Source organism: Schistocerca gregaria, chromosome 8, assembly GCF_023897955.1.
Source record: "Schistocerca gregaria isolate iqSchGreg1 chromosome 8, iqSchGreg1.2, whole genome shotgun sequence".
NCBI lineage: Eukaryota > Metazoa > Arthropoda > Insecta > Orthoptera > Acrididae > Schistocerca > Schistocerca gregaria.
This window is the reverse complement of record NC_064927.1, coordinates 122706157-122778245: the sequence shown is the minus strand read 5'-3', so window position 1 is coordinate 122778245 and position 72089 is coordinate 122706157. Positions and strand designations below refer to the sequence as shown.

Below are 72089 nucleotides of genomic sequence, written 5' to 3'. Positions count from 1 at the left end.
TGAATGTTTTGGCTGGACAACTTTTTTCGCATTGTGATAGTTGGCGCTGTAATAGTCACAGACTTATAAGTACGTGATATCACGTAACATTCCGCCAGTGCGGACGGTATTTGCTTCCTGATACATTACACGTGTTAAAAGGGACCGTTTACCAATTGCGGTAGAGGTCGATATCGTTTTGATGTATGGCTATTGTGATCAAAATGCCCAACGGGCGTGTGATATGCATGTTGTTCGGTATCCTGGACGACATCATCCAAGTGTCCGGACCGTTTGCCGGATAGTTACGTTATTTAAGGAAACAGGAACTGTACAGCCACATGTGAAACGTCAGCCACGACGTGCAACAAATGATGATGCCCAGTTAGGTGTTTTATCTGCTGTGGCGGCTAATCTGCACATTAGTAGCAGACAAATTGCGCGAGAATCAGGAAGCTCAAAAACGTTGGTGTTGAGAGGAATGTCGTTACACGTATTGTCAAATGCATTGAGGTTGACGGACATAATTTTGAGCATTTATTGCATTAATGTGGTTGTTGTTGTTGTTGTGGTCTTCAGTCCTGAGACTGGTTTGATGCAGCTCTCCATGCTACTCTATCCTGTGCAAGCTGCTTCATCTCCCAGTACCTACTGCAACCTACATCCTTCTGAATCTGCTTAGTGTACTCATCTCTCGGTCTCCCTCTACGATTTTTACCCTCCACGCTGCCCTCCAATGCTAAATTTGTGATCCCTTGATGCCTCAAAACATGTCCTACCAACCGATCCCTTCTTCTAGTCAAGTTGTGCCACAAACTTCTCTTCTCCCCAATCCTATTCAATACCTCCTCATTAGTTACGTGATCTATCCATCTTATCTTCAGTATTCTTCTGTAGCACCACATTTCGAAAGCTTCTATTCTCTTCTTGTCCAAACTAGTAATCGTCCATGTTTCACTTCCATACATGGCTACACTCCAAACAAATACTTTCAGAAACGACTTCCTGATACATAAGTCCATATTCGATGTTAACAAATTTCTCTTCTTCAGAAACGCTTTCCTTGCCATTGCCAGTCTACATTTTATATCCTCTCTACTTCGACCATCATCAGTTATTTTACTTCCTAAATAGCAAAACTCCTTTACTACTTTAAGTGTCTCATTTCCTAATCTAATTCCCTCAGCATCACCCGATTTAATTTGACTACATTCCATTATCCTCGTTTTGCTTTTGTTAATGATCATCTTATATCCTCCTTTCAAGACACTGTCCATTCCGTTCAACTGCTCTTCCAAGTCCTTTGCCGTCTCTGATAGAATTACAATGTCATCGGCGAACCTCAAAGTTTTTACTTCGTCTCCATGAATTTTAATACCTACTCCAAATTTTTCTTTTGTTTCCTTTACTGCTTGCTCAATATACAGATTGAATAACATCGGGGAGAGGCTACAACCCTGTCTCACTCCTTTCCCAACCACTGCTTCCCTTTCATGCCCCTCGACTCTTATGACTGCCATCTGGTTTCTGTACAAATTATAAATAGCCTTTCGCTCCCTGTATTTTACCCCTGCCACCTTTAGAATTTGAAAAAGAGTATTCCAGTCAACATTGTCAAAAGCTTTCTCTAAGTCTACAAATGCTAGAAACGTAGGTTTGCCTTTTCTTAATCTTTCTTCTAAGATAAGTCGTAAGGTCAGTATTGCCTCACGTGTTCCAACATTTCGACGGAATCCAAACTGATCCTCCCCGAGGTCTGCATCTACCAGTTTTTCCATTCGTCTGTAAAGAATTCGCGTTAGTATTTTGCAGCCGTGGCTTATTAAACTAATAGTTCGGTAATTTTCACATCTGTCAGCACCTGCTTTCTTTGGGATTGGAATTATTATATTCTTCTTGAAGTCTGAGGGTATTTCGCCTGTCTCATACATCTTGCTCACCAGCTGGTAGAGTTTTGTCATGACTGGCTCTCCCAAGGCCGTCAGTAGTTCTAATGGAATGTTGTCTACTCCGGGGGCCTTGTTTCGACTCAGGTCTTTCAGTGCTCTGTCAAACTCTTCACGCAGTATCGTATCTCCCATTTCGTCTTCATCTACATCCTCTTCTATTTCCATAATATTGTCCTCAAGTACATCGCCCTTGTATAAACCTTCTATATACTCCTTCCACCTTCCTGCCTTCCCTTCTTTGCTTAGAACTGGGCTGCCATCTGAGCTCTTGATATTCATACACGTGGTTCTCTTCTCTCCAAAGGTCTCTTTAATTTTCCTGTAGGCAGTATCTATCTTACCCCTAGTGAGATAAGCTTCTACATCCTTACATTTGTCCTCTAGCCATCCCTGTTTAGCCATTTTGCACTTCCTGTCAATCTCATTTTTGAGATGTTTGTATTCCTTTTTGCCTGCTTCATTTACTGCATTTTTATATTTTCTCCTTTCATCAATTAAATTCAATATTTCTTCTGTTACCCAAGGATTTCTAGCAGCCCTCGTCTTTGTACCTACTTTATCCTCTGCTGCCTTCACTACTACATCCCTCAGAGCTACCCATTCTTCTTCTACTGTATTTCTTTCCCCTATTCCTGTCAATTGTTCCCTTATGCTCTCTCTGAAACTCTGTACAACCTCTGGTTCTTTCAGTTTATCCAGGTCCCATCTCCTTAATTTCTCACATTTTTGCAGTTTCTTCAGTTTTAATCTACAGGTCATAACCAATAGATTGTGGTCAGAGTCCACATCTGCCCCTGGAAATGTCTTACAACTTAAAACCTGGTTCCTAAATCTCTGTCTTACCATTATATAATCTATCTGATACCTTTTAGTATCTCCAGGGTTCTTCCACGTATACAACCTTCTTTCATGATTCTTAAACCAAGTGTTAGCTATGATTAAGTTGTGCTCTGTGCAAAATTCTACTAGGCGGCTTCCTCTTTCATTTCTTAGCCCCAATCCATATTCACCTACTATGTTTCCTTCTCTCCCTTTTCCTACACTCGAATTCCAGTCACCCATTACTATTAAATTTTCGTCTCCCTTCACTATCTGAATAATTTCTTTTATTTCATCGTACATTTCTTCAATTTCTTCATCATCTGCAGAGCTAGTTGGCATATAAACTTGTACTACTGTAGTAGGTGTGGGCTTCGTATCTATCTTGGCCACAATAATGCGTTCACTATGCTGTTTGTAGTAGCTTACCCGCATTCCTATTTTCCTATTCATTATTAAACCTACTCCTGCATTACCCCTATTTGATTTTGTGTTTATAACCCTGTAGTCACCTGACCAGAAGTCTTGTTCCTCCTGCCACCGAACTTCACTAATTCCCACTATATCTAACTTTAACCTATCCATTTCCCTTTTTAAATTTTCTAACCTACCTGCCCGATTAAGGGATCTGACATTCCACGCTCCGATCCGTAGAACGCCAGTTTTCTTTCTCCTGATAGCGACATCCTCCTGAGTAGTCCCCGCCCGGAGATCCGAATGGGGGACTATTTTACCTCCGGAATATTTTACCCAAGAGGATGCCATCATCATTTAATCATACAGTAAAGCTGCATGTCCTCGGGAAAAATTACGGCTGTAGTTTCCCGTTGCTTTCAGCCGTTCGCAGTACCAGCACAGCAAGGCCGTTTTGGTTAATGTTGCAAGGCCAGATCAGTCAATCATCCAGACTGTTGCCCCTGCAACTACTGAAAAGGCTGCTGCCCCTCTTCAGGAACCACATGTTTGTCTGGCCTCTCAACAGATACCCCTCCGTTGTGGTTGCACCTACGGTACGGCCATCTGTATCGCTGAGGCACGCAAGCCTCCCCACCAACGGCAAGGTCCATGGTTCATGGGGGGTGGTATTTACAGGTAATCGCGCTGTAACAGCATGCGTTCTCCGAAATTATAAGTTCACAAAGGTACATGTATCACATTGGAACAACCGAAAGAAAATGTTCACAGGTACCTACGTTCTGTATTTTAATTTAAAAAGCCTACCTATTACCAACTGTTAGTCTAAAATTGTGAGCCATATGTTTGTGACTATTACAGCGCCATCTATCACAAAGCGAAAAAAGTCGTCCAGCTAGAACATTGGTATTTCTTTACGTACTACACGAATATGTAATAAAAATGGGGGTTCCTATTTTTAAAAAAGCGCAGTTGATATCCGTTTGACCTACGGCAGCGCCATCTAGCGGGCCAACCATAGCTCCATCTGGTCCCCCCGCCCCCCCCCCCCCCCCCCCCCGTTCAAGCTAGACAAGTTTTCTTCTATGTAGTTTTTTCGTTTGACGCTTATTTCGTGAGATATTTGGCCCGGTCACGATCAGTGGACCACCCTGTATGCACTCGCTCAGTTGTGATCCCGACAGCCTCAGAAATCACACAAATTTTTATTTGGCGTTCTTGCATTACCATGTCATGGATTTTGTCGGTGGTTTCCTTTATGGTAAGTGTGGTTGGACGGCCGGAGCGTGCTTCGTCTTCAGTGCTTCAATAATCCAAAATTAAATGTCTTCAACGATGATGATGAGTCCGTGTGAACTTCATTCAGTTCTTTTTTGATTTGTGTGGCAGTGCAGCCCTGCAAACGAAAATGTTTAATAACACCACGAAACTCGGTTTTCTCATTTTCAGTTGCAGTCGACACTGACCAATTCAGAGACTTGTCGACAATGGAGTGTACACTGTACATTGTTGAAATTTTTTATACGATACTTAGAATAATCAAGCTTACAGACCATGAAGGTACAACAGATACGTTCCATTCTTTGATAGAAATTTACCAGATTTATGAAACCACCTATGAACAAAGGTGTTGATTGTCACAGCTGTCGACAATAAACTGTACACTGTACATTGCTGAAATTCTTTATACGCTACTTAGAATAATCAAACTTACAGGCCACGAAGGCACAACAAATATGTTCCATTCCTTGATGGAAATTTACCAGACTTATGAAACCACCTTTGAACAAAGGTGTTGATTGTCACAGCTGTGTCCTCCAAAATACGGCACGCAGACTTCTTAGAAGAGAGCCCAGCTACCTCTCAGGCGTAAGGTAATTAGAATAATCTCCAGAATGAGCTGACACGACGAGGACCGTGAGACACTTCCACCTTAGGGATGGTTCTCAGTGAGGCGATACTATATGAGATACAAATCGCATCACAATGCAGAAGCAGTTGCTTTAGTGGAGCACAAAGAAACTTAGTGGAGGCGAATTAACTGGTGTACGCTGGATCACCAGCAACACAACACTGACACGTTTCTCTGCCGTGTAGCCCGCTGCAACACGGAGGGCTGGTTGGCCCACGGAGCTGTATCATATGAAGCACGGGGAGGGAAAGTCATCTGATGTGGCTCGTAAAAAAACGATTTATGTAGGTCAAGCGATGCTACATCCGTCTCCTCCGCAACTCGTGGTCTGGTGCAAGGTAGAGCATTGGATCATTGGTTCAAAAAAACAAAAAAGAAACAAAAAACCGAAGTGGCTTGTGTTGCTACCTCTGGATCATGGAGTCCCAGGTTCGAATCATGGTTTGGTTGGGGATTTTCTCCACCTGGGGACTGGATGGTTGTGTTGTTCTTATCATTTCAGCATCATTCGGGGACAATGGCGACACTCGACAGTAAAAAGATTGGGAATTTGTACAGGCACTGACAACTGTTTCGTTGAGCACCCCACAAACCAAAATCATCATCTACATCCCTCCCTATAGCTGATTTCTCGCAATCAGTAAAACTTTTACTTTTTTCACAAAACCTTCTACATTATGCAATCTCTCTCATTCAATTCTGAGGAAACTATTTAGTAAAAAAATTGATTTTTTTTACATCTTGTAGTCTGTATGAGAGCTTGATAATTAACAGGTTTCCTTTTCGGTGTTGGACACAGTTATTGTAATACTTCGAAAGTAAGTGAAACGACGCGCATATATTAAAAGTTTGCAGGAAAAATGTAGCAGCCAGTCAGTTTGTGTTTGCAGCATTTTAGGTCATGCAGTGCTGTATAGCATATGTAGCTAACACATAGCAATTACTTTTAACTCGGAAGGAGAGCCATTCCTAGTTCTAGTCTCGAGGAAACATAAGACACATTTGGAAGTCATCGGTGACGTGCCACTTTCGAAGCTTTGGCTACCTGGTGTGTGCCGGCCGCGGTGGCCGTGCGGTTCTGGCGCTGCAGTCCGGAACCGCGGGACTACTACAGTCGGAGGTTCGAATCCTGCCTCGGGCATGGGTGTGTGTGATGTCCTTAGGTTAGTTAGGTTTAAGTAGTTCTAAGTTCTAGGGTATTTATGACCTAAGATGTTGAGTCCCATAGTGCTCAGAGCCATTTGAACCATTTGAACCTGGTGTGTGTAGCGGCTTGTCCCGTAACGCCTGTGGGAACACGAATGGCGCACGGATAACCAAGTGTCACGTGACCTTTATCCAACGTGTCGTATGGCATGTCATATAACCTCAGTGAGAACCACCCCTTAAGTCACACAAATAGTTCCCAAGTGGATATCCAACGCCAAACGAGAATATAAGCATGCACAATGCTTCACTCAGCAGTTAGCGCTGAGATACAGCTCACAGAAGTTCACATAGAGAACATCTCACGCCAGGCCTATATCCAGCTGTAAGGTTCTTATATGTTTTTGCTACCGTAAAAAATTCACCTTTACTGCAGTGGGACAACTGCATGAGTAGTGAATAAGATCTTTGTGTTTAGTTTTGTCTGTGGTTGACTTGCCCGACAGTCAGTTGTGTAGTGCTCGGGCATTCTTACTTTAGGCATAGTAACCAGCAGTTCAGTTTTTCAGAGAATGAGGTCTGTTTCCTGTGAATCTAGTAGAAGCTATCTGAAATTCTTTACTATGGAGACGATAACGCATTTATAATAATTTCTCGTTCTTTACACTGATAGAGAAGATTTTGGAGGAATTTTAAAAGTAAAGAATGGACGTGTAAAATTGAAATGTTTGTCGAAAATACTAATTGTAGGCAGTGTTTGTCCCTGAAAAAAAAAAAGATTCAAATGGCTCTGACCACTATGGGACAACTTCTGAGGTCATCAGTCCCCTAGAACTTAGAACTACTTAAACCTAACTAACCTAAGGACATCACACACATCCAGGCCCGAGGCAGGATTCGAACCTGCGACCGTAGCGGTCGCGCGATTCCACACTGTAGTGCCTGGAACCGCTCGGCCACCCTGCTCGGCCGTTTGCCCCTGAGATAACCAATAACTTTCACGTTTAGTATTAATTCGATCTCTTTGGTTTTCATTATATCAAAAATAACTCAATTCGTTGAAATTTTTGTAGTTGCTTTGTAATGAGAGAATTATGTAATTGTTAGAGTATTCTTATGTTTCGCAACCTTTTTGTTTACGATCAGACTTTGAGTTCTCAAGAACGATTTTCTTTAGTGTAAAACCCACCTCCATGATTCATAGCAAAGTTGTGAAGATTTTGTCGTGTGTGCACTGCACCCGATGACACACGTGGTAACAGATTGTTTCTGACAATCAAATTTAGAGTAGTTTATTTATCTTTAGATGCTGCATCTGCTGATTTGCATTTACTTTCGAGAGCGTCAGTACTCCAGACACAAAAACAGCATGCTGAGCAAGAGGTAACTCACATTTATTTCAGGGCAGATTTTACTTTTCTTTCCTGAGTAATTTGTAGTCAGGAGCGTCAGGTGTTGTACTAGCAAGCAAAATAATTTTCAGAGAACAGTGTTGGTAATTTCAAACAGTTATTTTATTCTGAATAGAACAATAATTTATTTATGTTGATATTCTAAGTGAACATTGCACGTCATACTGCCCAGAGTTGGTAAGGTATTTTGGTACTGAGTTTTAGATATACAGTTTTCTTTCAGTATGCAGTTAGTTTACTTTGCCATTTAAATAAATTCACTGTCTTTATTTCAAATCTTGCATTTCATGAAGTTTAAACGTTTATTTCATGACACGTGGCATACCCAACACAGGGCCAACTAACAGTCAGTCCTGCTCAGCAATTGAATACGATATCTAAAGCACAACTCACATGAGAAGAAAATTTTTGAAATCAATGTACTCAGTTTTCTCACATATAGAGATATTTTTACAGAAAGCTTACACAACGTAGCCTCACATAATTATAGATAGTCACAATGTAGAGGACTAACATAACAGGAACCATATAAAGCTTCCACCAGCAAAAGTCTGATCCATCTGCCAATATTCATGACCATAGAGGGTGCGACAGTAGAAAATAAGTCCTATTTCACGTCAGACAAATAGTTTGCAGACGAAAATTCTTCCGTTAACGTCAGATTTAAGAGTATGCACAGCTTCACTCAATCAGTTGTGGCAGTTTCATCAACTGCCATCACTCCAGCGTTCATTACACAGTCATTGCAGCGTGTTGAAGTATACGCTGAGTGCCTCAGGATGCGTTATTAGCAACCACGGCTGAGGTACTGTCACCGACAGCTGAGACACACTGCAATTGCTATTCAGTTAGGTGATCCTCGTTCATCGAGTTAGGTTTAGACAGTGTTCAGAACTTTCGCATCAGTTCAACACCTTCCCGGCAAACTAAAGTACATACAGGGTCCCAGAATAAGATTTTCACTCTGCAGCAGAGTGTACGCTGATATGAAACCTCCTGGCAGATTAAAACTGTGTGCCCGACCGAGACTCGAACTCGGGACCTTTACCTTTCGCGGGCAAGTACTCTACCAACTGAGCTACCGAAGCACGACTCATGCCCGGTACTCACAGCTTTACTTCTGCCAGTATCCGTCTCCTACCTTCCAAAATTTACAGAAGCTCTTCTGCGAACCATGCAGTTACATTTTTACATACAGGGTGTTTCAAAAATGACCGGTATATTTGAAACGCCAATAAAAACTAAACGAGCAGCGATAGAAATACACCGTTTGTTGCAATATGCTTGGGACAACAGTACATTTTCAGGCGGACAAACTTTCGAAATTACAGTAGTTACATTTTTCAACAACAGATGTACGCTGCAAGTGATGGGAAAGATATAGAAGACAACGCAGTCTGTGGGTGCACCATTCTGTACGTCGTCTTTCTGCTGTAAGCGTGTGCTGTTCACAACGTGCAAGTGTGCTGTGGACAACATGGTTTATTCCTTAGAACAGAGGATTTTTCTGGAGTTGGAATTCCACCGCCTAGAACACAGTGTTGTTGCAATAAGACGAAGTTTTCAACGGAGGTTTAATGTAACCAAAGGACCGAAAAGCGATACAATAAAGGATCTGTTTGAAAAATTTCAACGGACTGGGAACGTGACGGATGAACGTGCTGGAAAGGTAGGGCGACCGCGTACAGCAACCACAGAGGGCAACGCGGAGCTAGTGCAGCAGGTCATCCAACAGCGGCCTCGGGTTTCCGTTCACCGTGTTGCAGCTGCGGTCCAAATGACGCCAACGTCCACGTATCGTCTCATGCGCCAGAGTTTACACCTCTATCCATACAAAATTCAAACGCGGCAAGCCCTCAGCGCCGCTACCATTGCTGCACGAGACACATTCGCTAACGATATAGTGCACAGGATTGATGACGGCGATATGCATGTGGGTAGCATTTGGTTTACTGACGAAGCTTATTTTTACCCGGACGGTTTCGTCAATAAACAGAACTTGCGCATACGGGGAACCGAAAAGCCCCATGTTGCAGTCCCATCGTCCCTGCATCCTCAAAAAGTACTGGTCTGGGCCGCCATTTCTTCCAAAGGAATCATTGGCCCATTTTTCAGATCCGAAACGATTACTGCATCACGCTATCTGGCCATTCTTGGTGAATTTGTGGCGGTACAAACTGCCTTAGACGACACTGCGAACACCTCGTGGTTTATGCAAGATGGTGCCCGGCCACATCGCACGGCCGACGTCTTTAATTTCCTGAATGAATATTTCGATGATCGTTTGATTGCTTTGGGCTATCCGAAACATACAGGAGGCGGCGTGGATTGGCCTCTCTATTCGCCAGACATGAACCCCTGTGACACCCATATCCGACGGAGGACTCTAATACACTCCTGGGTATTGGAATAAGAACACCGTGAATTCATTGTCCCAGGAACGGGTAACTTTATTGAAACATTCCTGGGGTCAGATACATCACATGATCACTCTGACAGAACCACAGGCACATAGACACAGGCAACAGAGCATGCACAATGTCGGCACTAGTACAGTGTATATCCACCTTTCGCAGCAATGCAGGCTGCTATTCTCCCATGGAGACGATCGTAGAGATGCTGGATGTAGTCCTGTGGAACGGCTTGCCATGCCATTTCCACCTGGCGCCTCAGTTGGACCAGCGTTCGTGCTGGACGTGCAGACCGCGTGAGACGACGCTTCATCCAGTCCCAAACATGCTCAATGGGGGACAGATCCGGAGATCTTGCTGGCCAGGGTAGTTGACTTACACCTTCTATAGCACGTTGCGTGGCACGGGATACATGCGGACGTGCATTGTCCTGTTGGAACAGCAAGTTCCCTTGCCGGTCTAGGAATGGTAGAACGATGGGTTCGATGACGGTTTGGATGTACCGTGCACTATTCAGTGTCCCCTCGACGATCACCAGAGGTGTACGGCCAGTGTAGGAGATCGCTCCCCACACCATGATGCCGGGTGTTGGCCCTGTGTGCCTCGGTCGTATGCAGTCCTGATTGTGGCGCTCACCTGCACAGCGCCAAACACGCATACGACCATCATTGGCACCAAGGCAGAAGCGACTCTCATCGCTGAAGACGACACGTCTCCATTCGTCCCTCCATTCATTGTCATTGCTTGTACAGCCCTCTCGCAGTGTCCGGAGCAAGTATGGTGGGTCTGGCACACCGGTGTCAATGTGTTCTTTTTTCCATTTCCAGGAGTGTATGAACGACAGGAGGGGGGGGGGGGGGGGGGGGTCCGCGAGGACCGTAACTAGACGCCTGAGACCACTTGGCTATCCCGCTCGACCAGTTATTTGTAAAGCCACATTATTTCACGTCATTCTCCGTGATGATAAACCTGCGATTTATTTGAATTGCAGGAGTTATTTCCCGAAGTGCTCAAATAAAAATGTTTACTGCAGTCCCCCACTGTGGTCGCCGATGGCACTGTGAGATCGCTAGTGCAGGATGTCATTACTGAGGAGATCGCAGGACACCGTGATTGGTCTTCCGAACAGCGAGCGGGTTGGGTCGTAAGTGTGACGTAAAAGAGACGCGTAGGTAGAGACCGAGCGGAGTAAGAAGTGGTAACTGAGGAATAACTGCTGAGTACGAGCGCTAACGAACACCATTAGCAGCATTATACGTTGAGAGTGAAGCATCGCTGCGAATTAATTGCTGATTTCATCCTTGGGTATTCGCAAGGAAGGGTGGAGGGGGCAACGAGGGCACTTGCAGACTTCCCCGGCCACAATTCCCCTCCTCCCCCCCCCCCCCCCCAACACCACCACAACAGCCACTCACACAAATACCTTGAACCTGAAGGCATTACAGGATTCTTATCACTGTTAGAAAAGACTGCCTGTGTTTCCTCTCCGCGGCTCGTGGTATTGCGGTAGCGTTCTCGTTTTCTGCGCACGGGGTCCCGGGATCGATTCCCGGCGGGGTCGGGGAATGTTTCTGCCTCGACTGGGTGTTGTGTGTCTTTCATCATCATTTCACCCTCATTCATTCGCAAGTCACCGTAGTGGCGTTAAAGAACTTGTGGAGCAGCGGCCGAACCACCTCGCGAGGGGTCTCCCGGCCACCAATGCCATACGCTCATTATTATTACCACAGATTTAGGTAATACTATCATAATGTGTATAGCGATTAAATCCCTTCGTATAGTTGTTAAAGAAGTCAGAAACTTGGTTCCTGAGCGTTACGCTTACTGTGCAGGATAGGGCGGGAGCAGCGAGAAGCTTTCGGTGCCACTTGCACGTAGCAGATACAGCGGTTTCTCGTAAGTGCCCACATTGGTGTAGTTGTGTTTCCGCGATCAGCAACGACACCTAACGGTCCTCCCAGGGTGACTAACAAAGAGTGTGTGTCAAGTACTGCCTAAAGTAATCAAAATCAGAGACAGATAGAGTGATAAGTCAGTAATTAAAACTAACGTCTAGGAGTGAAAAATTATAGCTGTGACTGAACGAGACACGGAAACTAGAATTCAAAAAAATGCAACACCGTCAAGGAGAAGGCCGTTCTATTGTCAAGTGATGTGACACGTTGTGTATCTTTGTAAGAGTAAATTCAGACCAAATTAAACACACACGTCATAGAAAATCGTGCCAAACAGTCGCATCAATACACAGCGTACGTCTCCCTCTGGCGGCAACGCAGCCGTGTTTTCTCTGATGAAAACGATCGAAAAAGTGCAGAATCCATGGTGAGATAGATTTCCTCGGTCAGTTTGTTCCTTTTGATGCGATTCGTCAGTGGTTCTCGCCGTCTCTGCAGAACGAGTAAGTTCAAAAATGCTTCAAATGGCTCTGAGCACTATGGGACTTAACATCTGAGGTCATCAGTACCCTAGAACTTAGAACTACTTAAACCTAACTAAGGACATCACACACATCCATACCCGAGGCAGGATTCGAACCTGCGACCGTAGCGGTCGCGCGGTTCCAGACTGAAGCGTCTAGAACCGATCGGCCACCCCGGCTGGCCAAGTAAGTTCTCGTTTCATCATGCGTGTTCAGTTGGTGAGAGATCTGGTAATACTGTCGGCTAGTGCGAAGGAAATCGAAGAAAGTAATGAGAAGTAGTAGAAACGAGAACAGCGACAAACTTGACATCAGAACTGATGGTCATAAAGTAGATGATGGTAAGGAATTCTGCTACCTACACTATGTGATCAAATATATCCGGACATCTCGCTAAAAACGACTTACAAGTTCGTGGGGCCCTCCATCGGTAATGCTGGAATTCAATATGCTGTTGGCCCACCCTTAGCCTTGATGACAGATTCCATTCTCGGAGGCATACGTTCAATCAGGTGCAGGAACGTTTCTTGCGGAATGGCAGCCCATTCTTCACGGAATGCTGCCCTGAGGTATAGGTATCGATGTCGGCCGGTAAGGCCTGTCACGGCGTTCCCAAACCTTCCAAACTTGTTCTGTAGGATTCACGTCACGACTCTGTGCATGCCTGTCCATTACAAGGATGTTATTGTCGTGCAACCACTCCGTCACAGGTCGTGCTTTATGAAAAGGTGCTCGATCGTGTTGAAAGATGCAATCGCAATCCCCGAATTGCTCTTCAACAGTGGGAAGCAAGAAGGTGCTTAAAACATCAATGTATGTCGGTGCTGTGATAGTGCCACGCAAAAGAGTGAGGGTTGCAAGCCCACTCCATGACAAAACACGAACACACCATAACACCACCACCTCCGAATTTTACTGTTGCCACTACACAAGCTGGCTGACGACGTTCACCGGCCATTCGCCATACCCACACCCTCCCATCGGATCGTCACATTGTGTTCCGTGATTCGTCACTCCACACAACGTTTTTCCACTGTTCAGTGGTCCAATGTTTACGCTCCTTACACCAAGCGAGGCGTCGTTTGGCATTTGCCGGCGTGATGAATGGCTTATGGACAGCCGCTCGACCATGAAATCCAAGGTTTCTCATCTCCCGCCTAACTGTCATAGTACTTGCAGTGGCTCCTGGTGCACTTTTCAATTCCTATGTGATGGTCTGGATAGATGTCTGACCATTACACATTACGACCCTCTTCAACTGTCGGCGGTCTCTGACAGTCAACAGACGAGGTCGGCCTGTACACTTTTGTGCTGTACGTGTCGTCCCTTCACGTTTCCACTTCACTATCACATCCGAAACAGTGGACCTAGGCATGTATAGGAGTGTGGAAACCTTGCGTACAGACACAAGTGACATCCCATCACCTGACCACGTTCGAGGCCCGTGAGTTCCCCAGAGCGCCCCATCCTGCTGTCTCACGATGTATAATGGCTACTGAGGTCGCTGATATGGAGTACCTGGCTGTAGGTAGCACCACAATGCACGTAATATGAAAAAGGTGTTTTGGGGGATGTCCGAATACTTTTGATCACATAGTGTAGGCAGAAAAGTAATCAATGACGGTTGGAGCAAGGACATCAAAACCACTGGCAAAAAAGGCATTCCTGGTCAAGAGAAAGGTACTAGTTCAAACATAGGCCTTAATTTGAGGAAAAAATCCTGAGAATGTGTGTTTGGAGCACAATATTGTACGTTTGTGAAACATGGACTGTAGGGAAAACGAAACAGGAAAGAATCGAAGCATCTGAGACGTAGTGCTACAGATAAATGTTGAAAATTTGGTGGACATAAGGTAAGGAATGAGGAGGTTCTGCCCAGAATCGGAGAGGAAAGAAATATGTTGAAAACATTGACAAGGAGAAAGGACGATATGACATCTGTTACATCAGGGAATGACTTCCATCGTACTAGAGGGAACTGTAGGGAGAAAAACCGGTAGAGGACAACAGAGACTGGAATACATCTAGCAAATAACTGAGGACGGTGATTGGAGGTGCTACTCTGAGAATGAGAGGTTGTCACAGGAGAGGAATCCGTAGCGGGCCGTATCAAACCAGTCAAACTGATGGCTCAAAAAAATAGGGGGGAGGGGGAAGGGCAGTTGTTTTACAGCACGAAGAGAACACTGCGTCGTAGCAGTTGTATGTGGCCGTTTAATGTCCTGCCGAAAATGCTCATCAGTTTCCTGTTGAAGTAACGGTAGTAACTCGGGAATGCCAGCCTGTGCAATGTAGTGGGCATTTGCACTGCGCCTTAGCAGCTAAGATTTTGACAGAGCTTTTCTCTCGGTGGATTCTTCCATTGTGCAAAATTTCGGGGTATATTTCGACATCTCTTACTAAACCATTCCGTTGTTAGGTGTTTGGTCTCCTTAAACCCATAATTAGCTGCAGAAATTTTAGCACAGCTGTGGTTCTGCGCTGACCTAATGTCAAGGCGCCTGCGAGCCTTTGCAGAACAGAGCTGAAACAGAGCTCCCGATGTTTTTTCCCGTCTATTCTCCGTGTTGTCGCGTACCGATACGGTGAATGGAGCTGTGGCGCCGCTGTGGTCGGGCCGCTGAAAGAACGTCCGTGACAACCGCCGGCTACGATACTATGCAGCTGTTTGTTGTTAAGCCATGTCTGTCACTCGGCTACGAGTATCACCCCAGAAAATTGCAGAGCAGTTGCAGCGCCGTTCTATTGAAGCACGAAAAACCACTAACAACCTTGGGGATCGAAAAATAATCTCTTCGTAATTAAAAATAAAAGGTTTGGAAATATATGTCGTGATAAATTAATGAAGACTAAAATTTTTCAATATTTTAATACATATTTTAATGCATAGATGTATCTCTTATCTGCAAGTTATGGAAGAGGATAGACTCCATAGACATCAAAGAGAGTCTTCATTATGCACTTCTATGTCAGTGCCACTATCTTCACCACTGCTGCTGTCTATTCCCAATCTTATTATTAATACTTCCACTCTTTGTTCCAGGGCAGCATCTCCTTGCCTTCCCTCTTCCCAGATGAATCACTTATTTTTGTCAAGATTGCTCCATTTTGTCTGAATAGTCCAGCCCAGTGCTTCACCCACTAAAAATTCGACATCTTCAAATTTAAAACATTTATTTCTGCTTGCGAAGCATGATTTCACCTGAATATGCAAGTATTCCATAGCACCGAAATGCCAATTATATGGTGAAAGCCACAACACGCTGAATATAGGTTTGGAAGCGAAATGACCATCCTAAAGTGCTTCCTACATTGTGCTGCAATTGAAGGCGTCGGCCATAATCTTCCAGTTTTAATTGATGCACTGCTGCAGGTGGGACGGTCTGAAGTGTATATGCCGTCGTATAACCTTCCACACAGTTTGCTGCGGTATTCAATGTACGTGGCTTGCGCTCACCGTTAATATTTTTAGACTGTGAACAGAACTTTCTCTCATCCTCTCTAGGGTTGCGGCTAGTACAGCTTCGCAAGCGGTACTTACGTGTTTACAGATACAACCAGTCTTCCCAGATTGTCGATATTAACGTACAATGTTCAGTTCACAAGACGGTTCTTTTCCATAACTCCTCCTGTATGCAGGCCACGCTATTGTAAAAGATAAACGTCTCGCATGTTCCTACGAAGAAAAGTTCTTTTCTTGCTTTGTCACCATTTTTCCAAGGCACGAATCTCAAAACGCCAACTAGTAGACACAATGCAAACTCGGTAATTATATTCAGGCGTCAATCATATTTGTACATACAAAACTTTGGAAGGTATACCATGCCTAATAACTTCTAACTGACAGAGACATTATTGGACAGCAGTAATCAAAGGCAACATACGTAATAGACATGGAGTGATATATTTATGAAGAAAAATGGTACAGATTTCACCACGTAGGAGAGCAGGATAACAAACATTAATAATCTTCATACTTGACACAGGCCAGACTCCCATCATAATGATAGTTTTCGGACTCTCCACAAAGAATGTGTCCTCCTCGGGCAGTAGCGCACATTTTGTACCTGTTATTCATGCTGCCTAACAAACTGCTTAGGAGTCTACAAGGAATACCGTCCCATTGCTCTCTGAAGGCGGTTTTCAGTTCAGGCATGTTTGAGGAAGGGGTGTTCGTTGAGAAACAAGTGCGCCAAGAGTATCCCAGGCATACTACATAGGGTTTAGGCCCGGGGAGTAAGCAGGTGATCCCATACGTTCGCCATCTTCACTTTTCAGTGTATCCGGCGCCTCAGCGGTTCTGTGAGGATGGGCCTTGTTGTTCAGAACAGAGAGTCGGGACCTAACGCACCTCTAAACAGGCGGACATGATCCAGAATAATCCCGTACCTCCTGCAAAGATATTGTAAGTAGGCTGTTTAGATTTTTATTTTTATTTTGAGGTGAGCCGCCAGCAGTGGTGTATGTGGAGAGAGAGACACCAGAGTTTTGAGAGGTTACTATGAGCGGACGGTCTGGATGTGTGTCCGTCAGAAAAAGGAAATTTGTAAGACTGGATGTCATGAACTTTGAACACTACTAAGGTAAATACATTGTTTGTTCTGTATCAAAATAATCATTTGCTAACTATGACTATCAGTAGTTAGTGCCTTCAGTAGTTTGAATCTTTTATTTAGCTGGCAGTACTGGCGCTAGTTGTATTGCATTAGTTCGAGTAACGAAGATTTTTGTGAGATAAGTGATTCATGAAAGGTATAGGTTATTGTTAGTCAGTGCCATTCTTTTGTAGGGATTATTGAAAGTGAGATTGCGTTGTGCTAGAAATATTGTGTGTCAGTTTAGTGATGATCAGAATAAGTAAAGAGAGAACTGTCTGAGTACGTTCAGTTTTCCTCAGCTGTTCAAAATGAAATAACGTAAGAGTTTTCCAGCACTATCATTCTTTACATACAAAGAGGAGGTTTCAATATGCTGCCAGTTCGGCCATTGTGAATAATGCTTGTCCACACCACAATTCCTAGGCCTTATAGATGACGTTCATGGACATTGTGTTGTGTATAGAGTGTTCCCCTGTCTCTCCACATTAACTGGTGGTAAGAATCACTTGCCGTAGTGAAGCGGGATTAGTCGGAGAATCTCACTCTGGACCACTGTTGTAGGCCTCAATCAACATCTTACCTTACACCAACGAAGTCTTTCTCGACGATGGCGTGTTTAAAGTGGGCTGCATTTAAAAGGCTTCCTATCATATAAATCAGGCTGATGTAATTGCCGCGAATTGGTGCTGACAGAGACACGTCTACCGGTCTAAGATCCGCAGCGATTTGCGTAGGACAAAAATGGCTGTTCCATTTTTGCCATTAGCGATACGTATCGACCCTTTGCGGTGTGGTGGTGGTGGTCCGTCTACGAGCACCTTGCATGATTTCTCACAGTATGTCCACAGTATGCCTTCTTTAATCGTGATATGGCGTTTTTGGACACATCCTTTCCTGTGGACATGAGCCTTTCTAAAGTAATCTTTAACAAATCGCCCCACCCCCCGCCCCCCGCGCCCTTGACGAAATCCTGGCTACGTACGAAACAGTATCGTCTGCTAGTTCGCGTTAGCAACGACCACAAATCAGTTAACACACGTCGATGTCACTTTATTTCAATCGAGTCAAGTGGTAGCATCAGAGACCTCGTCGAAAATCGCCTAAGAGTGTAGATGTAGTACGTCTACAGTAAACAACTCACAATCTTAAAAATCATGTGCCACGTAGAGCCTACATCAAAAATCAATTAATGTAGAAATACATTTGCCCAGGTAACACATTTAAGTGATTAACGATGCGAGATCATAGATTAATGTAAGCGCGAGGTAATCCACTGCAAATGTGAAATGTTAGTATGTTAATTCATTATTATTCAATCTATATATTAAGCAAGCAGTAAATGAAACAAAAGAAAAGTCCGGAGTCGGAATTAAAATCCACGGAGAAGAAATAGAAACTATGAGGTTCGAAGATGATATTACAATTCTGTCAGACAGAAAAAGTCCTGGAAGAGCAGCTGAACGGAATGGACAGTGTCTTGAAAGGAGGATATAAGATGAACATCAACAAAATGAAAACGAGGATAATGGAATGTAGTCGAATTAAATCGGGTGATGCTGAGAGAATTAGATAAGGAGCAACTTAAAGTAGTAAATGAGTTTTGCTACTTGGGGAGCAAAATATCTGATCATGGTCGAAGTAGAGAGGATATAAAATGTAGACTGGCAATGGCAAGAAAAGCGTTTCTGAAGAGTAGAAATTTGTTATCATCCAGTATAGATTTAAGTGTCTGGAAGTCGTTTCTGAAAGTAGTTGTGTGGAGTTTAGCCATGTATGGAAATGAAACATGGACGATATATGGTTTAGACAAGAAGAGAATAGAAGTTTTCAAAATGTGGTGCTACAGAAGAATACTGTAGATGGGTAGATCACATAACTAATGAGGAAGTACTGAATAGGATTGGGGAGAAGAGAAGTTTGTGGCACAACTTGACCAGAAGAAGGAATCGGTTGGTAGGACATGTTCTGAGGCATTAAGGGATCACCAATTTAGTATTGGAGGGCAGTGTGGAGGATAACAATTCTAGAGGCTTCAATATTTCTGTAAGAGAATGGCCTCTCTCGAATTGTCCTGCTCTTATCAGTTGTAATTTCTTTCAAATCGCCTCATATGTCTCATACCTTTTGACATTGTTGACATGTTGTGACACACTAACCAGATTTTGAAAATGTATATAACTTACATTCTCTCAAACCAGTTGCAAAGGTTTTTTCACATCTTCCAGCGTGAGATCAAGTACTGCAGCCTTTGGAGTTAACATATCGATTGACTTCCAGAATTTCTATTATTATGCATTAATCTGTTGATCGTTGTATCTAATCTTGTATTAATAATTGTAATATAGTTTTCTGCTAGAGAATATATATCCTTGACCATTTCAATTTTGGTAATACGGTTTTTTGAGATTTTCGTTGATCATTTTGTTTTTGTGTCAACACACGGATATACATTCTGTTTGTTTACCCTCTAGACTGCATGTGTAATATTTGTGAATTCGTAAATAGTATAATGTTTAATGATGTAATTATCTCTATTTTCATCGTATATATTCCATTCCCAGCCTGTATGTTAGTTAATTTTTAAGGTCCATCAGCCAGCCTGTTAATATATTAAATTCTTCCAAGGTGTTCCATAGTTATCTGATGTTGGTTTTGTTTTTTGTATCAACATCTTTAATACTTTCATATACATTTATAAGATGACTTGTTAATTCATCTCTGAAGTTCTGTACATTTCCTTGTGATAATCTGTGGTTTGACTATTTGTGAATGGTGTGCTGTGTATTTGGCTCTCATGTTCTATCAGTAAGCGAACACTGATACTGAGTGTGATTCCAGCAGGCTACACATATGGCTATAAATTCATTGAACATCGTTTCAGTTCATATATCTGCTTAATAAATATGTCTTACAATCTTATTGTCTTGTTTGAAAGTGATAATAAGATTAGCTGTATTCCTTGCCAGCTATTTTGAAATTTAAAAAAAATGGCTATGAGTACTATGGGACTTAACTCCTGAGGTCATCAGTCCTCTAGAACTCAGAACTACTTAAACCTAAGGACATCACACACACCCATGCCCGAGGCAGGATTTGAACCTGCAACCGTAGCGGTCATGCGGTTCCAGACTGTAGCGCCTACAACCGCTCGGCCACCTCGGCCGGCATTTTGGAATCCTTGTGTAAATCGTCCTCATATGTAGAACATCTACTCCAAAGTAATATCGGAAACGGAAATATTTTCGTATTTTTTGCTGGTTTTATACAGTAACATCATCAAATATAAACACAATATTTGGCTTCACAATTTCTGGTGATGGAAAACCGTAACTCTCACAGAATATTGTGTATGTTACACCACCTACACCTGACATAATTCTTGGCCTGAAATAAGGCTTTTGAAAAATATATGTATATGTTCAAAATGAACTCCATCTTGACCATTAAGTAATGACATAACATTCATCTTGTCTCAAGCTGACTGGTCCGCAATTATTGACTGTATATTGTTGGGCAGAATTGGAGTATTATTATTTTTTCCACATTGTTTTCAGGCCATCCAGTTACAATAAAGTCTTTGTGAAGAGGGAGTATCTTTCATCTAGTTAAGATATCAACTATATGATTGTGTTAGTATGCACAGATTTTTGTAAGGAGAGGAAAAAAATCATGACAATTTTTTTATTTTGATGCACTATACACTTATATGTATAACTGTATATATAAACATCTTTCAGTGGTATCACAGTACTTTGCCCACATCCAGTTTGTTGAATTCATGTATATAATTATGTACTTATTCACATGTATATGAAACTGCTGGAAGATAGCTCCTTCCACAATGTATACTTTGATGTGCAAGGTCCATCAAATTCTTCCACAATTTCTCGCAGAAGCTATTTTCATATGTCTACCAGATGATACATTCATCAACAGCATGCTGGACTGCATATCTCACATACATTAAATATGTTCTTGTAAACACTTGCATTGTTTGTCATTATATTTCCTTATTGTTCATGGGAAGACACCACTGAATACAGCATAGTCATATGATGCCAGTGAGGGTGTTTGAGTATTTCTGCTGCATATGGCTCCAGTTATCATCTAATTACTGGGTAGATAAAATCACTCATTGCTGAATATTGTCATTTACTATCTCGATACTGAGGATTTTCCAAAACACCCTTGCACTGAACAGGCATTGGGATGACATCCCTACAAGAACCCGTTTGCTGTCACTGACATTGAAACAGTACACTGCATTGAAGAGCAATACTTATGGTACTCGAAGTTCAGCCTGTTATTTCATCAGAGGATGCTTTATGACATCACTTTCAACAACAACACCTAGTTAAATATGCATTCATGCCGGCAGCGGTGATCTCGCGGTTCTAGGCGCTCAGTCCGGAACCGCGCGACTGCTATGGTCGAAGGTTCGAATCCTGCCTCGGGCATGAATGTGTGTGATGTCCTTAGGTAGTTAGGTTCTAGGGTACTGATGACCAAAGTTTTTAAGAACCATAGTGCTCAGAGCCATTTGAACCATGCATACATAATAATGGAAGCTCAGCCTCAAGACAAGTGTATGAGACACCTATGTATCATCTTCCACACTCTGTTGCCTGTGCCAGAAATGACATTAGGCCAGGTGTGTGATACAGGTTTATACCATACCCATGGGCACGGGAGATGGGTGGAAGCAGGCTGGGTGAAGTCACGGTGCTCTCGGACAATGCAACTATGAGCAGGCACAGCAGCATTCAAGAGTAATAAACCAGTTCAAGTGGATGCTGCCTGCTCAATCATGTCACCAACCCACAGATGCTCTCAGCTACACTGTAATTGTGTATAATAAAATGCCGCCATAGCATAATTGTTTCAATAAATAATAAAACAACACAACAGAATATTTGTTTAAATAAATAAAAGAGGCCACTAAAAGATAATAAAATGCCTCCATCTGTGCTACAGCATAGTTGTCCAAGTAAACAACACAATTGCAAGACAAGTGGACTATTACAATATTTTAATTTAGTATAAATGGGCTATATCTGCAGTTATAATTTACCATAGATTTATATTTTAAATTAATATGAACTACCTAGATCCACCATCTTGAATTGTGGTTATGAAAAGCAGAAAATAAGGTAAGATATGGTGGGAATGTGGAGGAGGAAGTGGCGGGGTGATGGTAAACTCTAAGAGGAAGATGTAGGTGGAGGAGGAGATTGATCTCGATCGAGTAGGTGATGGGTGGTGGAGGGGGGAGGGGAGGAGGTTAATGGGGACGGACAGGTGCGTGGGGGACAGATAGGAGTGCCCTGACCTTATGACACTGATGCAGACAGAACCCTGTTGTCTGTGCTTGTTACTCCCTCCATCCCTCGCTATCCCTATCATCACTAAATCTAATAGACTGGAATACATTGCAAATAAAAATTGAGCCATAACTTAATCTTTGATTTGATGTTAATCTCCCAGGGAGAGAAAGATTAAGTAATCGACTCCTAAGACATAGTTCAAGCACTCATAAGCCACTGCTGTCTTATCACATAAACACATGAGCTGCATGACAGCTATATATTTGCACCTCATTTTGGAGTGTATTAGCAATAACACTAAGTCAGTTAGTTGTAAGTCTGGTCAAGGAAGGTATAAGCTGTAATTTGACATTGTAATATTCTGTCAAATCTATGTTGTTTAACAAAAAATTCTAGGAGTAGCGTATTTTCAATGGAAGATTCACATAGCAGATAACCAGACATGATATGTCGAGAAGATTTTAATGCTTTACCTTTTCTCATATCCTTTTTAACTTAAGAAAATGTCAGTAATTCCTCATAGAACAAAGTATATTCTTGACAGCAAATTGTAATAGTTACTTCTTTCTGCAGCTATTAGTCGTATCAAGGAAACCAGCTGAAGTTTTAAATGTTTCTTAAAATTATGTGAATCATCAGATCAAACGTTTAATGTGAAATAATTTTATTAATACACATTAAATTCAGCATTATGTTCGAATTTTAAGAAAACATTGACTTAAATACATGTAACAATTATACCAAATGCAAAATATAAAACACTTTAGGAATATCAAGATCTGTTCAGAATGAAACCTGCACTTGCAATATAAAAATATAAAAAATTGGAATACATGTACATGCTAATATGGGCTGACAAGTTCATTCTAAACAGCATTTTTCAAATAAGCCGTTATGAAACTGTATCACAGGGTACAGAATTTAAATTCTTACAATTTCTTCACAGTTCGTTTTAAAAAATGAAATAATTGTCTTCAGTGATGATAGCTGCAGTCTTATATTGCTTTGTAAATCCTCGTACACACAATGTCGTCCACTGTCATGGTCTGAAAAATACAACTGAAATTAATCGACTTTCTGGCACAGTTTCGAAGAATCAAATTAAACGTACTGTTTGGGAACGCAGTTACAGGCTATGATGATTTTTCTTTGCAACTACTTATAACTATCAGACTGACAACTGAAAATTTAGCCTCAAAGTTAACATTAAGTGCTTTGGAGTCTGTTTCACTGCCAAGCTAGAGATCAATTTACAACGTAGCATTTGATTTCTTGTTTTTGCCAAAATGTTACCATGCAGCTCTTAGCGAAGCTGTAATTTGATATCTGACTTCTGAAGATGTGTTCTAAATACTCCATATCTTGCCACATATTTTACAAGACGCCACAATTGAGTCTTACACTGGTTTAATGGGCTTGTAATCTTCTAACAATCCACAAAGATAACGCATGGCTACCTTCACTGTTGACTTAATACAGAAGCAGAGAGTTTTACCATAGATACACAAAGTGATTACCGCCCCAGGTGGTAACCTCTTAATGAATGTGGTGTCCGTTTCGTGGCTATGGTCGTACATGTATACCCGACAAGTAGAGCGGCCAGGCGGCTCTGGACAAAAATATAAGCGGCAAGGGGCATTTACTTATGCCCGGCAAGCAGGAAGTCATGACGGGTGGACGCGGGAACAGGTAAACGTGCACCCTAAAATTAGCGACTGGCTATCGTCAGAATTTCAACACACCTGCCAGCATCTTCGTTAGCTACTCTTCTTCGTAATGTCGGAAAGCGCTACAGCTTTGACCTGCTCCTTTCTGCTTACGAGTCGACTGAATACTAATAATTTTATTTCCTGACGTACAAAGGACAGATGACACAAATTTTTATAATCTGAAGAGCATGAACTATCCCAATTAACTGATGTGCCAGATGTTACAAAAGGCCAACAGTGCACCAAAATACTAGTAGTATCTCACCAACATTCTCAGCAGCGAAGAATAGAAATTGGCACGCACAGTCCAGTAACTATAATTTGACTTCCTAATCTACGAAGTACATATGATACAAATACATGTGATTTGAAAGGCATGAATTGTCCTCACGTGTCAGATGTTTCAAAAGTCGAACGGTATGGCAAAATACTGAGTTTCTCGGTGACTCTCTGCCGCACGGAACAGAAGACCGTCCGAGTACTGGGTGTCCTCGCTGGAAACTTTTCCCTTTAAAACTATGTATAGAAATATATTGATCCGATGTTAATGAGGTTTTAAGTATTGCAGGCACTTATGTTGGTAGCGTAAATCTTAAGCTAAAAATTCTCAAAAACAAAAATTCTTATCATTTTTCTGAGCTCACTTTTCTTCACCTCAAGAAAAACTAATAACAGAAAGCAGGGATTAGCTTTGACATTCTCTTTCACTGAAGCCACTGTGACTGTACATTGTGATACTGGTTCTATAATGAGTATTACTGAAGAGTAGTTTTATGTGCTGTGGAACGTGCGGTTAGCCGACAGTGGACACAGCCTGCAGCAGTCTTAGGGTTGTTTGTGGCTCTCCAGCGAGGAGCACAGTATCTCCACAACCTTTAGCTGCTCAGTTGGACTGGACGCTCGGTTCTAGCCGCCACGCAGGGGGTTGAAATATCAACGTGAAAATGTGATCAAAATGCTCCATAGCTTGCCATAGATTTAACTAGTTGCTGCAGTTGGTGTTAACACTGGTACAATGCCCTTCCAAGTATCTCAAAACTCGCAAAGATAGCGTATGCCTACCTTCACTTGGGACATAATAACGAAGTAGAAAATTTTGATAAACGTCGGAGAGCAGCCTATCGCGATTGCGGTTTATCGTATCGCGACATTTGTACTGGAGTTGGTACAGATCCAACGACTGTTAGCAGAATATGGAACCGGTGGATTCAGAAGAGTGCTACGGAACGCCGTGGTGGATCCCAACGGCCTCGTATCAATACCAGTCAAGATGACAGGCATATTATCCGCATGGCTGTAACGGATCGTGCAGTCACGTCTCGATCCCTGCGTCAGCAGATGGGGACGTTTGCAATACAACAACCATCTGCACGAACAGTTCGACGACGTGTGCAGCAGCGCGGACTTCCAGCTCGAAGACCGTGGCTGCGGTTACCCTTGACGCTACATCACAGACAGGAGCGCCTGTGATGGTGTACTCAACGACGAACCTGGGTGCACAAATGGCAAAACGTCATTTTTTCGGATTAATCCAGGTTCTGTTTACAGCATCATGATGGTCGCATCCGTGTTTGGCGACATCGCGTTGAACGCACATTGGAAGCATGTATTCGTCATCGCCATACTGGCGTATCACCCGGCGTGATGGTATGGGGTGCCATTGGTTACACGTTTCGGTCACCTCTTGTTCGCATTGACGGCACTTTGGAACAGTGCACGTTACATTTAAGATGTGCTACGACCCGTGGCTCTACCCTTCATTCGATCCCTGCGAAACCCTACATCTCAGCAGGATAATGCACGACCGCATGTTGCCTTTTTAAGTTGTAGAATTTGACTGCTGTTAAAGAAACATTCCAGACTGATTAACGCTATCGCCAGTAAATAAATTCATAATGTCTAAACTGTAGTAATTATGTAGTCTTCCGTTGTTACCTAGGTGGCAACATTATTTTACTTTTATTTACAGTCTATACAAAGAACTGAAATGTTTACTGATAAGTGCTGAATTTTAATACTTTAGGAAAAATATCTTTCTATTTTTAATTATGTCACACGAAAACAAAATGTTATACATATGCGAAGTGCCTTGCTTCAACATGATAAAGTTACATCCAACAATAACACTACTTAGCCTCTAGAAATAAAGCATATTTTTTCAGTTTGATGTTTAACATTTTTGAACCAAATTTTAAATTACTGAGAATACTCGCATTTTCATATGAGTAATAATAAAAAATAAGACACTCATTTATTAAAAAGCTATGATTCAATATTTGGTAATAAACAAAGCCATTTATTAATAAATATGAAATTTAAGTAAGCATAAAAGTTTATACCAAGGGGATTAAAAATTTTTAAAGGTACTTTCATTGTTATCTTTTGAACTTTATGTAGTTAATTCAAGATTTAAAACTGATACAACGGAAATGTTTTGATTGTTGATGCAGCAATGGTGCAAAAAGAATAATATAATAAAAATAAAAGTGCGAATTATTGATTAACAAAAAAGGTATTATAATTTGACTCCCTACAATTCTTTCAATTACCTTGTTCAAGATTGTTATCCTAGGAGATTAGGAGGAGGAGGAGATTAGTGTAACGTCCCGTCGACAACGAGGTCATTAGAGACGGAGCGCAAGCTCGGGTGAGGGAAGGATGGGGAAGGAAATCGGCCGTGCCCTTTCAAAGGAACCATCCCGGCATTTGCCTGAAGCGATTTAGGGAAATCACGGAAAACCTAAATCAGGATGGCCGGAGACGGGATTGAACCGTCGTCCTACCGAATGCGAGTCCAGTGTGCTAACCACTGCGCCACCTCACTCGGTCTAGGAGATTAGGATTACCACACTTCCGCTCCACGAACTCAGCTGCTGGCGAAAATGTTAATACACTAAATTTTTTGTGGTAAATAGTGGACGGAAAATTAATTCTTAAAGTACTTTTGAATACATTATGGGAGTGGCAGTGATCAATGTCTTACAAATATTTGCTATTAAAAACAGTCTATTTCCAACAGAAAGAGGTTCCTACTCAGTGGTCTGAAGATGGTCACAGTAGTGGTCGAAACCGGTCACCTTGATAAATAAATCGTGATCAAGACTGAGAAGTAATTTTTTTACTATTGAAAATAAAGTTGACTTCTTAGAAATTTTTTATTTCATTTTTAATTGCTTCGCACTGATTTAGAAAATTCATGTTTAGGCACTGTAAGTAAGAAACTACAAACAAAGAAGAGGAGGGTCAGTCTCTACTAAATTTCTGTTCCTTTGTTAGTAAACTACACTGTATAAAACAATTAAGGGGTTACATTTCAAATTCCCGTAATTGTCTCCCATTAAGACCAGAGGTTGGAAATTTGGCTCAAAGGTACCTACAATCTCTCTCAGTAAAGGTGCAAAATCGAGGCATCCAGTGCCTTCACACTTGGGCTCGGCAATGCTTCCAAATGTAAGGTGTCTACACATTCGGAAAAAAGACCAAAGCTCGGAACTTCGCGTGAAGTGGATTAATGAAGTTTCATTGACACCAACCTACAGCACAATTCTGCCCGACGTATCCGACGAGTGGACAGTCCTCACAGCCCTTCTTACCTGCATTTCACCCCGTCTCTTGGTGCACCTACCATGGAGGTCAGAACCGCGACGCTCAGCTGTTTCCTTATGGCTGACCGAGGGAAAGGTTTCCAATACGCTACCGCTCAGAATCGACACGAGAAGGCCTCAATGTGTTGCATAGAGGGCGTCAATGAAACCACCCCTTTACTTGAGGCGTTGATTCCCAGACATCTCGCTATAGGAAGCAACAGTTCGAAGTGCGATGAGTAACAGGGCGACATTCTTGACAAACTTCTACGCTGTTGACGTCCCCCAAACGAATTAGCCCATCTCTAAGGGCATCGTGTGTCTGCAACCAAATTGAGAGCGTTCTCACCTCTGTGAAGTGCAGCACGACCGCAATTTTTGTCCTGGTGTACAGGGTGGAACCACAAGGGACCGTTCAAACTCACTCTACGAAATTTTTGACGTCATCCGAAGCAGCAAAAGGTGTTTATGCTTCTTCAGCACTCCTGTTTCGTGCCCTCCTATGGCGTGATCACAGCTAAGCACTGCGTCAGTGAACTAGCGCCTGCTGGTAGTGTGACAAATCTAATGGTTATTGAAAGGGGTACTTGTCATACTAGCGCCAAGGAATCAGTAAATGGCTGTCTGTACAGCGCCATTTTTTAAACTTTTTTGTAAAGTTTTGAAGGTAGGAGACGAGGTACTGGCAGAAGTACAGCTGTGAGGACGGGGCGTGAGTCGTGCTTGGGTAGCTCAGTTGGTAGAGCACTTGCCCGCGAAAGGCAAAGGTCGCGATTTAGAGTGTCGGTCCGGCACACAGTTTTAATCTCCCAGGAAGTTTCATATCAGCGCACACTCCGCTGCAGAGTGAAAATCTCATTCTGGTAGCGGCATTTTTGTTGAAGTGGCCAGCGAACACCCGTGGGTGGCTCTCAGGTATCTTAGCGGGATCCTTTGACGTTTTATTCACGCATGCGTCAATTTCGCGACCTCCTTAGATCACGCCAGAGAAGTGCGCGAAACATCAGGGCTGAAAAATCATAAGCAACCATTTCTGCCTCGGATCTCTCTTGATTTTCATCAAATGGTTTTGAACGATCACTAGCATACCGGAGCGAACACTGCGCTTGTGATACATTCCAAAGTCGAGCGATAACGTTAATTGGGGTTATAGGCCCATGAGGTCTCTTTCCTGTAGGTCATCTCACTGAATTGTTCACGAAACGTGTAGATATCAACGCCGCAAGTAAAGGGGTAGTTCATTGACACCATTTATGCCATCCCCTGTGACCTTTTGTCGATTCTGATAGGCGGTGTGTCGAAATCTGTTCAGCAACCCATTAGAAAGCAGAATAATTTAAATGCTGGGCGTCGCGTTTCTGATCTCCATCGCAGAGACGTTAAAAGGAGGAGTTAAATATGGGTAGCAAGGGCTGTGACGACCTTCTCATTGTGTCACACGTCCACGGCGGCATTGAGCGGAATAGTGGAATAGTGGAATGTAACATCATTAACCAGCTCTACACCTCACATGAACTTCTGAGGACTGGTCTTTTTTCCGCAAGTGTCCACAACTTGCCGTCTGAAGCGGCGTCGTGACATATCAAGGCGCCAGGATTTTGCACCATTACAGACGAAGGTTGTAGGAATCTTTGAGACTGCTGAGAACTTACACCACACCTAAAGACTGGTCAAAAGAGTTGAGGCTTTGGACCCAGACTGGAAGCAGTGCTACTCGATGACTGCTTTCGCGCTGACCCTACTCACCATCTTCAGCTCTTCGTCTGAGAACTCCCGCACAGTGGTGGTGGTCTTCTCGCCCTTCTGGATGTGGTGCAGCTTGTTGCCTTCCTGGGTGATGGTAGAATTCACTTTGCGGCCGTCAGGAGTCTCCTCTACGAACTCCTCATCGAGTTTGAAGGCTATGAGCATGGTCCTGAACGCCGACGCAGACTTGAACGTGTAGGTGTCACCGTCCTTTGTCAGCTCCACGACGGGGCTAACTGCGCCGGCCATCTTGCGAGCCAACATGCCCGCCCCTGTAACAGATATGCGATGCTTTACTATTAAGCGGTTCACTGCTGCAGCGCCAGATTACAGCGAAAGTTACAAGTACCCTCCTAACTATGGCAGTCACGGTCGGTATTCACGTCACTGATTTTAGCTACATGGGCTTCTCTGTCACACATAATACAAAATCCCTCAAGTAAACAGAGGAACTACTAAAAGACGTATCAACATTCGCCTTAAAGAATCCAATGGCAGTTGGCTGGGCAGCACGGATAATCGTCAGTAGCAGATCGTGTATTGGGTCCAGGAAACCACCAAATTCGCTTCTCTGATCCTCTAGTTTTATAAAAGTCTCATCATTACTATGTCAGCACGTACAGGAAGCTACTGAAATTAAAAACAAAAACTTTAACGAAAGGAGGACTAAAATTAAGAACCTTGCGGGCTGCAGTGCTCAAAAAGCAGAAACAACATGTGCAGTAGAAGCTGTGTAACGTCTTCTATGTGCTGTCTAAATTTAATCGAGCTTTGTTACTTGGCAGTGACACACAGCGTGAAAGTTTCGTAATTACGTTCTGCACACCATTGTACATAAAATTATTTGTGGTTTAAAGTACAGCATCCTTGCTTTTCTCACATTAGTGTATACGCTAAAGCTTTCAGTACAAGTATCAAGAGCTTGAATCAATAGTAAATTGTTCTTTTTCTAGCGCATATCCTTTCTGGATGTTGTTGAAAATCATAGCTACATCGGTTATACTTGTTCGAAAAAACTGTTCGTTCGTATGTGAAGTCCATGTCTGTAAGTTTCCGCTACAAGATGTTCCTCCTCTAGCTAGCCCTCTTTTATCAAGCAGATACTCAGGAGAATGTCGTTATCAGGATAAAGAAAACTGGCTTCCTACGGATTGGAGTGTGGAATGTCAGATCCCTTAATAGGACAGGTAGGTTAGAAAATTTAAAAAGGGAAATGGATAGGTTAAAGTTAGATATAGTGGGAATTAGTGAAGTTACGTGGCAGAAGGAACAAGACCTCTGGTCAGGTGACTACAGGGTTATAAACACAAAATCAAATAGGGGTAATGCAGGAGTAGGTTTAATAATGAATAGGAAAATAGGAATGCGGGTAAGCTACTACAAACAGCATAGTGAACGCATTACTGTGGCCAAGATAGATACGAAGCCCACACATACTACAGTAGGACAAGTTTATATGCCAACTAGCTCTGCAGATGATGAAGAAATTGAAGAAAAGTACGATGAAATAAAAGAAATTGTTCAGATAGTGAAGGGAGACGAAAATTTAATAGTAATGGGTGACTGGAATTCGAGTGTAGGAAAAGGGAGAGAAGGAAACATAGTAGGTGAATATGGATTGGGGCTAAGAAATGAATAAGGAAGCCGCCTAGTAGAATTTTGCACGGAGCACAACTTAATCATAGCTAACACTTGGTTTAAGAATCATGAAGGAAGGTTGTATACGTGGAAGAACCCTGGAGATACTAAAAGGTATCAGATAGATTATATAATGGTAAGACAGAGATTTAGGAACCAGGTTTTAAGTTGTAAGACATTTCCAGGGGCAGATGTGGACTCTGACCACAATCTATTGGTTATGAACTGTAGATTAAAACTGAAGAAACTGTGGGAATTTAAGGAGATGGAACATGGATAAACTAAAAGAACCAGAGGTTGTACAGAGTTTCAGGGAGAGCATAAGGGAGCAATTGACAGGAATGAGGGAAAGAAATACAGTAGAAGAAGAATGGGTAGCTTTGAGGGATGAAGTAGTGAAGGCAGCAGAGGATCAAGTAGGTAAAAAGACGAGGGCTAATAGAAATCCTTGGGTAACAGAAGAAATATTGAATTTAATGGATGAAAGGAGAAAATATAAGAATGCAGTAAATGAAGCAGCAAAAAGGAATACAAATGTCTCAAAAATGAGATCGACAGGAAGTGCAAAATGGCTAAGCAGGGATGGCTAGAGGACAAATTTAAGGATGTAGAGGCTTATCTCACTAGGGGTAAGACAGATACTGCCTACAGGAAAATTAAAGAGACCTTTGGAGAAAAGAGCCACTTGTATGAACATCAAGAGCTCAGATGGAAACCCAGTTCTAAGCAAAGAAGGGAAAGCAGAAAGGTGGAAGGAGTATATAGAGGGCCTATATTATGGAAATGGAAGAGGATGAAGATGAAATGGGAGATACGATACTGCGTGTAGAGTTTGACAGAGCACTGAAAGACCTGAGTCGAAACAAGGCCCCTGGAGTAGACAACATTCCATTGGAACTACTGACGACCTTGGCAGAGTCAGTCCTGACAAAGCTCTACTATCTGGTGAGCAAGATGTATGAGACAGGAGAAATACCCTCAGACTTCAAGAAGAATATGATAATTCCAATCCCAAAGAAAGCAGGTGTTGACAGATGTGAAAATTACCGAACTATCAGTTTAATAAGTCACAGCTGCAAAATACTAACGCGAATTCCTTACTGACGAATGGACAAACTAGTAGAAGCCGACCTTGGGGAAGATCAGTTTGGATTCCATAGAAATGTTGGAACACGTGAGGCAATACTGACCCTACGACTTATCTTAGAAGCTAGATTAAGGAAGGGCAAACCTACGTTTCTTGCATTTGTAGACTTGGAGAAAGCTTTTGACAATGTTGACTGGAATACTCTCTTTCAAATTCTGAGGTGGCAGGGGTAAAATACAGGGAGCGAAAGGCTATTTACAATTTGTACAGAAACCAGATGACAGTAATAAGAGTCGAGGGGCATGAAAGGGAAGCAGTGGTTGGGAAAGGAGTGAGACAGGGTTGTAGCCTCTCCCCGATGTTATTCAATCTGTATATTGAGCAAGCAATAAAGGAAACAAAAGAAAAATTTGGAGTAGGTATTAAAATCCATGGCGAAGAAATAAAAACTTCGAGGTTCGCCGATGACATCGTAATTCTGTCAGAGACAGCAAAGGACTTGGAAGAGCAGTTGAACGGAATGGATAGTGTCTTGAAAGGAGGATATAAGATGAACATCAACAAAAGCAAAACTAGGATAATGGAATGGAGTCGAATTAAGTCGGGTGATGCTGAGGGAATTAGATTAGGAAATGAGACACTTCAAGTAGTAAAGGAGTTATGCTATGTGGGGAGCAAAATAACTGATGATGGTCGAAGTAGAGAGGATATAAAATGTAGACTGGCAATGGCAAGGGAAGCGTTTCTGAAGCAGAGAAATTTGTTAACATCGAATATAGATTTATGTATCAGGAAGGCGTTTCTGAAAGTATTTGTATTGAGTGTAGCCATGTATGGAAGTGAAACATGGACGATTACTAGTTTGGACAAGAAGAGAATAGAAGCTTTCGAAATGTGGTGCTACAGAAGAATACTGAAGATAAGGTGGATACATCATGTAACTAATGAGGAGGTATTGAATAGGATTGGGGAGAAGAGAAGTTTGTGGCACAACTTGACTAGAAGAAGGGATCTGTTGGTAGGACATGTTTTGAGGATCACAAATTTAGCGTTCGAGGGCAGCGTGGAGGGTAAAAATCGTAGAGGGAGACCAAGAGATGAGTACACTAAGCAGATTCAGAAGGATGTGGGTTGCAGTGGGTACTGGGATATGAAGCTTGCACAGGATAGAGTAGCATGGAGAGCTGAATCAAACCGGTCTCAGGACTGAAGACCACAACAAACAACAACCTCTCCTTGAAGAATGTTCAGCAGCAGTTTGTACCTATTTCGATTGCTCGTTACATGAGCGAGATATAATTTTTGAAGCTTACTGCTTTTAGGAGTTGTTCTCCCTTCGTTTTATGGATAATGTCGTTGTTAGTAAATGCATCTGTCCATGCCACTCTTAGCATTCTCCTATACAGCCATAACCCAACTGCCTCTAGCATAATATCAATATAACAGGCACAGAGTCGCAATTCATGTCTCTGCATCTTTCGAGTAATATCTGAATGCAGAACAGATACTTTCGAGTATCGATAGTATTTCTAAAGGAAAACTCTGTAGATGCTATTTGTGCTTCACAAACTTTGCAGTTTGATTTGTGAATAAGTTTTGAGAATACTCTCAATGGCAAAAAAGAAAAGAAAAATGCATCACGAAGGAGTGTGCAAATTGGTCACAAACTGATATTCAGACAGATATCGACGGAAAATGAGGAATTCTTAACTTTGGCTGCCGACAGTCGAATCTGTGATGCTGCAGTGCAATTTCACCCATAGACGAGCAAGTCGCCGAAGTGGCGTCAAATCGAAAGAGTTGCTCACGGCGAAGAGGTCCTAGTCACACGACATTTTATTTACCGCGCAGCTGGCAAGGATGGTAAACAAATGGGATGTCGATACCAGGGCACAAAGTCTTTGCGAATTTCATTCAGTGTACTCAGTTGGACAGTAACTATGCCTCACAGACAGGCCCGTGAACAATATACGCAGGTAGGAAAGTTTTAGTTGGGCTCAAAGAAGCCGGTTGGAGTAATGCACGAATCGCGCGACATTTTAATAACAGCCATGAGACTCTTCGACGATGTTGATAGGAATACGTGAACCATGGTCTAACACAACGTCAAGAAAAAAGTGGTCGACCTACATCTACATCCACACCTACATGGTTACTCTGCAATTCACACTTAAGTGCCTGGCAGATGGTTCATCGAACCATTTTCATACTACTTCTCTACCATTCCACTCTTGAAAGGCGCATGGGAAAAGGAACACCTAGATCATTCCGTTCGAGCTCTGATTTCTGTTATTTTATTATGATGTCATTTCTCCATACGTAATTGGGTGTCAACAAAATATTTTCGCATTCGGAAGAGAAAGTTGGTGATTGAAATTGCGTAAATAGATCTCGCCGCAAAGAAAACCGCCTTTGCTTCAGTGACTACCTCTACTCGCGTGTCGTATCAGTGACAATCTCACACCTATTGCGCGGTAACACGAAACGAGCTGCCCTTCTTTGCACTTTTTTGATGTCCTCCCTCAATCCCACCTGGTAAGGATCCCACACTGCGCAGCAGTATTCCAGTAGAGGTCGCACAAGTGTAATGTAGACTGTCGCTTCAGTGGGTTTGTCGCATCTTCTAAGTGTTCTCCCAACAAAGCGCAGTCTGTTTCGTGTTCTGCACAATATTATCTATGTGATCTTTCCAATATAAGTTGCTCTCAACTGTAATTCCTAGGTATTTAGTCGAATTGACAGCCCTTAGATTTGTGCGATTTATCTATACCCCAAATTTATCGGATTTCTTTTAGTACCCCTGTGGATGACTTCGTACTTTTCTTTGTTTAGTGGCAATTTCCGCTTTTTGCACCATACAGAAATTCTCTCTAGATCATTTTGTAATTGGAATTGATTGTCTGATGATTTTACTAGACGGTAAATTACAGCGTCATCTGCAAACAATCTAACTTGACTGCTCAGATTATCACCTAGATCATTATTGCAAATCAGGAACAGCAGAGGGCCTATGACACTACCTTGCGGAACGCCAGATATCACTTCTGTTCTACTTGATGATTTACTGCCTTTCACTACGAACTGTGACCTCTCTGAGAGGAAATCACGAATCCAGTCACACAAATGAGACGATAGTCTATATGCACGCAATTTGATCAATAGTTGCTTATGAGGAACGGCATCAAACGCCTTCTGCAAATCTAGGAATATGGAATCGATCTGAGATTACTTATTGGGAATAAAGGACTAGCTACACAAGAACAATATTTTCTGAATCCGTGTTGGTTATGTATCAATAAATCAGTTTCTTCAAGGTGATTCATAATGTTCGAGAACAGTATGTGCTCCAAAATCCTACTGCAAATTGAGGTCAGTGATATGGGTCTGTAATTCAATGAGTTACTCTTATTTCCTTTCTTGAATATTGCTGTGACTGTGCTACTTTCCAGTCTTTAGGAACAGACCTTCCGTCAAGTGAGCGGTTGTGTATGAGTGTTAAGAAAGGCGCTATTGTGTTTGCATACTATGATAGGAACCTGATTGGTATACCATCTGGACCGGAAGACGTGCCTCTCTTAAGTGTTTTGAGTTGTTTCGCAACACCTGAAGATATCTACTTTTATGTCAGTCATGCTAACAGCTGTTCTGGTTTCGAGTTGTGGAATATTTATTTCGTCTTCTTTCGTGAAGGAATTACGGAAAACTGTATTTAGTAACTCCGCTTTAGTGGCACCATCATCGGTAACATTTCCATCGCTATCGACCAGTGACAATATTGACTGGTTTAGCCACTGGTGTACTTTACATACGACCAGAATGTCTGAGTTTTCTACCATATTTTGAGACAATGTTTCATTGTGGAAACTATTAAAAGCATCTCGCATTGACGTCCGCACTAAATTTCGAGCTTCCGTGAAACTTAGCCAGTCTTTCGGATTTTGCGTTCTTCTGAATTAGGCACAATTTTTTCGTTGCTTCTGCTTTGTGTATCATGATAGATCACTCCCGTCTCTTACTAACTTATGCGGTATGAATCTATATTGCTGTCGATACGGTATCTTTGAATTTGTGCCATATGTGGTCTACACTTACATAATCAGCTTGGAAGGAATGGAGTCTCTCTCTTAGGAAGGCATCAAGCCAATTTTTATCTGCTGTTTTAAATAGATACATTTTGCGTTTATTTTTAGTGGTTTGGTTGATATGCTTTTGAGCCTCGCTACAATGACCTTGGGATCACTAATCCCTGTATCCGTCATGACGCTCTCTATTAGCTTTCACAAGCTGCGACGTGGTCGCGAAAAAACACAGTGACCTGGATATGTAATAAGTTTCCTTTAATTTACGTATATGGTCACAATCTTGTTTGGTTAACAGATTACCGGTTCGGTCTTTAATTACCATCATCAGATCTGCAGCAAAAATGAGAAAAATGGGAAAAATATAAATACACTCGCAAACTGTATACAGCTTAAGAACATATTGAAAAGTAGTACTGACAATATTTACAATTGTGCGCTTTAAATATGAGAGCCGGCCGAAGTGGCGGTGCGGTTCTAGGCGCTGCAGTCTGGAACCGCGAGACCACTACGGTCGCAGGTTCGAATCCTGCCTCGGGCATGGATGTGTGTAATCTCCTTAGTTTAGTTAGGGTAACTAGTTCTAAGTTCTAGGGGACTAATGATCTCAGACGTTGAGTCCCATAGTGCTCAGAGTCATTTGAACCATTTTTTAAATATGAAGAGGCATACCTGTTTCATAAAAACAAAGTCCTAATGTGCTGTAGCCATGGTGGCATCGTCAAATGTTATATGCGGAATCAGCACCAGCATCGTAAAATACATATAAATCACATCACATGCACGAGTCATGTTGTCAGTAAAACTACTGTTTAAAACAAGTTGCCATACAGTAGCCACAAGATGTTTGTGTCGTAAGTTGACCAGATGCTAATGTCGCCATACACTAGTTTCCAATAATTAATTGAAATAGCGAAAATAAAAGGGGGATACAATAGTTAAAGTCTGTAATAAGCTTATAAAGTATAAACGGTGTTACAGTAATAAAAATCAATAAAAAGAAGAACACGACAAAAGTAATATTGTTAAAAGGACGAAGAGTTAAAAAACAGTGGTTGACATGTGCTCCAGTGCCAATATTCTAGACAATGACAAATATTAAGCACCTTTGATATTGCAGCGGGTAATATTTAACATAAAACAAATCGCTAAAGGAGCCACAAATGAATGAAAATGTAGTTCTGCACATAATCTCTATTAGATCAATTATTTGAGGGTAAGAGGTCACCCCCATGAGCCATGGACCTTGCGTTGGTGGGGAGGCTTGCGTGCCTCAGCGATACAGATGGCCGTACCGTAGGTGCAACCACAACGGAGGGATATCTGTTGAGAGGCCAGACAAACGTGTGGTTCCTGAAGAGGGGCAGCAGCCCTTTCAGTAGTTGCAGGGGCAACAGTCTGGATGGTTGACTGATCAGGCCTTGCAACATTAACCAAAACGGCCTTGCTGTGCTGGTACTGCGAACGGCTGAAAGCAAGGGGAAACTACAGCCGTAATTTTTCCCGAGGAATTGCAGCTTTACTGTATGATTAAATGATGATGGCATCCTCTTGGGTAAAATATTCCGGAGGTAAAATAGTCCCCCATTCGGATCTCCGGGCGGGGACTACTCAGGAGGATGTCGTTATCAGGAGAAAGAAAACTGGCGTTCTACGGATCGGAGCGTGGAATGTCAGATCCCTTAATCGGGCAGGTAGGTTAGAAAATTTAAAAATGGAAATGGATAGATTAAAGTTAGATATAGTGGGAATTAGTGAAGTTCGGTAGCAGGAGGAACAAGACTTCTGGTCAGGTGACTACAGGGTTATAAACACAAAATCAAATAGGGGTAATGCAAGAGTAGGTTTAATAATGAATAGGAAAATAGGAATGCGGGTAAGCTACTACAAACAGCATAGTGAACGCATTACTGTGGCCAAGATAGATACGAAGCCCACACATACTACAGTAGTACAAGTTTATATGCCAACTAGCTCTGCAGATGATAAGAAATTGAAGAAAAGTACGATGAAATAAAAGAAATTGTTCAGATAGTGAAGGGAGACGAAAATTTAATAGTAATGGGTGACTGGAATTCGAGTGTAGGAAAAGGGAGAGAAGGAAACATAGTAGGTGAATATGGATTGGGGCTAAGGAATGAAAGAGGAAGCCGCCTAGTAGAATTTTGCACGGAGCACAATTTAATCATAGCTAACACTTGGTTTAAGAATCATGAAAGAAGGTTGTATACGTGGAAGAACCCTGGAGATACTAAAAGGTATCAGATAGATTATATAATGGTAAGACAGAGATTTAGGAACCAGGTTTTAAGTTGTAAGACATTTCCAGGGGCAGATGTGGACTCTGACCACAATCTATTGGTTATGACCTGTAGATTAAAACTGAAGAAACTGCAAAAATGTGGGAAATTAAGGAGATGGGACCTGGATAAACTGAAAGAACCAGAGATTGTACAGAGTTTCAGGGAGAGCATAAGGGGACAATTGACAGGAATAGGGGAAAGAAATACAGTAGAAGAAGAATGGGTAGCTGTGAGGGATGAAGTAGTGAAGGCAGCAGAGGATAAAGACGAGGGCTGCTAGAAATCCTTGGGTAACAGAAGAAATATTGAATTTAATTGATGAAAGGAGAAAATATAAAAATGCAGTAAATGAAGCAGGCAAAAAGGAATACAGACGTTTCAAAAATGAGATCGACAGGAAGTGCAAAATAGCTAAACAGGGATGGCTAGAGGACAAATGTAAGGATGTAGAAGCTTATCTCACTAGGGGTAAGATAGCTACTGCCTACAGGAAAATTAAAGAGACCTTTGGAGAGAAGAGAACCACGTGTATGAATATCAAGAGCTCAGATGGCAACCCAGTTCTAAGCAAAGAAGGGAAGGCAGAAAGGTGGAAGGAGTATATGGAAGGTTTATACAAGGGTGATGTACTTGAGAGGATGTAGATGAAGACGAAATGGGAGATACGATACTGCGTGAAGAGTTTGACAGAGCACTGAAAGACCTGAGTCGAAACAAGGCCCCCGGAGTAGACAACATTCCATTAGAACTACTGACGGCCTTGGGAGAGCCAGTCATGACAAAACTCTACCAGCTGGTGAGCAAGATGTGTGAGACAGGCGAAATGCCCTCAGACTTCAAGAAGAATATAATAATTCCAATCCCGAAGATAGCAGGCGCTGACAGATGTGAAAATTACCGAACTATCAGTTTAATAAGTCACAGCTGCAAAATACTAACGCGAATTCTTTACAGACGAATGGAAAAACTGGTAGATGCAGACCTCGGGAAGGATCAGTTTGGATTCCGTCGAAATGTTGGAACACGTGAGGCAATACTGACCTTACGACTTATCTTAGAAGAAAGATTAAGAAAAGCAAACCTACTTTTCTAGCATTTGTAGACTTGGAGAAAGCTTTTGACAATGTTGACTGGAATACTCTCTTTCAAATTCTGAGGTGGCAGGGGTAAAATACACGGAGCGAAAGGCTATTTACAATTTGTACAGAAACCAGATGACAGTAATAAGAGTCGAGGGGCATGAAAGGGAAGCAGTGGTTGGGAAAGGAGTGAGACAGGGTTGTAGCCTCTCCCCGATGTTATTCAATCTGTATATTGAGCAAGCAATAAAGGAAACAAAAGAAAAATTTGGAGTAGGTATTAAAATCCATGGCGAAGAAATAAAAACTTCGAGGTTCGCCGATGACATCGTAATTCTGTCAGAGACAGCAAAGGACTTGGAAGAGCAGTTGAACGGAATGGATAGTGTCTTGAAAGGAGGATATAAGATGAACATCAACAAAAGCAAAACTAGGATAATGGAATGGAGTCGAATTAAGTCGGGTGATGCTGAGGGAATTAGATTAGGAAATGAGACACTTCAAGTAGTAAAGGGGTTATGCTATGTGGGGAGCAAAATAACTGATGATGGTCGAAGTAGAGAGGATATAAAATGTAGACTGGCAATGGCAAGGGAAGCGTTTCTGAAGCAGAGAAATTTGTTAACATCGAATATAGATTTATGTATAAGGAAGGCGTTTCTGAAAGTATTTGTATTGAGTGTAGCCATGTATGGAAGTGAAACATGGACGATTACTAGTTTGGACAAGAAGAGAATAGAAGCTTTCGAAACGTGGTGCTACAGAAGAATACTGAAGATAAGGTGGATACATCACGTAACTAATGAGGAGGTATTGAATAGGATTGGGGAGAAGAGAAGTTTGTGGCACAACTTGACTAGAAGAAGGGATCGGTTGGTAGGACATGTTTTGAGGCATCAAGGGATCACAAATTTAGCGTTCGAGGGCAGCGTGGAGGGTAAAAATCGTAGAGGGAGACCGAGAGATGAGTACACTAAGCAGATTCAAAAGGATGTAGGTTGCAGTAGGTACTGGGAGATGAAGCAGCTTGCACAGCATGGAGTAGCATGGAGAGCTGCATCAAACCAGTCTCAGGACTGAAGACAACAACAACAACAACAACAGAGGTCAAGTGTGTTTTCGCAACTATTTACAATTCGTGTGGGCTCATGAACTAATTGTCCCAAGTAATTCTCAGAGAAAGCATTTAGTACAATTTAGAAGATTGTTTTCTGTCTACCACCGGCTTTGAACATGGGTTTTCGCCAACAAATCTAGGGTATATTTATGGTCCGGGGTGCCATTTCATTTCATAGCAAGACACCTTTTGTCGTCACCCTTACGGCACAGTGGTGCGCCGACGGTATTCTACACTGATGTTCATAAATTAAGGATAATGCTGATACATGGTGAAACAACGATCTGGCGGGCGGTTTGCAAGTTTAAATTACCTCGGGGTATGACCATGTGGTGCATTTGACCTGCGGTCGTCGCACTGTGGCGCTGTCAGCAGTTCGCATACGCAGAGCTGTGTTGGTGCATGTCAGAGTACGATGCAGTGAGTAAGTGTGCAGACGTTTTCAGACATGCTAATGGTGACTGTGTGTCGAAAATGGCTCAAAGAACACATATTGAAGACGTTATGAGGAGTAGAATACTCGGGCGACTGAAGGCTAGTCAAAGACAACGGGTCGTAGCATGGCGCCTTCCGTGTGCCACAAAGGGTGATCTCAAGATTCCAGCAGACAGGAAACGTGTCCAGGCGCTACAGTACTGAATGTCCACAGTGTACAACACCACAAGAAGACCGATATCTCACCATCAGCGCCCGCAGACGGCCACGGAGAACTGCAGGTAGCCTTGCTCGGGACATTACCGCAGCCATTGGAACAGATGTCGCCAGACACACAGTCTACAGACGACTGAACAGACATGGTTTATTCGTCTGGAGACATGGAAGATGCATTCCACTGACACCTGGTGGCAGGAGAGCCCGTAAAGCCTGATGTCAAGAACACAGCACATTGTCACTGGAACAGTGGTTCCAGGTTATGTTCATGTACGACACTAGGTATGGTCTGAACGGAGATTCTCGTCGGGTTTTTATCTGGCGTGAACCATGAGCCAGATACCATCCCCTTAATGTCCTTGAAAGGGATCTGTATGGAGATCGTGGTTTGATGATGTGGGGTGGGATGACTGGTGCACGTACACCCCTGCATGTCTTTGACAGAGGAACTGTAACAGGTCAGAGTGATGCACTAGTATGTCCGCTTTTTCAGGAGTGCAGTGGGTCCCTCCTTCCTCCTGATGGATGATGACGCAAGTCCCCACCGAGTTGCCATAGTGGAGGAGTACCTTGAAACAGAAGACAGCAGACGAACGGAGTGGCCTGCCTGTTCTCCAGACCTAAATCCCATCGAGCACATGTGGAATGCTCTCGGTCGGCCGCCGATGTGGCCGAGCGGTTCTAGGTGCTTCAGTCCGGAACCGCGCTGCTGCTACGGTCGCAGGTTCGAACCCTGCCTTGGGCGTGGATGTGTGTGATTTCCTTAGGTTAGTTATGTTTCAGTAGTTCTAGGTCTAGGGGACTGATGATCTCAGATGTCGTTCCATAGTGCTTAGAGCCATTTGAACCATTTTTTTTCTCTCGGTCGACGTATCGCTGCACGTCTTCAAACCTCTACGACACTTCAGGAGCTCCGACAGGCACTAGTGCAAGAACGGGAGGCTATACCCCAGCAGCTGCTCGACCACCTGTTCCAGACTATGCCAATCCGTTGTGTTGGCTATGTGTGTGTATGGTGATCATATCCCATACTGATGTCGGGGTACATGCGCAGGAAACAGTGGCGATTTGTAGCACATGTGTTTCGGGACGGTTTTCTCAACTTATGACCAATACCGTGGACTTACATAGCTGTGTCGTGTGTGTTCCCTATGTTCCTATGCTATTACCGCCAATATTGTGTAATGCCACGTTGTGTGGCACGACATTATGCAATTATCCTTAATTTATGAGCAAGAATGTAGACCCCCCGTTTCATTGACCTCCGTGGCAAGCCCTCCTGGGCTTACATTTCAGCAAGGTCATGTCCGCCCCCACACGGCGAGAGTTTCTTTGCTTGTCTTCTTGCTTATTAAATCCTAGCTTGGCCAGTGAGGTCGCCCGATCTCTGCCCAACTGAGAACGTTTGGAGCATTATGGGCAGTATCTCCCAACGAGCTCTTGATTTTGACTAACTCTCCGATTGGACAGAATTTGGTGCAATATCCCTCAGGAGTATGTCCAACATATCTGTTAGTCAGTGCAAGCTAAGCAACAGCTTGCATAAGGGACAGAGGTGGAGCAACTTGCTATTGACTCGCTCAATTTGTGAAGGTCTTTCTCTTGAAGAAATCTTCCAATATTTCTGGGATTGTACTCATTTGTTTATCTGTACATGTACATGATATCTACCGATTTCTGTCCCAATCGGGTAATTCTTTGTGGTGCATCTCGTTTTTGTTAGGTTGTATTATCAGGAGGCGATTCATCCAACGTGTTGCATGAAAACAATTACTTAGTTCTTATCAGTTTTGGGAAGAAAGATTAAAAACTATGAAGTCATTTTTGAAGAATGATGCCCGAATTATAAATTTAATTGAACTTATTTGTATAGCATTTTATTTGTTCTTCGTCAAACAACTTCAGAATGCATTCCATTCGGTGCTACTGCTGCTTTCACATGTTTTATGGCCCTTACCGCTCATCTCACTTCTGCTATAACGTCTGATCTTGTTTTTCCAGCGACTTCAGGTGGATGCGGCTTCCCGCTATGTAGGTGAAAGTCTCGTATGCAAGTGGTCAGTCATTTCTTTTAGTACGTTATAAATATTGAATTCTCATATTTACTTTTAAAAATTCCAATATTCTGACATTTTTTTAGGTCTTCTTTTGCTTCTCTGATTTTCCTCATGAAAATCTTGTTCACTCTCCTATAGTCGTCTGGGTTTCCTTTGTAGCTTCTTAGATCCATCTGTTATAATATCTCGTCAGCATCCATGATTTCCTTTGTTGCTTCAGGCTGTAACATTTCTCTTTTAATGGTTTTGACTCTTTCACGTAAATTAGTAATCATTTCTTTTACAACAAGAACGCAACTACCACAGGAACGCAATAACAAAGACTACGTCCGAATAATGGTAAGGAACGTAGAAGGCCTGAAATCCATCTCTGCCTTGAGCCCCCTGTCCACCTTTGAAGATAACAACGTACTATTGTTATCAGAAGCATTCAGTGCAGAAGTCACAAGGACCAGGAACTCAGCCAATAAAGGCGGCGGAGTACGGCCCTCAAAGGAGCTAAGCTGTTTCTTAAACCTGCACCTGCAACCCCTCAGCCTAATCAACCATACAAATAATACCCTAACGTACTTACCAGTAAAATGTACACAGCAAGCGCGTACTTCCATCCAACAGTGAAACAGAGCGTCATCGACGACCTAGGAAAGTCAGTGGAGAACATAGAAGACGGCAAGCGAGGCAGTCTGGTACGGCACCTAAATTGGCGCATAGGCAAATGGAACTCAAAATCACAAATGGTCACAGATTTTAGCACGGATTACCGGTTGAACCCGTTAAATCGGGATCAGGAATCGAACCAACTACCACCAAACGGGAGGATCGCAATTGTCCTGGTCTTCACGCCCACGAGGAAGTAGAAAAAGTCACAGTTAAGAAACACATTCCAGTAATACCTAAAGTCCATTTAACCACAGGAACACAGAATCACGCAGGTAAGAACATTAAACTACAAGTTTGAAGGCACACAGATGAAGAACGATGGCTAGCGAACAAAGAAGATCTGTCAACAATAATCCACGATATGAGGCAGGGAAACTTAGACGAGGCAACAGCATCTCTGAACGACATCATCACACACACCACCACCACCAAAATAACCAGATTAAACACACCGCGAAGTCTTGGATTGACGAAGAATGTTACCTCATGAGACGAAGAACCGTACAGCTTCCCCACGCCGCCGGAAATGCACGCTTGTGAAGTACGCTGAAAGACGTCAGAAGTACAAACGCCCACTGAAAGAAAAAAATATAACATATCGTCTATTCAAAGAGCAGAAATTAGTTGATGAGACAGATATGAAACCTTACAAAAACCTAAGGGCCTCAAACTACACTTCAGTAACCTCCCTGCAGAAGAGAACAAAATGACAAACTGATTGACTTTGCACAGGTCGTGGACCTACTAACAGACAGAGGAGTCACCCACCTTATAAGGAACTGAAGGAATAGCAAGACTGTCGTGCCTGTTCGGATATGCATGGAACACCTAACGGATACAATCCTAGATCTAGCAGGAACTATAGCATAACTCTTGAAGGAATACCTCAAGAATAACACAGTCCCACAACAATGGAGAAAGACATAACTGAGCTCAACAAAGGCAAAGACAAGAAAGGAAACCATATTCCTAAAGAACTGCTCTGGACAGCATTATGTTTAAAGTCTTCTCTAGATTCCTGTTTCGGCGCAATCAACGAAGACTACTTTCCATTATCACACCGAGTTAATATGGCTTCACTCCATGCAGATAAACACTGCACGCTGTTCTAGAAATCATTCACGAAATAACAACGGCACTAGTACAGTTCGGTACCCCACTCTACGCGATCTTTATAGACTACTCTAAAGTCAGTATCAACTGGAAGTTTCTCATCCAGAAAGTGGAGAATATACGAGGTAAATTATGCTGTGAACTGTAGATAAATAAGTCCATTATAGAAGCAAGCCACATAGGATTATACTACAGCGTATCAATGTCTAAGAACATCATCCAAACAAGAGGGAGAATGAGATTTTCACTCTGCAGCGGAGTGTGCGCTGATATGAAACTTCCTGGCGGATTAAAACTGTGTGCCGGACCGAGATTCGAACTCGGGACCTTTACCTTCCGAGGGCAAGTGCTGTACCAACTGAGCTACCCAAGCACGATCCACGCGCCGTCCCCACACCTTTACTTCTGTCAGTACATCGTCTCCTACCTTCCAGACTTTACAGAAGCTCTCCTGTGAACCTTGCAGAACTAGCACTCCTGAAAGAAAGAGTGAAAATCTCATTCTGGCAACACCCCCCAGGCTGTGGCTAAGCCATGTCTCCGCAAGATCAGTAGTGCTAGTTCTGCAAGGTTCGCAGGAGAGCTTCTGTAAAGTCTGGAAGGTAGGAGACGAGGTGCTGGCAGAAGTAAAGCTGTGAGTACCGGGCGTCAGTCGTGCTTGGGTAGCTCAGTTGGTAGAGCATTTGCCCGCGAAAGGCGAAGGTCCCAACTTCGAATCTCGGTCCGGCACACAATCTGCCAGGAAGTTTCAAGAGGGATTCTGCAAGGAGATGCGATGAGTCTGCTACTTTCTAGCGGAATGACAGCGGACAATAGACACATGAAACGTCAAATTGCTTATGTATGCAGATGATATCGTCATCCCGCCAGAGGCCTGGGAAACCGACAAGCAATATGGATACCTTCAGAAAGTGGGCACAGCAATGATATTTAGAGAGCCGGCCGCGGTGGTCTCGCGGTTCTAGGCGCTCAGTCTGGAACCGCGCGACTGCCTCAGGCATGGATGTGTGTGATGTCTTTAGGTTAGTTAGGTTTAATTAGTTCTAAATTCTAGGCGACTGATGACCACAGATGTTAAGTCGCATAGTGCTCAGAACCATATGAACCATTTGATATTTAGAGGAGGAGGAAGAATATCAGAAAGAGATCATCTCACGCGTGGTGAATTAACATTAGAATTACTATCCAGCCTTATACACAGGGTGACCGAAAAGTGAGGTTAAAATCTGACAAAGCAGTACTTCACGGAATAATACAGGTAGAGAGCTAAAAATTGATACAGCTGCTTGAAATGACATGGTGTTTATTTAACCAAAAATGGCCACAAAATTATCGACATATGGTGCTTTATGTGATACAAAAGCAATAACTAGCACTATGAAACGTCCCCTTAGAAAAATATATACAAGACTGTGCTTAAACTGACACAATATTTTTAGCGTAACGCAGTTTGACTTCCAAAAATCCCTACGAAAGAATGGCCCTGACTAACATTAACCTATACGTTTCACAAATCACTTACCTCACAAAAATCTTCGTTACTCAAGCTACTGCAATACAGCGAGCGCCACTACTGCCAGCTAAATAAAAGATTCAAACTACTGAAGGCACTAACTACTGATAGGCATACTTAGCAAATGAAAGATTTTAATACAGAACAAACAATGTATTTACCTTGATAGTCATAAAATATATATCAGTTCGTGACACCAATTCTTACAAATTTCAAAACACCGCCATCTCTCTCCCCACGTCCACCACTGCTGGCGGCTCACCTCCAACTGCGCAACGCTACGCGCTGTTAGCATCCAGCCGCCGCTGCCCAACACTACAATGGCAGACAACAATGCAAACCAGCTGCAGACTGCACACGGCACAGCCTGTGCTTTTTCATACAGAGCGCTACGTGGTGTTACCAATAAGAAAACGTAAACAGCCTACTTACAGCACACCAACTGATTTTTAACAAAGACAATGTTCTTTACAACAGATGCTCAGCATGTCAGCAATACCTTCAGTTGAGTGATAGTGTCTTGAACACCACTATACAGCATATTTTTGTAAGCCCTCGTCGCTAGTTTTGTACAGGCCTCATCGCTAACAGTGGGGACGCCGAGTTGTCACTGTTACAATAAGCCGAGTTTGTGAGTTCGTGAAACGGCTTCTGGTACAGTACACCGCTATGACAATTTCTCTCTACCACTATTACACAGCTATGCCCCAGGGTCAGACAACAGGATTGGAGAAAGAAGGTTCTAAGACACTCCGACAAATTAGTAACGAAGTCACACAAATGAGTAAAAAAAGGTTTTCTTATCTTTGGACTAGTATAATAGTGAAATCTGCACCACTTCTTGTAATATAACACAAAAAAAGTCCCTCAATGCCTAAGTGCAAATAATCGCAGGTAAACTTCACAGTACATAGCAAATGCAATTTACAACAACTGTCTGATCACTACTAAGAGTTCACTAAACGACGCTTTCTGTCTAAGCTAGCGCTGGACGATGATCTATAGCCAAGTGGGCGAGATCTGTTATCTTTCGAGCAGGCTTCTGTCCATTGTCATCCAGCCATTGGCGGATTGTATTCGGCTGGCAATTGGCCGAGAGGAAGTCCATATCTTGATCATCAGCACCCCCTGTGGTGTTAGTGGAACTCGCGCAAGTGGCGAATCTCTATGGCACTGGCACGAGCTCTCATCTTTACGCCTATGGTGCGTTTGCCCTGGCTATGTCTTGTTCGGACGAGCAGCACATATCAATAGATATGCTGAGAAGTTTCCTTTGGATATTATATTCTAGCATCCCTATTCGTATCAGACGATCACGGTGGACTTGCGACTTCAGGTAACCCCACAACCAATGATTACGCGGGCCTGTGAGATCAAACATAAGAGACGTGGCGGCTCAGCACGCGATCCTCATCGAAGGACGTGCGCAGGATATCTTTGACACTGTAGTGATATGGGGTGGAGCACCATGCTTCATAAAAGTCGTACGTTCCAGCAGGCGTTTATCAGGCAGGATGGCTAGGAATTATTTGACTCCCTCTCTAACTACAGTTCATTGTACACACGATTCCCATACTGCGTCACTGACGTGCTGCTGACCAGCGACATCTTATTGTCGGTTTTTCCGAGCGTTTTTGGTTTCAGTGAAACCCCATCTAATTTCAGGCAAGTGTGCCAAGTTTTACCTCCCTACATACATTATTCCGCGAATTAGTGCATTTTAGAATGTTTACAGACTTTTGAGTCACCCTGTACTTGGGAGTAACACTGCAAACAACTAGACTCTCTTTCTGCAAACAAGACCGAGCGGCAGCCCCTACAAAAGCCATTTACGACATTCCGAAGCTACAAAATTTATACATGTCATCTGTGATACCGCGGTTAAAGCTCAAAGTTATGCCAGTTGCCACATACAAAATTCAACCAATACGGGACTATCTCACGGTAAAAAAATCTCAAGAAACTGAAGAATATTGAAGCCATATTCCTAAAATGAGCTTTGCCAATTTCAAAATTCAGAAGAAATAGCTACACGTGCATAATAGCGTAGTAATCTTTCTTCGTAGAAGACGTTAGTCAATGAAACTGCACTCCGCTGCAGAGTGAAAATCTCATTCACGTTAGACAATGTTTCTATCTTCCAGAGACGCAAGCATTCATGGGATACTGTACAATGGCAGGGTGGTACCGAAGTAAATCATGGAAAGAAGCGATAAGTTCAGATACATGCAAAGGACCGAACTTCCGATGCTGTCGTCTGTTCACCAGTTTTACCGCCCACGGGTTCCATGGGGAAGGTATGTCAGAGGAGGTCATATCACGACCCCAAGTAGAACTGCATTTGTAAACTGTGCAACAAGCCAGCCCCAAATTGCATTCAGTGAAGTGCGAAAGGAGAGCTCAACCACTAAGACCATTAACAAAATACTGGTCAAAGTATAACTCAAATGCAATATGTAGACATTGTGTTTAATAAAATTCATATTTCTTCTACCTTTACAACATTAGATGGTGCTCTGACATTGTAGTTCAGATTGGCTTTTACGTCATCTCTTAATTTTCTTATACCATATTTTACTGTCATTTTCTTCTCGACACTTTTTAATTTTATCCTGAAAACTCCAATCAAAGGATGGTCTGACTGTAGCTCAGCTCTTGAAAACGTTTTGGTCTGACTCGAAACTGTACCTAAATCTTTCATTTACTATGATGTGATTCATCTGGTATCGGCTTGTTTTATCAGTGTTATAATTTATGATTGCCAGGTTTGCAATTTTCCTAGTGGTGTTAGAAATGTTTATTAAGTACTACTATTTCATGTTCAACAGCAAAGATACTTAGCCTCTTACAATGCTCATTTCTCTCACCAAGTCTATGAGGACCAAGATGGTTACCCAAACTGCCTTTCGCAACTTTCGCTTTATAATCTTCCAATATTATAAAAATGTATTATTTTGGTAATTTAGGCATGACATTTGTAATCTGACAATTTAATTTTTATTTTTCTTCGTTACTATGTTGAGAAGGAGAGGCATGCGCTTGAACAATATTTACCTGTGTTGGTTTAGCATTTATTTGAAATAACAATATCCTTGTATAAAATTGGTTTCATACCATGATGGGCGCCTGGTCCTGTGCTCTTTTAGATAATTTACTTAAAGTCGTTAATTATGTTTTTCGGGAGACTATCCAATCGATCGCTCAAACACATGCTCAGAAATTGCATAAACTATAAGAAGTTGTGTACCGAAGTAATATGACAGTAAAGAAGAGCATTTTCCCTTTGCCAAGCAGGTGGTAAAGGTAACTAAGAGGTCAGTAGACAAGAAATGCAGCTATTGAATAAAGGTTTAAAATGCTGCATTCAACATTCAACATGCATGAAAAGATCACTACAGCCATAGATGCTAATTTAAAAATCTCACTTGGTCCCAAAGCAAAGTAACAAGAGCGTGTAAAGAAAGCGAATTAATCAAAAAGGCTACTTACAATAGTCTCGAAAATACAGAATATCTTATACTTAATACCATCAATGATAAGCTGAAATCGCATGGTGCAATGATAATTCGTGCTGACAAGCGTAATACTCTAGTTCTTTATGAAGAAGACTGCTGATCTAAAATCTTCTCCTTTTTGAAGACAGTAGCACTAAAATATATGTTGATCCAACTGAGGCACATGCTAAAGAGTTAAAAACCAGTCTCGAGGCCTGCCCTAATATCATAGACCCCGATGTAGTCCGAAACATGGAAATCATGAACCACATGGTCCCTACGCTACGTACGCAAGTGAAGACTCATAAACCAGGCTACCCATTCTCAATGGGTCAGGGAATCCAGGAGAACTGATTTCTAAATATTTACTACAGTTGTTGCAACAAAACGTTTCTGAAGAAAATTTTGCAATTCTTAATAATGAAGAACCGGTTAATCTATTGTGTGACAAAATCTTTCCTTCCCACTGCGTTCTGTCTCTTTAGATATTAAAAATCTAGATGCGAATATCACCATTAATGAGACTTTTGTCGCTGCCAAAACATTCTCCCTCGGCTCACTGCAGACGAGGCCGCTGACACCAGTTGACTTTTCATAAATTAATCATTTCACACAATTATTTTTCATTCAGTAATCAGTTTTATAAGCAACACAAGGGCCTAGTCATGGGTAGTCTGGTGGTCTTCCTGCTCGTGCTTTTGTTAATCGTTTAGAATGAGGTTATTTTACGAATGGCACAGATGGATCCAACCAGAATCTTTTCTGTAGGCGTTACGACAATATCATTTGTTTCCAGAATGAGATTTTCACTCTGCAGCGGAGTGTGCGCTGATATGAAACTTCCTGGCAGATTAAAACTGTGTGCCCGACCGAGACTCGAACTCGGGATCTTTGCCTTTCGCGGGCAAGTGCTCTACCAACTGAGCTACCGAAGCACGACTCACGCCCGGTACTCACAGCTTTACTTCTGCCAGTATCCGTCTCCTACCTTCCAAACTTTACAGAAGCTCTTCTGCGAAACTTGCAGAACTAGCACTCCTGAAAGAAAGGATATTGCGGAGACATGGCTTAGCCACAGCCTGGGGGATGTTTCCAGAATGAGATTTTCACTCTGCAGCGGAGTGTGCGCTGATATGAAACTTCCTGGCAGATTAAAACTGTGTGCCCGACCGAGACTCGAACTCGGGATCTTTGCCTTTCGCGGGCAAGTGCTCTACCAACTGAGCTACCGAAGCACGACTCACGCCCGGTACTCACAGCTTTACTTCTGCCAGTATCCGTCTCCTACCTTCCAAACTTTACAGAAGCTCTTCTGCGAAACTTGCAGAACTAGCACTCCTGAAAGAAAGGATATTGCGGAGACATGGCTTAGCCACAGCCTGGGGGATGTTTCCAGAATGAGATTTTCACTCTGCAGCGGAGTGTGCGCTGATATGAAACTTCCTGGCAGATTAAAACTGTGTGCCCGACCGAGACTCGAACTCGGGATCTTTGCCTTTCGCGGGCAAGTGCTCTACCAACTGAGCTACCGAAGCACGACTCACGCCCGGTACTCACAGCTTTACTTCTGCCAGTATCCGTCTCCTACCTTCCAAACTTTACAGAAGCTCTTCTGCGAAACTTGCAGAACTAGCACTCCTGAAAGAAAGGATATTGCGGAGACATGGCTTAGCCACAGCCTGGGGGATGTTTCCAGAATGAGATTTTCACTCTGCAGCGGAGTGTGCGCTGATATGAAACTTCCTGGCAGATTAAAACTGTGTGCCCGACCGAGACTCGAACTCGGGATCTTTGCCTTTCGCGGGCAAGTGCTCTACCAACTGAGCTACCGAAGCACGACTCACGCCCGGTACTCACAGCTTTACTTCTGCCAGTATCCGTCTCCTACCTTCCAAACTTTACAGAAGCTCTTCTGCGAAACTTGCAGAACTAGCACTCCTGAAAGAAAGGATGTTGCGGAGACATGGCTTAGCCACAGCCTGGGGGATGTTTCCAGAATGAGATTTTCACTCTGCAGCGGAGTGTGCGCTGATATGAAACTTCCTGGCAGATTAAAACTGTGTGCCCGACCGAGACTCGAACTCGGGATCTTTGCCTTTCGCGGGCAAGTGCTCTACCAACTGAGCTACCGAAGCACGACTCACGCCCGGTACTCACAGCTTTACTTCTGCCAGTATCCGTCTCCTACCTTCCAAACTTTACAGAAGCTCTTCTGCGAAACTTGCAGAACTAGCACTCCTGAAAGAAAGGATATTGCGGAGACATGGCTTAGCCACAGCCTGGGGGATGTTTCCAGAATGAGATTTTCACTCTGCAGCGGAGTGTGCGCTGATATGAAACTTCCTGGCAGATTAAAACTGTGTGCCCGACCGAGACTCGAACTCGGGATCTTTGCCTTTCGCGGGCAAGTGCTCTACCAACTGAGCTACCGAAGCACGACTCACGCCCGGTACTCACAGCTTTACTTCTGCCAGTATCCGTCTCCTACCTTCCAAACTTTACAGAAGCTCTTCTGCGAAACTTGCAGAACTAGCACTCCTGAAAGAAAGGATATTGCGGAGACATGGCTTAGCCACAGCCTGGGGGATGTTTCCAGAATGAGATTTTCACTCTGCAGCGGAGTGTGCGCTGATATGAAACTTCCTGGCAGATTAAAACTGTGTGCCCGACCGAGACTCGAACTCGGGATCTTTGCCTTTCGCGGGCAAGTGCTCTACCAACTGAGCTACCGAAGCACGACTCACGCCCGGTACTCACAGCTTTACTTCTGCCAGTATCCGTCTCCTACCTTCCAAACTTTACAGAAGCTCTTCTGCGAAACTTGCAGAACTAGCACTCCTGAAAGATAGGATTTTGCGGAGACATGGCTTAGCCACAGCCTGGGGGATGTTTCCAGAATGAGATTTTCACTCTGCAGCGGTGAGTGCGCTGATATGAAACTTCCTGGCAGATTAAAACTGTGTGCCCGACCGAGACTCGAACTCGGGATCTTTGCCTTTCGCGGGCAAGTGCTCTACCAACTGAGCTACCGAAGCACGACTCACGCCCAGTACTCACAGCTTTACTTCTGCCAGTATCCGTCTCCTACCTTCCAAACTTTACAGAAGCTCTTCTGCGAAACTTGCAGAACTAGCACTCCTGAAAGAAAGGATATTGCGGAGAAATGGCTTAGCCACAGCCTGGGGGATGTTTCCAGAATGAGATTTTCACTCTGCAGCGGAGTGTGCGCTGATATGAAACTTCCTGGCAGATTAAAACTGTGTGCCCGACCGAGACTCGAACTCGGGATCTTTGCCTTTCGCGGGCAAGTGCTCTACCAACTGAGCTACCGAAGCACGACTCACGCCCGGTACTCACAGCTTTACTTCTGCCAGTATCCGTCTCCTACCTTCCAAACTTTACAGAAGCTCTTCTGCGAAACTTGCAGAACTAGCACTCCTGAAAGAAAGGATATTGCGGAGAAATGGCTTAGCCACAGCCTGAAGGAAGTTTCCAGAAATAGATTTTCACTCTGCAGCGGAGTGTGCGCTGATATGAAACTTCCTGGCAGATTAAAACTGTGTGCCCGACCGAGACTCGAACTCGGGATCTTTGCCTTTCGCGGGCAAGTGCTCTACCAACTGAGCTACCGAAGCACGACTCACGCCCGGTACTCACAGCTTTACTTCTGCCAGTATCCGTCTCCTACCTTCCAAACTTTACAGAAGCTCTTCTGCGAAACTTGCAGAACTAGCACTCCTGAAAGAAAGGATATTGCGGAGACATGGCTTAGCCACAGCCTGGGGGATGTTTCCTGAATGAGATTTTCACTCTGCAGCGGAGTGTGCGCTGATATGAAACTTCCTGGCAGATTAAAACTGTGTGCCCGACCGAGACTCGAACTCGGGATCTTTGCCTTTCGCGGGCAAGTGCTCTACCAACTGAGCTACCGAAGCACGACTCACGCCCGGTACTCACAGCTTTACTTCTGCCAGTATCCGTCTCCTACCTTCCAAACTTTACAGAAGCTCTTCTGCGAAACTTGCAGAACTAGCACTCCTGAAAGAAAGGATGTTGCGGAGACATGGCTTAGCCACAGCCTGGGGGATGTTTCCAGAATGAGATTTTCACTCTGCAGCGGAGTGTGCGCTGATATGAAACTTCCTGGCAGATTAAAACTGTGTGCCCGACCGAGACTCGAACTCGGGATCTTTGCCTTTCGCGGGCAAGTGCTCTACCAACTGAGCTACCGAAGCACGACTCACGCCCGGTACTCACAGCTTTACTTCTGCCAGTATCCGTCTCCTACCTTCCAAACTTTACAGAAGCTCTTCTGCGAAACTTGCAGAACTAGCACTCCTGAAAGAAAGGATATTGCGGAGACATGGCTTAGCCACAGCCTGGGGGATGTTTCCAGAATGAGATTTTCACTCTGCAGCGGAGTGTGCGCTGATATGAAACTTCCTGGCAGATTAAAACTGTGTGCCCGACCGAGACTCGAACTCGGGATCTTTGCCTTTCGCGGGCAAGTGCTCTACCAACTGAGCTACCGAAGCACGACTCACGCCCGGTACTCACAGCTTTACTTCTGCCAGTATCCGTCTCCTACCTTCCAAACTTTACAGAAGCTCTTCTGCGAAACTTGCAGAACTAGCACTCCTGAAAGAAAGGATATTGCGGAGACATGGCTTAGCCACAGCCTGGGGGATGTTTCCAGAATGAGATTTTCACTCTGCAGCGGAGTGTGCGCTGATATGAAACTTCCTGGCAGATTAAAACTGTGTGCCCGACCGAGACTCGAACTCGGGATCTTTGCCTTTCGCGGGCAAGTGCTCTACCAACTGAGCTACCGAAGCACGACTCACGCCCGGTACTCACAGCTTTACTTCTGCCAGTATCCGTCTCCTACCTTCCAAACTTTACAGAAGCTCTTCTGCGAAACTTGCAGAACTAGCACTCCTGAAAGATAGGATTTTGCGGAGACATGGCTTAGCCACAGCCTGGGGGATGTTTCCAGAATGAGATTTTCACTCTGCAGCGGAGTAAAGCTTCTGTAAAGTTTGGAAGGTAGGAGACGGATACTGGCAGAAGTAAAGCTGTGAGTACCGGGCGTGAGTCGTGCTTCGGTAGCTCAGTTGGTAGAGCACTTGCCCGCGAAAGGCAAAGATCCCGAGTTCGAGTCTCGGTCGGGCACACAGTTTTAATCTGCCAGGAAGTTTAATATCATTTGTGTTTCTTTGACGGTACTGTGAAAGAGCTCCAGGGGTTACTTGAAAATTTTAATTCGCTATACCTTCAAATGGCCTTCACTCATAAGGTAATGGATAGCAACAAGGTTCGCAATAAATTATTTTGATCTGTAATTACGACTAGTGGGATGCAGTGTTATATTTGACATCTTTCACAAACCAACAACAAGAGATTCCATCATTCTTTCCTCTTCCTATCACTCATATCGTCACAAGACGAGTTTTTTTCAAATGAATGATTCATCGTAGCATAGAATTTCCCCAAGTCAGTCTTTCGCCGATAAAGAATTAGCAAACATTAGACGAATTGCAATCAGCAACGAATACAAGCCCAATATTACAGATTATCTTTATCAACAAAAATGACACCTGATGAATCTAAATTTCCTCTTGCTCTGTTACCTGGTAACACTAGATTTGTCAAAATCCGTTTTGTAGGCAGCCTGTCCTGTGGTCTCGCAAAGCTATTTAGAAAATATGGAGTGGACATCGCCTTTTCGACGCAAATAAAGACCAGTACCGGTACATTCACAATGATCTATCGAACAAAGACTTCGGGGTTTATACAATTGAGACCGTCGACTGTGAAGCTTCACATGTGGGCCACACAGGTGGGAAACTTCGAACACGATTTAGTGAGCATTTACATAACAACAAGGAACAGGATTAAACAACATTCGGGTTTTGCTGACTACCTAAAATCTAGTGTTCACCGGATCCCCGACATTGAAGAATTTACATGTATTCTATAGCACCCACAAAAGATAAGAAGCTAAATCTTTTACGGGATATAGAAATTCTTAAACACTCCGGTGCAGAGAAATGTAGAATACTGAATGATCAATACTGGTTACCAGAAACGAGTTTTATTATGATAGAATGATCGTGCGGTACCGTTCTCGCTTCCCGCGCCCGGATTCCCTGGTTCGATTCCCGGCGGGGTCAGGGATTTTCTCTGCCTCGTGATGACTGGGTGTTGTGTGCTGGCCTTAGGTTAGTTAGGTTTAAGTAGTTCAAGTTCTAGGGCACTGATGCCCATAGATGTGAAGTCCCATAGTGCTCATATCCATTTGAACCTGCACTAATTTCATTTTCATAATTTTACTGTTTATCTAATTTTTTGTTTTCCGTGCATGTAATTTAGCTGTGCAACCGGTTTTCTTAAGTACGTCGGTTACCCAATGCCATTTACCCTTAATGTCTGTTACAACAATTGCGTTATCTTGCCTTTACGGCTGTATGTTTGTGTGGACGGTTGCGAGGTCTGACGTATCTCGTGTTCTCGACCGCATTATATTTACATTTCATCCGCTGTACACAGCGCTCCATGCTGTGTGCTCCGGAAAGCGGGTGGCTCCATGTTATGTAACCTCATTTAAGCATTTATCTTTGTTGGCCATAGTTCCTCTTTTCAGTAGATATCTTACTTATTCTTTGGCATTTTATTTCTGTTTCTGGTAGCTTATGCTTTTATCTGCCTAATGACGATAGGACGATATTTCCTTACAATTTTTATCTTAACGCCGTATGCTGGCATTAAGGAACGGATGTTTGCTCACCACATTACTTCTTACATAAACTCACACTTATTTGTAGTTGTAGAGACGACTACGCAACCTGACACTTTGCCTCAAACTACTCCCACACCCCGTTTTTAGTGTATCTATGCCTCAACGTTATTTCACACCCCTAGATTAATCTGAAGGTCATCACGAGGGCAAAGTCCTTCACTGCCAATAAGTAGATACAATAAAACTTCTTACTTCAAGGAACAACATCCTCTCTGACACTGCTTCAGAATTAGTGACGCATTTTGTCACCAATTTATCTCCTACCGCTCCTGCTCTATGACGAAATTTCCCTCGAACGTCTCCGAGTAGCAAAGCCTGGGTTCAGCAAAGTCACAATAGTTAGAGCCAAGCATCTAATCTCACTTGACGCTATGATCTTCATCCTTTTAATTTCTTGATTGCCGTTGTGTATTTTCCCACTTTCTGGCACTGACCGTGCATTCTTTGTGAAATTCTACTGACAAGATTCCAATGTACCTTCCTGGGATATACTGAGGTGATTATGGATCACCAGAGCTCCATCAGCTCGTATCTGTGACTGTTTAGCCCTAACTTAATTACCTTGCCCGGGGTACACCACTGGAATGCTAGTCTACTACTGTACTATTGTCTTGGAGACTTGGCAAAAGGCTCACTTCTAAAGCATTCCGGCCAGAAACAACATGGCGGGATGAGTAGTTCTCAGCCAATCCTGACTCTGAATATGTCATTATCGACCCTACATAAGCGCCTCTTGGATTTCACCTACATAGAAGGTTGTGGAGTGTTCTAGATCGTATGCGCATCCAACACGGAAAATGCCAGGACTTGAAGCTCATGTGGGGAATCGGAAAGTGCCAAGTGCGACTAAGCACGCCAGCAGTACACCACAGAATGTCTTCTGCGGATGTACGCTGGAACAAAGTCCAGTTTACATGAGGTCTACGAGGATGCAGTCTCCTGGATGGAAACTTCAGATATCCATCTACAACCAAATGTTACAATCCGAGAATATCTATCCCGTTTATAAAAATAACGTCTGCTTTCTTTTATGTGTAATTCATCGAAGTGTTTTTAAAATTTATTCTATTTATATGGATAATATTATCTTATCGACTTAATCTAAGACCTCCCTAATTAACAATGAATGTAATTTAAATTATCTGTACTTTATGTATATTGTATTACCTATTGTATTACCATTAGAACCATTGTTGTTTAACCTAATTAATTCTTGGTGTCATTCAAAATAAATAAAAGAAACTGTTTAGATCAGGTAGTTTCAGTTTCCATCACTCATTCCCGCAAAGAGACCCGAGCAGAGGACTATATGGAAAATATTTTACTTCAAGCGCATTCACAACCATGATAATTTTTGACATAGGCAGGATGGAGATAAGCGACCTAGGGGCTTAATATAAAGCTACAAAATAAAATAAAATCTTTTAACTGTCGAGAACGTAAGTATGTAACATTAAGTGATTACTATTTTCAGCTTATTATACAGCCGTCTTAAGACCTGGAGTACAAACAGAATACAAAATAGAACACAAAATGCAGTAAACTAAGCACAAGTACGCAGAATACGAGCTATCTTACGGTAGGCACTGATATGCAATATTTTGCATACAGTATCTCACAACAGTAACTTTTCAGCAAAGCCATGTTATGTGCGGAAATGCTACGTGGTCTAGTGGTATGTTGCCCATTAAGAGTTGTAAGCACACTAATCGGCTGTGTGTTCTTGCGCATTATCTAATCAAGCCTTTTATCCACTGTTTTCTTGAGGCATTTTATTTCAAAATTTTACTTGCTACAATTTTTGTAACTATTTGTTCTAGTGCGCCACTATCGGTATGTTGCCTTTCCTTGTGGGCCTGCGTGAAAACACACAACGGATTAGTCTGCATACGCGCCACGTACTTTTAGATTCACTAACATTTCCGTATATAACATGGTTTTGTTAAAAAGTTACTAATGTAACTATAGGGTATGCAAAATATTGTATACAACTTCGGACTTGTAAGACTGGTTTGTACTCTTATGTGTTTGTGTTTGATTTACTTCATTTTGTTTAATATTTTGTAATGACGTATGTTGGTTTTTTGGGTCTTGAATGCCTAATATTTTATCTCAGTGGTGTATTTTACTGAAATTCGTTTCTTACATAAGCTAAGTTCTTTAAAACAGCCACAAGTCGCACTTTGTATTTTTTTATTTATCGTTTCGCCTTTTAAATTAAAAAGAACGCCCTCAGAATTTCCAGTTTGGCTGAAAGCATTGAAGATTGCATTTAAACTTGACTGACACCTCTAAAGATTAAACTGGCTGCACTATAGTACTTAAATTTACGTTTAAAGTACAGCAGTAAATGATAACGTTGACAACGCCAATTAGCGAAGACGTTGTGTCTTAGCGTCATTTTACGAACAAACGCTACATATGTTTTTATAATTGGTGTGTAGTTGAGCTTTTGCTTATTGTATGAAGGTTTATGAATCTTTTCTGTTACTCTTCCTTAGTGCAATTTTCGAATATTATCCCAAATATGAAAATAGCTGCATAATCAGCTGAAACCAGGCATCACTTAATGCTGCTTACTTGCGTTAGTAAATATTAAAAGATTTTATTTAAAAATTTCTAACTTTGTGCTTCACCATTACGCTAATGCTAAGAATAGTGACTGTGACGTTTAGTGGATTGCTTACTCCTTGCCTTTTCCATTTTCCATTCCCTGCTGTTGACCGGCTACTGACTCATTAACTTCTTACTTCAGGGAGAAGGGAGAGCCCTAGAGCTGCAGCCGCGTATCTGCTTAACACACAGGCCATTGGCACCTGGTGAATACTGACGCACAAATCCATTCATACAATGCACTGAATCCATTACTGGTTTGTTAACCAGGAGAATTGACAATCTGGGAATACTGCCTTCTTAATCGCATTACTGGAGATGGATCCACACGAAATTACTGTAGATCATCTAACGTGTGCATGACATGAGAACCTAGCTTAATTTTCTATGCGAAGACATGACATTTTAAAGGTTGTTTTGTTAGCGTTTACAGCATTTCCAAAAGGAATTAAAATAAAATTGCACTAGTAAAACCTGTTGATATCAACTGAAAAACTACCCGTTGACTTCTGAAGTGTGGAATCTCTGTAGTGTTAGATAATCCTTACTGAACTTATTAACAGTAACAGAATAATGTATTAACTAAACCAGTATTTAATGACAATTATTGGTGAGGTTGACGATAACCGGTTGGACCTTTAGGAAGCCGAAACTAGGTATTTGTTTTTCAGTGTGTCGATGCTCTGATCATGGTCGCGGCAACAAACCTTGTAACTAGAACCATTTATCAGCGGTAATAAAGTATGGAACTGTTTGCCATTACTCTGGAATACAGTCACTGGTTGACAAGTTTATTCACTGCGAAACTACCTGACACAAAAATCTGAACAATGCCGGTCTTAATAGAAAATTCCTGGACAATTTATGTGCCTGTAAGCTGGCATTTACTTTGCAGTTTTCTAATATAACACGTTGGGACACAAAATTGATTCCAACCGGCAGCACATTTCCAGAAAAACGAATTCATGTCTGTGTGAATAAGATTCCAACCGGCAAGTTGCCCTTCCCTGTTAGTAGGAATTATTTCTTTAATCTTCCTTACGGCAGGAGGCTCTCCATCGTGTCCTTTCCTGAGCATCTTACTTCATCTCTTTATGTGTTCGTTCTCGTCTAATGTCATCCTCCATTGCAATTCCCTTCATGCCTCTTCTTCTCATTCCTACCACTTTTTTCCTATATAATTCTTTGATGCAGACGATTCCTGAGCAGTATGTGTTCCAGCCGAAATTTTTCCTCTCTTAGGTCACTTTCAATAATCTTTTTCATCTCTTATTTTCTTCATTACTTCTTGATATTTATGTCTGTCGGCCCATTTCGCCTTCAGCATTCTTCTCAACAGCAACATTTCAAAACTTTCTAGACATTTTTGTTCTTTCTTTTTAACTGTCCATGATTCTTTGCTGCATAACACTAACCTCCAGGCACAAAACGTAGCAGATATTTCCTCAGCTCCATTGGAATTCTAGATATTAGTAACTGCTTCACCATTTTGTACACGCTCTCTTTCCCACAGATACCTTCCTTCTCAATTCTTCTGTACGGCATCCATTCCGCATCACTAAATTTCTCAGGTACAGAAAGAATTTTACTTGCTCTATCTCTTTTTTTCTTATATTAACCGGAGCTGCCTTTTTGCTTATACTCATCACTTTTGTGTTTAGGAAGAATAAGAACATCTACTATGTTCCTCCACCACGAAAAATGAGAGTAATTTCTGTAAGCTCTTTAAGCGGAAACAATGGAGTGATGCTCGTGCTACTATAAAAGCACCACTACCGTTATCAAACTCGACTCACGAGTAAACAACACAGCTCTTCTAAAGTGATACCGCTGGAGAACAGACACCTCGCAGCAGAATAAATGACCGCAAACTGGCCATGACCGCACAATATAGCAAGCAATTACAGGAAACTACGTCAGATTAACTAACGACTCGCAAAATGATTTAGATATCTGTATGGTTCGAAAGTGGCAATTGACCCTGAATAAAGAAAACTGTGAAGTTATTCACTTTAGTACTAAAATAAATCTGCTAAATTTCGATTACGCGAAATCTGAAGGCTGTAAATTCAGCTTAATACTTAAGGATTACAATTACAAATAACCTAAATGGGAACAATGAAATAGATAATATTGTGGGTAGAGCAAACCAAAGACTGCGATTCATTGGCAGAACACTTAGAAGGTTCAGCAGATTTACTTAGTGCGGTGTGGGATCCACATCAGGTGGGACTGACGGATGACATCGAAAAACTACAAAGAAGGGCAACTTCTTTTGTATTATCGCGAAATAGGGGAGAGTGTCACAGACATGATACGTGACTTGGAGTGGCAATCATTAAAGCAAAGGCGTTTTTCATAGCGACGGAATCTTCTCATGAAATTTCAATCACCAGTTTTCTCCTCCGATTGCGAAAACATTCTTTTGGCGCCCACCTACATAGTGAGAAATGATCATCACGATAAAATAAGAGAAATCAGGGCTCGCACACAAAAATTTAAGTGCTCGTTTTTCCCGCGTGCCCTTCGAGAGTGGAACGGTAGAGAGACAGCTTGAAGGTGGTTCATTGAACCAAGCACTTTATTGTGAGTAGCAGAGTAATCACGAAGACGTAGATGCAGATTACTGTTGTGTACCACCCACATCACACCACCGAAACCTCGCGATTCAAATAAAAAGTCGGATTAGCAGCAACTCAATTCCAAAGACAAGTTTCACAGCTTTCCGACTGACAGGTAATTATGGATGATCTTATGATCACACTATTAAACACATGACAGCTTGCGAGAATCACGTGTGTAAGTAAGTGTGTTACGGAAAAACAAGCGCACACACACACACACACACACACACACACACACACACTTATCTGAAATTGGATGATTGTATACATTCATCGGAAAACATTAGTATGTCTACAACAGACACTTTTACGCAGCCTATGCCACAATATTTCCCGATTCGAAGACTAGAATAACAGGCTACCTCTAACGTACACAAATGATAGGCTTATTGCACTATTCAGAATGTGGAATGACAAGATTAACAAGCAGTTATTACAAGCAAGTCTGCCCCATAACTCACGAAAAACAACCATTTCTTTTCTTTTTTTTTCTCGTAGAGCAGAGCTCGGAAATGTATTCAGCCCACTGAGAGTGACGCCCGCAGAGATATAATTACATTAACAACAGATTGCACAAAGTCATACAAGCCGGACGTTCTTACACGAATGAAAATAGGACAACTAAGAGTCACGTACTATCCACTGCTTTTTTCTTTGGTAAAATTAACGACTCCGGAATTACCGGAAAGAATGTATCAGAATTTTTACGACCATGTTACAAACGCAGATCTGAAACCTAACACTCTACGGTAAATATGTGGGTCTAGTTGAAAAGCAGGAGTTACAAAGACCAAAGAATCACTTACCAAGCGCTTTCAAAAATTCGTCAAAATTCTCGCTCTTGTCGAGCTTGTATTTGCGGCCAATAAATTCGTCCACAGGCATGACGCTAAAACTTCGCTGGAAATGCGTGTAAACTGCGACAGCCGATGGTCAGGAGTACACACGCTTACAGACTAATGTCCTTGGCGTTCGTAGTTCCCTTGGTGTATGCAGAGATGGCGTGGGCGTAGACATGGCTGGAGGCTGGGAGGGGGAGGTCACGTGACGCTATTCAAAGCGGCTTAAGCCTCCGCGCTCGTCTGCTATGGAAGTGAAGCTGCTGGCATGATGCCTGGCGGTCACAACTTCTCAGATCCGTATCGAAGAAGCCATGTGTACAGGTCGACATTCACAAACAGGGGTGCCGCAGGGATCCACTCTCGGCCCGTCTGTTCCACAGGCGCTTCACACCTGCCACAAATCGCCAATAATACTGGAAAAAGTCGTATATGCTCAAGATGTCACCATACTCACTGGAAGAAGATGGCCACAAACAATGCACAAACGACTCAAGGATGACTGTCACGTCTCAGGAACAAGGTCTTACAAATGGAGAATAGGCTTAAATGCGTCTAAAACAGAAACTGTAATATTGGCTAGGAACAGAACAATACAGGGCCCGCAGATACTGATGTTTGGACTTATCGCTTAGACAACGTCCGCCAAGTGTTTGGGAGTCGTCATGGACAGAAAATTAACGTGCCTGAGGAAATCAGCAGAAGTCCGCCAGAAGATAAATCAAAGATTGGGTGCTTTATAGTCCACAATAAGTGAGTATTCCGAAATCTCCATTCGGAATGAACCCGTTAAGTACAAGTTTTTCTTATGAACAGTTGCTGACCATGGAAATTCGGTGTGGGGTACTACCTACAGAGAAGACAAGCTCTCTGAAGAATATATAACGCCCAACAAACTTTTGCGACAAATACTCGTATTTGCACAAAGCGGCAGAACAATCAGAAGCCGTAGATCGTTTTATGAAGATGACATGAACATTATGTTAGAAAGCAGAGCAGTCTGAGAAACCACTCGTTCCGAGCCTAGGCAACCTTTGCGAGGGCAGATCGTTACAAATGGCCCATGTCCCTGCTATAGCGATTGTGAAGCTGTATGAAGAAATTAACTGTGTGAAGTAAAAATACTGCAACCAAGGTGGCAAGCAAGAACGTGAAGGCCTAAAACGCACACAGGAGAATACAATAGTAAACGGCCCCTTGGGTTACACTACACCACAGCACGCCATATGAGAGAAGATTGCGTTAGCACGCCCACAACGGAATTTCAGACGCGACCGGTCGACTGCAATGTTTTTCACTAGAGATTGCTCTTACATTATGATCAGCTTAAATCTGTTCTTCAGTTTCAGAATTTTGTTAACAGAGAACCAATGACTTAAATTCTTTAAGGCGTTTATTAACTGTTCTGTCAACAGTTACAGTATTTATATTAGGCATATCTCCTGACTTGTCATAAATATAAATTTCAAATAATGTCTCGTGGGGGGGGGGGCATTTAAGTTCATCTGTTGTTGTATTTACATGTCTAGTTAGCAAATTATGTCAGGTCATGACGTCTGTGTCTGACTGGTGATGTAATCATAGAGCCACTATATGGAAAAGGTAGTTCATGTAGCATGCATGAACAGTAACGAAAAATTGTTTGGAATTACGTAAAATGCTCGAGTATCCGTATTTCAGTATTCGTCCTCTGTAATTCACAACCGGACTCTCTCGAACTGATACGCACTTTTGAGTACAGGACAAGGCGATTTCAGGATGATCCCGCATGACGAGATGTTGTAATGATTGTGTGCCATGAGACGCTATTTCAGTAGCTCTATGAAACTATTTTGTACAAATCGTATTGCCTAAACAAACGATATGTATTGTTTTTAAATTGTTTATGTTGAAACTGCAGGAGGACTGCGTAAGTTATCTTCAATCAGAGAGATTCCCAAAAAGCAGTAATAAACTGATATTTATTAAATACTCAACTTCAATTACGCTTGTTCTTCCGAAATGTCCAGCATAATTCTGCAACTGTTACAGGTCCTCTAAAGTATTAAGGTCCTCTCGTTGCGTCTCTGAGTGATGGCTATGCAGAGTCGAGAGCTGGCCTACGATGACAACGGAGCCAAAGCCCCGGAGACGACGGACGAAAACTGCAGCTTGTAAAACCGGCTTAACTGGCCACTGCACATACGACTCGGTACACTGGAGAGAACAGTCCGCTGGTATTTAACGAGGCATCGACCAGTCGCTACCCACACACATGATGCGTATGGGTTGGCAGCTGTGGCCCGTGGCGGACCTCGGTATACTTCATACTCAAATTCAAATGGCTCTGAGCACTATGGGACTTAACAACTGAGGTCATCAGTCACCTAGACATATAACTACTTAAACCTAACTAACCTCAGGACATCACACACATCCATGTTCGAGGAAGGATTCGAACCTGCGACCGTAGCAGCAGCGCGGCTCCGGACTGAAGCGCCTAGAACCGCTCGGCTACATTGGCCGGCACACTTCGTACTGCCGACCCATACATATGCTGTGCACGGCTTATCGATCGTAGTGCAGTACTCTGTGCAGTCGTGAGTACTGTCATAGCATTTTATGTATGTATGTAGACTTTTGGAAGAGCCATTTGTATGCCAAAATGAAAATTTGCAATGGATCAACGAATGTTATTTGTGTCCTTGTACTTTATATGGTATGTGAGTGGTTGATAAAGGCGCTGTGATGCCCACCATTTTAATTCGATGCTTCCACTGGCTGAGGACACCCTCTTGAACAGGAAATGCTTGTCTTACGTTCAAATAGGTAACGAATACATGCAATCTAGTATTTGTATTCGTGTAATACTTGTACATTTGCTTTTGTCATTCACTGTAGTGCTGTCGGGTTAAATAAAGGTGCTTAGACGCATCCCCATTTTAAAACTTGACATTCCCATTCTGTGGACGATCCCTTGTACATCAGTCGCGACGATAGCGCCATCTAAAGTTTCCTCGTGTTGTTGGCTGTGTTGACCTCCAGTTTGATTCTGACTTGGTAAGAGGCATATGTGCATTGTGGCGTTCATTGTGCAAACATTTATAAACCATGTGTTGCCACTTTCATATTTATTGTTAAGATCAGGCATTGCCATTGCAGACTTGTTTGTATCCAAATATTTAATTTTTATCAAATGTGAACATTCTATTGTAATATCACTTTTGTATTCACTGTTCACTGCCAACTATGTGCTTCTTTTTGGTTGCCTCGGAATGCAATCTGCTTAGTTTGAAACTAGTCACCTAATATACACTGAAGCGCCAAAGAAATTAGCATAGACATGCGTATTCAAATACAGAGACATGTAAACAGGCAGAATACGGAGCTGCGGTCGGCAACGCCTATGTAAGACATGAAGTGTCTGCCGCAGTTGTTAGACCAGCTACTGTTGCTACAATGGCAGGTTATCAGATTTAAGTGAATTTGAACGTTGTGTTATAGTCGGTGCACGAGCGATTGGAGACAGCATCACCGAGGTAGCGATGAAGTGAGGATTCTCCCGTACGACCATTTCACGAGCGTAACGTGAATATCAGGAATCCGGTGAAACATCAAATCTCCAACATCGCTGAGACAGGAGAAATATCCTGCAAGAACAAGCCCAACGACAACTCAAGAAAAGCATTCAACGTGACGGAAGTGCACCCCTTCCCCCAAATTGCTGGAGATTTCAGTGCTGGACGACCAGGAAGTGTCAGTGTGTGAACCATTCAACGAAACATCATCTACACTCCTGGAAATTGAAATAAGAACACCGTGAATTCATTGTCCCAGGAAGGGGAAACTTTATTGACACATTCCTGGGGTCAGATACATCACATGATCACACTGACAGAACCACAGGCACATAGACACAGGAAACAGAGCATGCACAATGTCGGCACTAGTACAGTGTATATCCACCTTTCGCAGCAATGCAGGCTGCTATTCTTCCATGGAGACGATCGTAGAGATGCTGGATGTAGTCCTATGGAACGGCATGCCATGCCGTTTCCACCTGGCGTCTCAGTTGGACCAGCGTTCGTGCTGGACGTGCAGACCGCGTGAGACGACGCTTCATCCAGTCCCAAACATGCTCAATGGGGGACAGATCCGGAGATCTTGCTGGCCAGGGTAGTTGACTTACACCTTCTAGAGCACGTTGGGTGGCACGGGATACATGCGGACGTGCATTGTCCTGTTGGAACAGCAAGTTCCCTTGCCGGTCTAGGAATGGTAGAACGATGGGTTCGATGACGGTTTGGATGTACCGTGCACTATTCAGTGTCCCCTCGACGATCACCAGAGGTGTATGGCCAGTGTAGGAGATCGCTCCCCACACCATGATGCCGGGTGTTGGCCCTGTGTGCCTTGGTCGTATGCAGTCCTGATTGTGGCGCTTACCTGCACGGCGCCAAACACGCATACGACCATCATTGGCACCAAGGCAGAAGCGACTCTCATCGCTGAAGACGACATGTCTCCATTCGTCCCTCCATTCACGCCTGTCGCGACACCACTGGAGGCGGGCTGCACGATGTTGGGGCGTGAGCGGAAGACGGCCTAACGGTGTGTGGGACCGTAGCCCAGCTTCATGGAGACGGTTGCGAATGGTCCTTGCCTATACCCCAGGAGCAACAGTGTCCCTAATTTGCTGGGAAGTGGTGGTGCGGTCCCCTACGGCAATGTGTAGGATCCTACGGTCTTGGCGTGCATCCGTGCGTCGCTGCGGTCTGGTCCCAGGTCGACCGGCACGTGCACCTTCCGCCGACCACTGGCGACAACATCGATGTACTATGGAGATCTCAAGCCCCACGTGTTGAGCAATTCGGCGGTACGTCCACCCGGCCTCCCGCATGCCCACTATACGCTCTCGCTCAAAGTCCGTCAACTGCACATACGATTCACGTCCACGCTGTCGCGGCATGCTACCAGTGTTAAAGACTGCGATGGAGCTCCGTATGCCACGGCAAACTGGCTGACACTGACGGCGGCGGTGCACAAATGCTGCGCAGCTAGCGCCATTCGACGGCCAACACCGTGGTTCCTCGTGTGTCCACTGTGCCGTGCGTGTGATCATTGCTTGTACAGCCCTCTCGCAGTGTCCGGAGCAAGTTTGGTGGGTCTGACACACCGGTGTCTATGTGTTCTTTTTTCCATTTCCAGGAGTGTATATGGGCTTTCGGAGGTCAAGACCTACCTGTGTACTATTTGTGACTGCACGACACAAAACTTTACGCCTCGCCTGGACCTGTCAACACCTACATTGAACTGTTGATGGCTGGAAACATGTTGCCTGGTTGGCCGAGTCTCGATTGAAATTGTGTCAAGTGGATAGACGTGTACGGATATGGAGGCAACCTCATGAGTCCATGGACCCTGCATGTCAGCAGGAGACTGTTCAACTGGTGAAGGCCCTTGACACGTCTAGATACAACTCTGACAGCTGACACGTACGTAAACACCCTGTCTGATCACCTACATCCATTCATGTCTAGTTTGCATCTTGACGGACTTGGACAATTCCAGCACGACAATGCGACATCTCACACGTCCAGAATTGCTGTAGAATGGCTCCAGGAACACACTTCTGAGTTTAAACACTTCCTCTGGTCACCAAACTCCCCAGACACGAACATTATTGAGCATATCTGGGATGTCTTGCAACGTGCTGTTCAAAAGAGATCTCCATCCCCTCGTATTCTTACGGATTTATGGACAGCACTGCAGAATTCATGGTGTCAATTCCCTCCAGCACTAATTCAGAGGTTAATCGAGTTCATGCCACGTCGTGTTAAGCCACTTCTGCGTGCTCGCGGGGGCCCTACACCGTATTAGGCAGGTGTACCAGTTTCTTTGCCTCTTCAGTATACGACTATGTTAAGGTATTAAGTACCGAGAATATTCATAGTTTCTAGCATCTACGCCGACGAAAGGGCAGAAATTCAGAGTCAAATAGGCTGTATAGTTAGCTGCAGAATATACATATAGTTGCAGTAATATCTTTTTAATGTTTTTTGAGACCACTCTGTGGGAATGAATACATGGTTTTGCTGTTTTAAATGCATCAGACAGTGTTGTTACTACTTTGAACTAGTTTCACGAAATAGTTTTTCGTTAGTGTCATATTTTCCGAATCTACTATGTGTACACGCGCACTTCGCAAGCCTCTGTACATTGGAAATTAGGGGTAATTTTTACTAATTTTGTAAGGTGGCTATAATTTCGCACTTTACAAGAACTGATCCACATACTTTGCCATGATCTACAAACACAATTAGGTATCATGTGACATGTTGTACATCGTATATATAAATATATAAAGAAGACCGACAGTGTCACGTACGTCTTGTAAATAATTGTTAACGCTTATTGCATGGAAGCTGACGGAGTGTCTTTATTATAAAAACGGCGTAATGGATGATTGCCTATACTAGTAGAGGTTGGACGCCAGTGGAAATGAAACGGCTGGCGGAATTGAAGCACTGGATGGAAGGCCCACACAGGTGTGTTGGCCCTACTTAAACACAGGAAATAGCAAAACGGACGTTGTAGCACCTAAGTGCTGGAGCATAATAGAGTCGCGACCGGCCTGAGGTGTAACCGAACCGGAAGGATTATACTTCGGAAACTACGAAAATCTTGGACACAGGTGAGAGGAACGAAGAAGCGGCACCTCCCAAATCACGCAGGCTGGGTTGTTTCCAAGGATTTTTACTTAGAAGCGTACGAGTATAGGTTTTTCCTCGTAAACTTTCCGGGTTGGACGACAAAAGACTAAAATTTGGTTGGTCGGCGTTCGGAAGAATGTGCATAGAGGGAGAATATTCCGTGGTTTCGGGAACATGATTCGTTTTCGGAATTACGAGGGTGGGGAGCCGAGCCTTGCTGGGAGACCAGCGGAGAGGAGAGGTGTTCCGTTTTGAGCTCCCGTGTGTGACGGTCACTCGATATCAGCTTTTGTCTGTACAGACGGACTTGCCGTCTTTGCTGTCAGTAGAGTTTATAGTTGGAACAGTTAGGAACTGTACTGTAGCGAGCATATACGATTCTGGACTTCACCTCCGGGTTGTGAGTCGTCGCTGAGTGCGCATCGTTCAGTAATTGAGAACACTTCCTCTGCCTATACTTACATTGAGACGTTTTCTGAACTCCGTCCTTGTGGTTGGGAGGTCGCGTTTCTCGTCTGTAGAACACAGAGAGGAGAAGACAGTATTAGAATATATTAGACAGAGGACCACCTTCAGCCGTCCTAGTGTTTGACAGCGTTTTTATTTGTGGCTGGAGTTCTTCCATCGTCGCAGACGAGTACGAGAATCATCACCTCGACGCACCGGACGCAGTACATTCGGTGATATCGCAAATTGCTTGTGCTTATTAGGGCTATAAAAGTTAAACAGCTGTGATCACGTTAGTTTATTTCCACTGAGGTTGATGTTAAACCGCGTAGTCATAATAAGGGGCAGAATTGGGCAACTACTAATTTTCCTTAAGAAATGTAAACTTTGTAATTTAAAGGTTTTTTAAATCTACAGTAAATATATAAGCAGGAAGAACGTTTATCATTGAGTAGGATAAGTTGGCTTCATCATTCATTTATGTTTAGATTGCAATTTATAGAATTAAGAGATCCTAACATCTGCTTCAGGGGGTAGTCAGACAGGGCCAAATCTTTACTTAGCGTTTATTATTTTCCGTTGCACACATTCATTTTACACCCGCATTGAGTAGCATCTTGGAATATTGGCGACTTTCTGTCCCATTTTAAGCTAACGAGGTGTTGCACTGTGGTGGAGACACTGGCAGCCATCTGGAAGGATGACAGTTCATGACACCGCCCAGCCATGGTGCTACAGATTTTCCACAGTATACTCAAATAATTGAAGGCAAACCTAAGGGCACGACTAAATCTCTTCCACTTCATACTGCACTAGAACAAATCCACTGGTACAGGATCACTGCATGTGTTTTTATACCATACCGCCATGCTCCTGTCTCAGTACCAGACACTTTGTGATTTCTACACCACGAAAGTCGACGGTATGTTCCTCTTGAGCCACAATATTTCACTCATGATGGTCTAATGTCTGGACAGTCACTGGAAGGGATATGGCGTTGGCTGGCGGCTTATCACTTTTATATCCTGGACCAATTATAGATAACAAACCGTAGACTGCGTGAACCCATAAGTCATTGAGATATGTTTTCGTTACAATACTGTGATCGATATTAATTTCGTTAATCGACAATACACTAAACTGGACAATTTTGAGACACTTTTTTTACATAGCTTATAAAAACATTTACTGTGGCACGTAATCCCCACATATACGGAATTTTATAACATTTATCCTTTAATTTTGACAGAAATAAAGTTTTTATTTCCAATGAGATATCCAGAATATGGAATACTGAATGCCACAAACTTACCTTCAGATCAGGATACATGAAATGTAAGACAGGGAAAGTAGAATTAAATTCATATGTGATAACAATGGGCCGAACTTTTATTTCTTTTTTGTTTTACCCATACATAGCACAACATTTTTCACAAGGTTTGTCAACTCAGTGAGACTTGCATTCCTTAAAATTCTAAAAATCTTCGTTGAAACAGAATAGCAAGGGTAAAAAGTATGTGGCACTAATCAAGGTTATAAAACAAAAGTCTACACATTTGCTCAGCTGAACAGCATGAGAAAAAAGCAGGTCATAACAAATGTAATACCAAAGCCACTAAGCAATGTAACTAGTTGTAACTGTCAAACACTGACTCACAAGTCCAGTAGTATGATAAACAAAATCAGTACAAATTCAAAATAATGTAACAAATTTATCCCATTAATCTATGGAAATAACGCTTTTGCTTTTCCAATAACTGAAGGAATTTTTGTAACCTTTAACTACTGTACAGAATGATCTGCAAATAGGTTTGAACAGCTCTTAAAAGTCATCAATGATACGTCGTGGTGTGGGAAAACTT

General features: G+C 42.9%; 1 protein-coding gene across 1 annotated transcript; it reads right to left on the bottom strand.

Annotated features, from left to right (window-relative positions):
• Nucleotides 1–23030: 23030 nt before the first annotated feature.
• Nucleotides 23031–63234, bottom strand: LOC126284718 (fatty acid-binding protein, muscle-like). The gene is made up of 3 exons (XM_049983851.1): nt 63056–63234; nt 29423–29694; nt 23031–23429 (listed from the first exon to the last, which is right to left on the bottom strand). The coding sequence occupies exons 1-3, from the start codon at nt 63132–63134 to the stop codon at nt 23379–23381; spliced, it is 402 nt and encodes a 133-aa protein (XP_049839808.1). The 5' UTR covers nt 63135–63234; the 3' UTR covers nt 23031–23378.
• Nucleotides 63235–72089: the final 8855 nt, after the last annotated feature.

Coding starts and splice junctions, on each gene's coding strand:
- LOC126284718 (XM_049983851.1), bottom strand. CDS start 63,134: ATGCCTGTGGACGAATTTATTGGCCGCAAATACAAGCTCGACAAGAGC. Junction 29,695..63,055: donor CGAATTTTTGAAAGCGCTTG/GTAAGTGATTCT, acceptor TATCTGTTACAG/GGGCGGGCATGTTGGCTCGC. Junction 23,430..29,422: donor CAGACGAAGAGCTGAAGATG/GTGAGTAGGGTC, acceptor TGTATTTTTCAG/ACCATGACAGTGGACGACAT.